Source organism: Arachis hypogaea, chromosome 14 (genome assembly GCF_003086295.3).
Source record: "Arachis hypogaea cultivar Tifrunner chromosome 14, arahy.Tifrunner.gnm2.J5K5, whole genome shotgun sequence".
Lineage (NCBI taxonomy): Eukaryota > Viridiplantae > Streptophyta > Magnoliopsida > Fabales > Fabaceae > Arachis > Arachis hypogaea.
The window spans coordinates 95734354-95806442 of record NC_092049.1 but is presented as its reverse complement, the minus strand read 5'-3'; the positions used below and the strand labels follow the sequence as shown (position 1 = coordinate 95806442).

At 39.8% G+C, this 72089-nt stretch overlaps 1 protein-coding gene, 1 non-coding gene and 1 pseudogene across 2 annotated transcripts; all 3 read right to left on the bottom strand.

Moving 5' to 3' along the window:
• Positions 1–7068: 7068 nt before the first annotated feature.
• Positions 7069–7159, bottom strand: LOC112745819 (small nucleolar RNA R71; annotated as a pseudogene).
• Positions 7160–38878: 31719 nt separating this feature from the next.
• Positions 38879–39994, bottom strand: LOC112742788 (uncharacterized). Its single transcript, XM_025792025.1, has 2 exons — positions 39920–39994; positions 38879–39781 (listed from the first exon to the last, which is right to left on the bottom strand). The coding sequence occupies exons 1-2, from the start codon at positions 39992–39994 to the stop codon at positions 38879–38881; spliced, it is 978 nt and encodes a 325-aa protein (XP_025647810.1).
• A 30575-nt stretch (positions 39995–70569) lies between these two features.
• LOC112746528 (small nucleolar RNA R71) lies at positions 70570–70677 on the bottom strand. Its single transcript, XR_003174408.1, has one exon. It is a non-coding gene; the product is annotated as a small nucleolar RNA R71 (small nucleolar RNA).
• Between the last annotated feature and the right edge of the window lie 1412 nt (positions 70678–72089).

The window sequence follows — 72089 nt, the reverse complement described above, 5'->3', positions numbered from 1 at the left end:
CTCCTCAATTTCAGTCAGAAATTACCTGAAATGACCATAAAACACACAAACTCAAAGTAGAATCAAAAAATGTGAATTTTTCTCTAAAACCTATGAAAACTTAAAAAAACTTAAACAAAACATAATGAAAATTATATGAAATGATGCGAAAAAGCGTATAAAATATCCGTTCATCAAAACACCAAACTTAAAATGTTGCTTGTCCCCAAGCTACCAAAAATAAAGTAGGATAAAAAGAAGAGAATGATACAATAAATTTCAGAGTTTTCAATGAAGCTCAGTTTCAATTAGATGAGCGGGACTAGTAGCTTTTTGCTTCTGAATAGTTTTGGCATCTCACTTTCCATTGAAGCTTAGAATAGTTGCCATCTTTAGGAACTTAAAATCCAGATGATATTATTGATTCTCTTAGTTAAGCTCTTTTTGATTCGTGAACACAGCTTCTATAGAGTCTTGGCCGTGACCCTAAGCACTTTGTTTTCTAGTATTACCACCAAATACATAAATGCCACAGACACTTAACTGGGTGAACCCTTTCGGATTGTGATTTAGCTTTGCTAGAATCCCTAGCCAGTGGTGTCCAGAGTTTTTAAGCACACTCTTTGCTTTGGACCACGACTTTAACTACTCAGTCTCAAGCTTTTCACTTGACACCTTCACACCACAAGCATATTGTTAGGGGAGGAGTTCATTTGAACTTTTTAGGCCAAGATTGTGTTTCTTTTAGGCCCTCCTAATGATTGATGCTAAAAGCCTTGGATCCTTGCTCTTGCCTTTTGGTTTAAAGAGCTATTGGCTTTTTCTTTTTCTTCTTGCTTTCTCTCTTTTTTTTTCGCATATTTTTTTCTTTAATTGCTTTTTACTGCTTTTTCTTGCTTCAAGAATCAATTTTTGGGTTTTTAAGATCACCAATAATACTTCACTTTTATCCTCATTCTTTCAAGAGCCAACATTCTTAAATCCAACATCAACTATGCACTGTTTATTCATACATTCAGAAAACAAAAGCAATGCCACCACATCACGTAATTGAACTATTCCTAATATAAAACTCGAAACTCATGCATGTCACTTCTCTTTTTCAAATAAAATAATTTTTCTTTTAAGCAAGGTGAGAGATGCATGGAATATTTCATAGATTTAAGACATAAATTAAAGATGATCATGCACTAGAAACAGACAATAAAACAAAATACATGGAAAACAGAAAAAAAAAGAACATAGGAAACAGGGGATTAAGGGAACGAATCCACCTTAGTGATGGCAGCTACTACTCCTTCTGGAGGATCCAATGGAGTGCTTGATTTTCTCTATGTCATGCCCCTGCCTATGTTGTTCTTCCCTCATGGTTCTTTGTTCTTTCCTCATGGCTCTTTATCTTTTGTTATGTCATGGAGGATGGTGGAATGCTCTTGATGTCCCATCCTTAGTTGATGCATGCTGGAGCTTAATTCTCCTAGAGAAGTGTGCAATTGGTCCTAATAGCCTTGGAGAGAAAAATGCATCCCTTGAGGCATCTCAGGGATTTCTTGTTGAGGCAGCTCCACATGCTCTTGTTGTGGCCCATGTGCTGGCTCTCTAGTTTGCTCCATCCTTCTTTTAGTGATGGGCTTGTCCTCTTCAATAGGAATGTCTCCTTCTATGACAATTCCAGCTGAATTGCATAGATGACAAATAAGGTGGGGAAAAGCCAACCTTGCTAAGGTGGAAGGCTTTTCAGCTTTCTTGTACAACTCTTGAGGTATTACCCCATGTACCCCGACTTCACTTCCAATCATGATGCAATGAATCATGATGGCTCTATCAATGGTCACTTTTGACTGATTGCTAGTGGGGATGATAGAGCATTGGATGAATTTCAACCATCCTCTAGCTACAGGCTTGAGGTCAAGCCTTCTCAGTTGGATAGGCTTGCTTTGAGTATCCCACTTCCATTGAGCTCCTTTCACACAAATGTCTGAAAGGACTTGGTCTAGTCTCTGGTCAAAATTGACTCTGCTAGTGTAAGGATGTGGGTCTCCTTGCATCATTGGCAAATAGAGCACCAACTTTACACTCTTTGGGCTGAAATCCAAGGGTCGCCCTTGGACCATGGTGCTCCAATTTTTTGGATGTGGGTTCACACTAGTATCATGGTTTTTAGTAACCCATGCATTAGTATAGAGCTCTTGCACCATAAAGATTCCAACTTTTGGAATAGGATTGGTTAGGACTACCCAACCTCTCCTCCGGATTTCTCTTCGGATCTCCGGGTACTCATTCTTTTTTAGCCTAAAAGGGACTTCAGGAATCACCCTTTTCTTTGCCACTACTTCATAGAAGTGGTCTTGATGAACTTTGGTGATGAATCTCTCCATCTCCCAAGGTTCGAAGGTGGAAGAAATTGCTTTTCCTTTCCTCTTTCTAGAGGATTCTCCGACTTTAGGTGCCATAAGTGTGAATGGAAATCAAAAAGTAAGGCTTTTCCAACACCAAACTTAAAAGCTTTGCTCGTCCTCGAGCAAAATAAGAAGAAGAGTAGAAGAATAAGAGAATAGAGGAGATGGAGGTAGAGGGGAGAATTCGGCCAAGTGGGGATTTAGTGTATGAATGGTATGTGTATGGAGGGTAGGAAGAAGGGGTATTTATAAGAGTGGGATAGGTTGTGGTTCTAATGAATGGGTGGGAAATTTTGCATTTGAAGTGGGTGGGGGTTGGTGGGAATTATGATGGTTTTGGAAAGAGATATGGATGTGATTGGGTTAGGGTCTATAGAAAAGAGTATGTGGGGGAAGAGTGAAAGTAAGAGAGAGAAGAAAGTGGGGTAGGTGGAGATTCTGTGGGACCCACTGGTCTTGAGAGGCTAAGGAATTCGTGTTCCCTGCCCCTTGTGGGCGTTGAACGCCCAACTCCTGCTCCTGGCTGGCGTTCAACTCCAGTTTGATGCTTCTCATGGGCGTTGAACGCCCATTGGGGTGCTCTTCTTTGGCGTTAAACGCCAGGTCTCTGTCTCTTTTGGGGCGTTGAACGCCCAGTCTCTGTCTCTTGGCTGGTGTTCAACGCTAGCAAGGTCTCTGCTCCAGGGTGTTCTGTTTCCAGCTCTGACTGTTTTTGTTTCTATTCTAACTACTGCACATGATCATAAACTTAAACAAATATGAAAATTAAACTGATATAAATAAAATAAACTTAATGAAAAACAGAAATAACTAATTATGGTTAGGTTGCCTCCCAACAAGCGCTTCTTTAACGTCTCTAGCTTGACGGTTATCTCCTTACGGAGATGGATAGGGGCTCAGAATTTTGCTCCTTATAGTAAACTTTTTGCCTGTGCTCTCTTGGATAAGTTCCACATGTTCCAGAGACAAGACCCTATTCATAGTGTATGGAATGACTGGATTGTCAGTGAAGATAACTCTCATGCCAGGTGAGAGGCCTTTAGTGGGGATTTTCTTATCCTTCCAGCCCTTGGGCATTTTTTACTGCCATTCCTCTCAGAGCTTAATGATGGTTGCCCCACACCAAACTTAGAATTGGTGTCTGGGTGTTCTATTAAGCTCTATACTGAGAGGAGTGGTTGAAGCACTCCATGTTTATGAATGGTTCTTTCTCCAGTTGAGATAGACTGAGGTTTATGAACCTTGAACACAAGATAGTCCTCATCTAATTGTAGGACTAGTTCTCCTCTGTCTACATCAATCACAGCCTTGGCTATAGCTAGGAAGGGTCTTCCAAGGATGATGGACTCATCCTCTTCCTCCCAAGTATCTAGGATTATGAAGTTATTAGCGATGTAAAGATTTTCAACCTTCACCAAGACATCCTCTACCAGTTCATAAGCCTTTTTCATGGACTTGTCTGCCATCTCTAGTGAGATTCTTGTAGCTTGTACCTCAAAGATTCCTAACTTCTCCATTACAGATAGTGGCATAAGGTTTCTGCTTGACCCTAGGTCACACAGAGCCTTATCAAAGCTAATGGTGCCTGTGGTACAGGGAATCAGGAAGCGTCTGGGATCCGGCAGCTTCTGAGGTAGTTTCTGCTGAACCAAGGCATTGAGTTACTTGGTGAGCACTGGAGGTTCTTCCTCCAATGGCTCTGTCCCAAACAACTTGGCATTCAGCTTCATGAGAAGTCCAAGGTACTGAGCAACTTGTTCTTCCCTAGTTTCCTCTTCCTCATCAGAGGAAGAGTACTCTTCAGATTCTATGATCCTCAACCAAGCATTCAAGGGAACTTCAATGGGCTCCTCATGAACCTTAGGTTTTATTAGTTCTTCAATAGGGAAGTTCTTAGTGGGCTTAGGGTTTCCAACTATCCCTATTGTGGCATTCAATGCCAGGACTTGTGTTTCTTTGGGCGTTGAATGCCCAACTTAAATACTTTCACTGGCGTTAAATGCCAGCTTTTGTGCTGTCTTGGGCGTTGAACGCTCAGTAAAGACATCCTTACTGGTGTTCAATGCCAGTAATGGTGGCTTGTTGGGCGTTGAACACCCAGTAAGGTCTTCCTTACTGGCTCCAATGCCAATAATGGTGCTTCTATGGGCGTTGAACTGATGTGTGAGCATCTTTCCTATCTTTTCATAGTGAATTTGCATTCAAATTGTTGAGTTTAATCAAGAATTAAATATCTTTTAGCCACTATTGATACTACTTTGAGTCCTGTGCAATTCTGTTTATTTCAGGTAGCATTCGGAGGGATTTGATGGAGTTTTTGCACAAAAAAAGAAGAAAGCGAATGATGCTGTCAACCCTGACCTCTCTGCACTCTAACATGAATAACTCGAGCTACAGAGATCCAATTGACGTGATTTTAGTGGCATTAGAAAGCTAACTTATAGAGCTTTCCAATGATGTATAATAGTATACACTTCTTCTCCAGCAATTCGACCTCGGTGGCGCCTAACTTGGGAAATCCCAAGTTAGGCGCCAAAGGAGGATTTACACGTTAAGTGCATGCTGCATAGGTGACACCTAACTTGGCTTTTCCCAAGTTAGGCGCTAGGACAAGGGAAAAGACTCCAAGTTCACTGCATGGGTGGCGCCTAACTTGGGTTTCACCAAGTTAGGCGCCAGCTACAACCATAAGACTCATTCCATTTGGCCAGGGTCAAGTTATACGCCACCTCCACTAAGTTAGGTGCCAGCTATATGAATCAAAGTGGTCCCCATGATCCTCAAGGAAGGCTACGAAGAGTTATTTAATTCTGATTCAAAATTTTATTTTATTTATAAATAGGAAAAGATATTATTTAGTTTTAAAACATATATTTTACATTAATTATGATTAGATATAAAAGGGAAAAGAATCAGCCCTTCGGGCTCTTCTCTTCTCTCTTACCTCATTCCACAATTTACAGTTTTACAAAACCCTAGTTTTCTCTCTGAAACATGAGCAACTAAACCTCTACTGTTAAGGTTAAGAGCTCTATTTATTCTATGGATTAATACTATTATTGTTCTATTTTAATTCATGTATTGATTTTAATTTCAAGAATTATTTTCGTTCTTTATCTTATGAATCTGGGTGGAACGGAAGTATGACCCTTGTTCTAATTGAGTTCTTGTAAAACTTGGAAAAGCTCTTTTCTTGAACAACAGTTTGAAAATAATTTCTCCTAAATTTTAATTATCTAGAATTAACGGGGTACGTGACATATAGTCCTCTTATATTTGGATAATTAGGATTTCTGTGGCATATAAACTAGAATTGAACTTAACCCTCTAATTGGAATCAAGTGACCAAGGAATTGGCGGTTGATGAAGGTTAGAGGAGACTAAAACGGTCTTAGGAATTAGGGTTTAGTTACATATAGTTTGCCATGAATTGAATCTTGCATGATTAAAATAGTTGGTAAGAAAAGTTAATCCGAAAAATAAATATCTCTGAAACCTTAACTGTTTTCTCCATATATTTCACAACCTGTTTACTGCTTGCTTTCTGATTTCCTGAATTTACTGTTTAATGCAATTAAACTCTTAAAACACTCTTTTCGGTTTGTCTAACTAAGTAAATCACGCAACCATTGTTGCTTGGTCCATCAATCCTCGTGGGATCGACCCTCATTCACTTGAGGTACTACTTGGTACGACCCGTTGCACTTGCCGGTTAGTTTGTGGGTTATAAATTCCACACCAAGTTTTTGGTGCCGTTGCCGGGAATTGACTTTGATTGACAACTGTTAGTTGTTTGATTGCTTAGATTAGGCATTTTAGCTTTAATTTTATATAACTTTACTCTATAATTATCGAAAATTTATGCTATTATTTTTCCTTAATTCCTGAATTTAAGTTTGGTGTTACCTGGTTAATTTTATTTTAATTTTCTTATTCATTTTCTTTTATATATTTCGAAATTTCTAGCTTTATTTTTTCTATTTTCGAAAATTCCTTGTGTTAATTGTTTAGTGTTTTATTTTATTTCTTTACACAGGTTACCTCACTGGAAATTCTCTACACTCTGACGTAGAGAATTCTACTTTTCTTGTTTTCTGTCTGTTTATGAGAAGGAACAAAGACAAGGAACCTCTTACAGATTTTGATCCTAAACCTGAAAATACTTTGAGGCAGCGCTTGCAACAAGCTAGACTTTACAAGGCTAGTGAAAATCTGAGTGAGACTTTTGAAAAGGAAGCCGCAGAGTCAACTATGAATCATAATCGTGCTGTTAATGCCAATGTGCAATTTCGAATGAGAATGGCAAAATAGAAGAGTTCTTAGCTCATACACTGCTCCCAATCCACATCTCTATGGGAAAAGTATTGTGTGCCTCCTATAGCTGCAAGGAATTTTGAACTGAAACCTCAGCTAGTCACTCTTGTGCAACAAAATTGTCAGTATTACAGACTTTCGCAGGAAGATCCAAATCAATTTATTTCTAATTTCCTGCAGATTTGTGATTCTTTGAAAATGAATGGAGTGAATCCTGAGGTTTACAAACTCATGCTCTTTTCATTTGCTGTGAGGGATAGAACAAAGCTGTGGCTAGATTCTTAACCCAAAGAGAGCCTGGACACTTGGGATAAGGTGGTCACTGGATTTTTGTCTAAATTCTTCCCACCACAGAAGCTAACTAAGCTAAGGGTGGAGGTTCAGACCTTCAGGCAAAAAGATGGTGAGACCCTCTATGAAGCCTGGGAGAGGTACAAGCTGCTAACCAAGTAATGCCCTCCTGACATGTTTTCGAAAGGGACTCAGCTAGAGATCTTTTATGAAGGCTTACGTGAAATGTCCAAAATGTGTTTTCATAATTCTGCGGAGGTTCATTGCACATGAAGAAGATGTCTGATTGACTAGAATTTACTGCATCACTATAATAAATTCCTCTTGGCAAGTATACCAAATTATCGTAAAGTAATAACTCACAATGAGTGAGGTCGAATCTCACGGAGATTGATTGATTGAACAACTTTAGTCACTGGGTGATTTAGTCAAACTAATCAAGAGTAATTGTTGAGTGCAGAATTCTAAATAACAGAATTGTAAATAACTTAAAAATAAAGGGAAGCAATAAAGTGCAGAATCACAAAGAACATGAAAGTAAATTGCAGAAATATAAATGACTGAATTGTAAACGGGGAATGGGCTGGTAGCAGAAATTAAAGAAAGCTATAAAGAATAGGGAAGATTCATTGGAGTTGGGAGATGTTGCTCTCTTTGGATTAAAATTCAGATCATCTCCTCTTCAATCATGCAACTCATTGACCTCTTGGCAATCATCATTGATTGAAACCCAATTCCTTGGTGATTCAATCTCTCAAATCTTGATAATCAGTCAATTCCTTGGTCTAATTGCTCATGAAGAGAGATAAGCTTGGTCCCTGATTTTACCACACATCCTCATAGATCCAAATAATTAGATAGATTTCATGTCACCATATCCAATCCCAAAACCCAGATCTACTCAATGTGAGAAGAGATTTCAAGCATGGTTTCATGTTTCCTTTTCCAAGGCTCCCATGAAACCCAATTTGCATTCAATCTCTTTTCCAAGATAATTAAACACTAAACATGCAGAACGAAATTCCTTCTAGCAAATCAAAGAGAGATGAAGAGAAGAAGAAATTCACTATCAGTTAATCCATCAAGTACAACAGAGCTCCCTCCCCCAATAAGAGGGAGTTTAGCTACTCATAGCTTAGAGAAAAGTACAAGAGATGGAAGAAGATGAAGTAGGTGAAGTCCAAATTCCAAACTAAGCCACCAACCCTTTTTCAGTACTCTTCAAGAGGTATTTATACTACTCATATTACTGGAAATGAAAATTACACAGGGAAAGGAAAATTACAACTGAAAACTAAAGAGAAAAACCATTAAATTGAGGCATGTGAGTGGCGTTGATGCACGGAAAACTTGTCTCGCAACAAATTTCCTTCGGCAAGTGTACCGAATTGTCGTCAAGTAATAACTCACAAAAGAGTGAGGTCGAATCCCATAGAGATTAACGGATTAAGCAATCAATGGTTAATTGATTATCCTAGTTAGACGAATCATATTGGAGTAATAAGCAACAAGGAATTGTAAATTGACAGAAAAGTAAAGAAAGCAATAAAGTGCAGAAAAGTAAAATGGCAAGAAAAGTAAATGTAAGAACTAAAAATAAAATAAACATTGGGATCAAGAGATATTGCAATCCTCCGGATCAAGTTCATTCTCATCTCTTCCTCAATCAATGCATTCATTGATCTCCTTGGCAATCTTAAGTGATCGAATTACAATTCCTTGTAATTCGATCTCTCAAATCTTGATCAATAGCCAATTCCTTGGTCAATTGCTCATGAGAAGAGATGAAGTATGGTCACTGATTATACCATATGCATTTCCCAAATCAAGTGTTGAAGGATTATAGTCACATATCCATCCACACCCAATTTGGTCCAGCATGAGAAAGCATTTCTAGCATGATCTCTTCATTCCTCTTTCAAGGTTCAGAAGAGATCCAAGTATGAATAGTTTCTTTTCCAAGATAACTACCCAATTGGATGAAGATCGAAAGCCCTCTAGTAAAATCAAGAGGAAAGAAAGAAGAAGAAGAATAAGAACTACACTTAACCCATTGAATCACAATAGAGCTCTCTAAGCCAATGTAAAGAGTTAGTTGATCATTGCTCTACAAAAATAGAAAAGAAAGAAAGTACAGAAAAGTAAATATGAAGATTCAAACTGAAATTGAAAATTCAACATTCATAAATGAAAATTACAACTAAAAGAAAGAGAAGGAAAAATGTGTGAGGGGAGGGAGTCCAAATACCCCTCTTTAATCCCCCATTCCAGAATTTCCAGACCCCCCTTTCCAAGATTGCTTTCAATGTAAAGACTAAGGCCTTTATATAGGCTCTCCTAAATTACAAAATGAAATTAAAAGCAAATTACAATTAAATGAAAATTCCTATTCTAGATGCTTCTTGTGGTCTTGATTGGTTGACAATTGTGGGCTTGCTTGCTTGAGCTTTGAAGTGGACTTGAGAGAGAGTGAGTCAAGTTGAGGTCCAGGTGCTAAAGTTAGTGCTAAAGTTAGCCACACTAACAATACAAGTATGGCGTTAGTGCTAAAGTTATTGTGGCTAACGTTGCACTTTTTGCCCAGTTGGTGTTTTTGGGGCTTAAAAGATGCCTCTTGTTTGTGCTCCAATTTCATGCCCATTATAGAGTATTATATATCGTTGGAAAGCTCTGAATGTCAGATTTCTAACGCAACTGGAATCACCTCAATTGGACCTCCATAGCTCAAGTTATGCCCCTTTGAATTGGACATGGTCGCTGGCATAGTTGCCAGCGTTACTGGAAAACTTGAGTGCCAATAACGCTAGCGATCAGGGCTTCATTATTGCTAGTTTCTAGAGCTCAAACTTAGTGTCCACCCCATACTATTATATATTGTTGGAAAGTCCTGGATGTCTACTTTCCAATGCCTTTAGAGGCACATCATTTAAAGCTCTACAACTCGAGTTACACTTCTTGGAAGGTGAAGAGGTGGCCTTTATACAGGTTGATACCATGTTCATCATTGCACTTTCGGGGCAGGTTTTCTCCCTCAAATTTAGTGTCAACCATGTAGTGCCATATATGCTTGGAAAGCTCTATAATCCTACTTTCTAATGCCACTAGAATCATCTCATTTGGAGTTTTGTGTCTCAAGTTATTCTTGTTTGCAGAAGGCATGGTCAGGCTGCCAAGTGGGACTTTTGCCCACGTTAACTACCACGTTAATCTAGTTAACGTGGAAGTTAACGTGGGTCTTTTTGCTTCGCCAACGTTAGTGGAGATCACATTTTCTACTAACTTTGGCATCTCCCTTTCCTTCCACGTTAGTTCCCACGTTAATGTAGTTAACGTGGAAGCTAACGTGGGTCTTCTTGCTTCGAAAACGTTAGTGGCACTCACTTTTTCCACTAACGTTGGCATATACCCCCTTTCGCAAGCGTTATTGGGGCTCACTTTTCCCATTAACATTGCTTGGTGCCTTTTGTCCCTTCGTTAGAGTTCACGTTAGTGTAGCTAACGTGACTCTTAACGTGGGTCTTCGTTCCATGCCCTCCTTCTTCAAAGTTAATGCCACTAACTTTTCTCACTAACGTTGTGGCTTTCCTTCCTTCCATGTTAGTGCCCACGTTAGTATAACTAACGTAGCCACTAACGTGGCTCTTCTCTTCTTCTTTTGGCCTGAAATCAATCAAACAAAGTGCATCAAAGTCTTGCTCTTAATCATGGGATCATACATCATCCAATTTATCATATAATTCATGCAAAATTCTCATGAAATCATGTAAAGTGCACAATGTATGCTTGAATCAAGATGTAAGTGAATATCTACCTAAAAATAGCTTATTTCCTAAGAAAATGCATGAAACTACCTTAAAAACAGTAAAGAAAAGGTTAGTGAAACTGGCCAAAATGCCCTGGCATCAGGCGTGTGCGCGGCGTGTGACTGGCATGCAACGCCCAGCTCATCAGCTTGGCTTGGCGTGCCATGCTTGGCTACCAAGTGGCACACCCCCTTAGTGAAGCCGGCTTGGTGTGCACACCCATCTCTCAAGTGGCACGCCCATGATGTATGTTGAATTCGCGTGTAACGCCAAAGATCCAAAGTGGCACGCCCAAATTGATATCTTCAAGCTCCTCTTATGGACTTTTGATTGGCGTGCCACACCCTGCAGTGGCGTGCCACGCCCTTGTTAAGCTCATCACTCTTCTTCTCTGGTCACTTGTACGAGCGTGCCATGCCCAGGTCTGGCGTGCCACGCCATCATTAAGGTCTTCAATCTCTTCTCTGGAATTTTGAACTGGCGTGCCACGCCTGGGTTTAGCATGCCACGCCCATTGTGGTGCATGAACATTCCCTTCTGGTCCAGTAAGCTAGTGTCCCACGCCCAAAACTCAAGTGACACGCATGGTGCGAACAAGGTTGGCGTGCCACGCCCAAAATACCAAGTGGCATACCCATTGATACTTTAACTTGGCGTGCCATGCCTAAAGTCTCAAGTGGCACGCCTTCGATGAGTCCTTGTCCCTTCTTCTCTGGGAGTTTGTATTGGCGTGCCACACCTTCGACTTGGTGTGCCACGCCCTTGTTGGAGCTTCGTGCACCTTTTCTGGTTTAGTAAACTGGCGTGCCACGCCCAAGACTCAAGTGAAACGCTCATCATGATGGTTAAACTCACAAGCCTGGCGTGCCACGCCCAAAGTACCAAGTGACATGCCTTCGATGCTGCTTCTTCCCTTTTCCTCTACTCGATTGAATTGGCATGCCACGCCCATTGTGGAGGATAGAGCTGGTGTGCCACGCCCCTTGCAAGTCTTCAAAAATCCCTCTCTGGCCAGAATAACTGGCGTGCCACGCCCATTATAAAGCTTGGAGTTCCCTTTTCTGGAAAAGATAACTGGCGTGCCACGCCCATTGTAAAGCTTGTCTATTCATGTTCTGGGAAAGATAGCTGGTGTGCCACACCTGGCCTTGGCGTGCCACGCCCATTGAAGTTCTTCATGGACTCTTTCTGGGAAGTATAGTTGGCGTGCCACGCCCAGCTCTGGCGTACCACGCCCATAATAATCCCTCAAATCTTGCCCTCTGGGAACAATAGCTGGCGTGCCATGCCCATCCAAAATGGTGGCATTTGCATGAAGTGGCACACCCAGCACACACGCCCAGCTCCTTTTTCTTGCCTTCTCCCTCTTTCGTTGCTCTTTTCACCTGAAATTCAAGCAAGACTTATTTCAAAGCAATGTCCCACAATTTCACCATATAGTTCATGTGATTGCATCAATTGAATAAGAATTCATCAATTCTACGGTCCTTTTAGATGAGAGAAAGAGGTAGATGATGTAAGTAATCACAACACCAAACTTAAATTTTGCTTGTCCCCAAGCAAATCAATGTGAATTGTTCTAATTGATTGAAACTTGACCTTTAAGAGAATGTATTCAAAAATAAAGATAGAGGCTAGGTATCAAATCATGCATGAACTTTGTTATTGCTTTCATATCACATTGAACTCTTAGACTTTTGAGGACCCTTTTAAGTGCTTGCCTTTAGAGCCCCTTCTATTGATTATCACCTTGAAGTAGTAAGGTTTATTATCTTTCTTTTGATTGCTCTTTTTCTTCTTTCATTATCTTTTTGTTTCCTTGATTGACCACGACTTTAAGTATTTTGTCTCAAGACGACCCTTTAAGGTAAGCTTTCAATTAGCACTCCCAAACCAATTGGTTTTAAGGTACTAGGTGTTGAAACACCCCTAAGAATTTACTTGCTCAGGTCTCTCTTCTTGACACATCTTCACCACAAGCATCTACTAGGGTCTTGGCTCTTTGAGCTTTTTTTTTCTTTCTTATCTCCTAGTAGTTGATGCTCAAAGCCTTGGGTCTTGCTTACTACTTCTTGGTTCTATTGATATTCAAGGGTCATCTTTAGCATCTACTTGTTATGTCCCCTAGGTCTAGTTGTTTCATTATGAATTACTTACTTCCAAGTTTCAATTCATGGTTTTACACTTGTTTCTCATCTCTTATTTTTAATCCAGCTCACTTGGGTCTTAGTCTCTTACTCTTATTTTGCAAAAACTCATCATTGACTCTTTTTGGAAGCAAACTTATTTTATTAATGTATTAAAACTTAACAAAAGACATTTTCTTTCTTAAGTAAAAACTGAAACATAAAGGACTCAAAGGAGGACTCTGAAACTCATAAAAAAAACAACTAGCATATCAAAATAAACTTCTAAGCAGCAAATTTAGAAAATAGCTTCCAATTGAGACTCAACCACCTTTTACTCATCAACAGCTCAATGCATAGGCCCCTTTCCCTTATCCTTTTTCTTGGAGGACTCATCACCATTCTTCTTTGTTGAGGCTCCTTTTTGTGCTTGAGTGTTCCTTGGCTTCTAGAAGCCTAACCTCCTCATGTAGGTCTTCTCATCTTCCTTGTGCTTAGCCAAAATCTCCTTTTGCCTAGCACTAAACTCTTCCATTCCTTGCATGAATGTTGGATAATTGGGGTTCACGATGGCTACCACATTACACAAGTGATTCATCTTTGCTTGTGTATTTATGTCATATTGTCTTCTTGATGTGGTCCTAGCCTCATAGAGGGACCTAAACTCAGCAAGATTCCTCTATTGCACCATTTGTTGTTCCAGAATTTTGTTGAGGCTACCTTGCATTTCTCCCCAATGGAATTGACCTTGCTGCTCCTTCATATACTCCACACTTCCTTGAAGTTGTTGGATGCTCTCTTGCATTTGCTCCCATTGCTTCTGTTGCTCTGATAAACCACTATTTTATGGTTTATCTTATGCTCAATTGAGTGGTTTCATCAAGTCTTTGCACACTTATTCATACAAATTACATGGTTTTACAATTCCTTCCTAGTTTTGTTCTATGGTTAAAACCTTGCTTCCTAAGCCTTTAATTTGTGTTTTTCAATTCCCCTTTTATACCATTTGATGCTGTGATCTGTGTGTTCAGTGCTTTCAGGCTTTACAGGGCAGGAATGGCTTAGACGATGGAGAGAAAGCTTGCAAAAATGGAAGGAGTACAAGAAATAAAGGAGACAATCAGCAAGGAGCGATGCACACGCATGGTTCATGCGTGCGCGTGAATTGGAGTTTGCACAACGATGCGTGCGCGTGCCTGACGCGTACGCGTGACAAGGAAAATCGCCAAACGACGCCCACGCGTGACTGACGCGTACGCGTGACATGCGCGATCTGCAAAAATTGCAACGCTGGGGGCGATTTTGGGCCGAGTTTGGACCCAGTTTCCGGCCCAAAAACACAGACTAGAGCCAGAGGACGAGCAGAGACTCAACACACATTCTCATTAGCATAGTTTTAGTTTAGCTTGGAATCTTAGAGAGAGAAATCACTCTTCCTCTAGGTTTTCTTTTACATTCATATTTTTCTAGTTTTATGCTTTTGCTTTTGGATATTGAAAAGAGTCATTACCTCCATTGAAGTTGTTATTCTAGTTTGTTTTCTTATTCCCTTACTCTTCCATATCCTTAATCTTTGTTCAGAGCTACAATTTGATTGTTTTTAGAATTTATTAATGCAAAGGATTACTTTTACTTTTAATTAATTTTCAGTTATTGTTTATCATGTCTTCCTTTCATTCCCTTTTTAATTCTGTGCAAGTAGTTTTCATGTCAATGGAGTAGACTACCAACTTGACTTGAGGGTTGATTAAATAGAGACCCTTAAGTTGGAGTGCTCAAGTGATTAGTTAAAATGGAAGTTGTTGGATAATTCTCTATTTACTAACGCTAGTCCTTCCCAAGGGAGAGGATTAGGATTTGTGAATAAGAGTTAGCTCAATCACTTGACTTTCCTTTATTTAGTAAGGGTTAACTAAGTGAAAAAAACAACCTCTTGATACTACACTTGAGAGAATTCCAACAAGGATAAAACTTCCAATTAATCATTCTCCCGGTTAAGGCTTTTTATTTTGAATATATAAATCTCTTTTAATTTTCATTGCGCTAATTTACAATTATTTATTTTCTATTATTCAACCCTCAAAATTTCTCGGAAACTCCTGATTAATAAGATAGCACCCTTTTTTCAACTCGTTGGGAGACGACCTGGGATTCATACTCCCAGTATTTTTATTCTAATTTCGTGACAACCTTTCTAAATTGATAAGCGGATTTTTGTTGGTTAAGAACTGTACTTACAACGTCGTTCTTATTATAATTTCTTAACTGGCTGATTTTTGCCTCCATCATGCTCCATAAGTTGGGTGATGTCTCCTTACATATGGTGGATTTTCCCTTGCATTTCTTCCCAATTAAAATCTTCTGGAAATTTTGCTTGAAACTGTGGAATTGGTGCTTGAACATATGCTTCTTCTTGTTGTGGTGGCCCTTGTGGTTGTTGCACATGAGCCCTATGTTCTCTGGCTCTTTGTAGTGGGTTGATGGCCACCACCTTCTCTATCTTCTTGGCAGTTATTGGCATGTCTTGCTCCAGCAAGGTTTCATCAATCACAGTCTCTACTCCAACCTCATCACATAGTCACTGGATTATGCTTAGAAAGGCCAACCTTGTGCTGTCCTTGGTGCTTGTTATCACCCTCTGAATGTTATTTACAATCATCTCTCCCACATTCATGTTCTCCCCCTTCATTATGCTATAAATCAACACGACTCTCTATATAGTCACCTCCGAAGTGTTGGAGGTAGGGTTGAGGGATCTTCTTATAAAATCAAGCCACCCTCTAGCTTGGGGACACAAATCTCTTCTCCTAAATTGGTTTGGCCTTCCATCTTTGTCCTTGATCCATTCGGTGTTGAGGATGCATATCTTATTCAGAATGTCTTCAAATTTGGGATCAAGTTGCTGGATTCTTTCTTCAAAGCTCCGAGAGGATCTTGTGCGCCTCACTTCCAGCATTCTTTCTAGGTTTGCTGGACTGTAGTCAATATCTTTCCTTCTTACATAGCTTAAATGAGTGAGTTATTGCCCTGGCTATGGAACAGAATTGGCATAAAACTCCCTCACCAAGCTCACTACCACATTCTTCGGTGGGTTGCACAAGATTACCCAGCCCTTACTATTGATCTCATTAGTGATTTCCATATGCTCATCTCTCCCTAGTTGGTAGCCAACCTCAGAGATTATTTGCCTCTCATTCACCCACCCATAAAACTGGTTTTGGTGGAAGAATGAGAGAAACTTGAACTCATTGTAGCTTGAAGAGCTAGAGGAAGCTTCTTTGGTCTTTCTCTTCTTTGAACCAGTGGCCTTTGGTGGTGCCATTGAAGTGTAACAAGAAGGTTTAGAGGGGTGATGAAAGGGTTTATAAGAAAGAAAGAGAAAGAAAGCAAAGCAAGGGTTTGCTTCAACACCAAACTTAGGACTTGATTGTCCCAATCAAGAAAGCAAGAAAGAAGGAAAGAAGGAAAAAAAGTAGAGAAATGGGTAGAGGGTTTCGGTATGAGAGAAGAAGTGTAAGTGGTGTGAGGAAGAGAGGTGAGTGAAACAATATATAGGGAGGGAAGGAAGGGTCTGGAAGGATGCAATTGATGACCAAAATTAAAGTTTTCAACCTTAATATTGGCGCTTATTGTGGGGAGAGTGCCAACCCAAAAGGCTGTTCAGCTTTCTTCAGGTTTTTGAGTTCCAAAGTGTGAAGTACACTTTGACCTCTTGACTTGATGAGTGTTCAATATCATGTGGGTCCCATCTCTTCCTGAAAATTCAGTTTCAAACTCATATTAGTGATAAAAAAATTTGCTTCCTTTTCCTCCATTTAATTAGCCTTCATTTTGTGTGTCTCTTGGACACCAAACTTAGGTTCATTACATCTAGTAATTGGCTCATAATTAAACTTTATTGTATACATAATGAGTGGAAGAAAATGAATTCTTCATACCCTTTCACTTCCACTCTATGTGTACACAATTAAGCAACCTATTCAATTATCTTGCCAAGTTACTAGGTGCATTAAAATGCCAAATTATTGGGCTTAATGTGGATGCACGACTGAATTCTCATGATGGTGGCCACACCAAACTTAAATTTTTGGCTTACTCTTAAGATTAATCAAATTGTTGTAAGTCCAAAAAATTAAGTGGGCTGGTGGCCACACCAAACTTAGTTCCTCAGCCAGCTTCTCAACCCAATTAAAGACATCACATAATGGAGCATGCAAAGTTGCACTTTCAACAAGACTAAGAAAATTTTTGAAGCTAAAGTCTAAGAAACTATCAACTAAATAACTAACAACTAGAAACTAAAAAACCATCAACCAAAGTGACTAAACATAAACTAATCTACAAAGCTTGAAATTGAAAGGATATGAGTGTTGGGGTGCCTCCCAACTAGCGCTTCTTTAACGTCACTAGCTTGACGGTACTTCCTCTTCAGCTGAGGTTTTAGTTCACTCTTTGCTCATCCAGTGAGTCTCCCAAGTAGTGCTTAAGTCTGTGGCCATTGATAATGAAAGTCCTCTGTGTTTTGTCATCCATGAGCTCCACATGACCATAAGGAGAAGCCTTGATGATTGTGAAGGGTCCAGACCATCTTGATTTTAGTTTTCCTGGGAAAAATTTGAGCCTTGAGTTGTATAAAAGAACCTTTTGGCCTTCTACAAACTCTCTTCTTGCCAGCTTTTGATCAAACCATTTCTTTGTTTTCTCTTTTTAAATCTTGGCATTTTCATAAGCTTGAGTTCTGAATTATTCTAACTCATTGAGTTGCAGCAATCTTCTTTCTCCAACAGCTTGATTATCAAAGTCTAACATCTTTAGAGCCCAAAATGCTCTATGTTCAAGCTCCACTGGTAGATGACAAGCTTTTCCAAACACCAATTGGCATGGAGACATGCCAATAGGTATTTTAAAAGCTGTTCTATAAGCCCATAATGCATCATCTAGCTTCTTGGACCAGTCTTTTCTTGAGTTTCCAACAGTCTTCTCAAGGATCCTTTTTAGCTCTCTATTTGAAATTTCAGCTTGACCATTGGTTTGTGGATGGTATGGGGTGGCTACCTTATGCTTAACACCATATTTGAGGAGGAGTGTCTCTAGTTGCTTGTTGCAAAAGTGAGTTCCTCCATCACTTATAAGAGCTCTTGGAACCCCAAACCGGCTAAATATGTTCTTCTTCAAGAAGTTGATCACCACTTTGTTATCATTTATTGATGTTGCTATAGCCTCTACCCATTTAGACACATAATCCACAGCCACTAGTATGTAATTGTTTGAATATGAGGGTGGAAAAGGTCCCATGAAATCAATTCCCCAAACATCAAACAATTCCAACTCCATGATGAATCTTTGTGGCATCTCATTCTTTTTGGGTAGGTTGCCAACTCTTTGACACTCATTGCACCTTGTTACAAACTCCTTTGCATCTTTGAATATAGTAGGCCAAAAGAATCCACATTGCAACACCATGGCTGCAGTCCTTTCTCCACTAAAATGTCTTCCATAGATAGATCCATGGCAATGCCAAAGAACCTCTTGTCCTTCCTGATAGGAGATGCATCTTCTTAATAGTCCATTAGCATACCTCTTGAAAAGATAGGACTTATCCCAAATGTAATGCTTGGCATCATTGATGAGCTTCCTTTTCAAGTATTTGTTGATGTTGGAAGGTAGCTCTCCAATGGCCTTAAAGTTGGCTATATCTGTGAACCATGGAGCCTCTTGGATCATCATCAATTGCTCATCTGGGAAACTCTCATTTACACCAGGGCTATGTGCTTCATCCTCTTCATGTGGGATCCTTGATAGGTGGTCAGCCACCTTATTTTCTGCTCCACTTCTGTCCTTGATTTCAATGTTGAACTCTTGGAGTAATAGGATCCATCTAATCAATCTAAGCTTGGATTCTTGTTTGGTTAACAAGTATTTGAGTGCTGCATGATCAGTAAACACAATGACTTTAGAACCGATGAGGTAAGATCTGAATTTATCAAATGCAAAGACTATAGCAAGTAGTTCTTTTTCTGTGGTGGTGTAGTTTCTTTGGGCTTCATTAAGAACCTTGCTAGCATATTAAATGACATGCACTAGCTTGTCTCTCCTTTGTCCTTGGACAGCACTAATAGCAAAATCTGATGCATCACACATCAATTCAAAAGGTAAATCCTAGCTAGGTGGTGCTATAATAGGTGCAGAGGAGAGCTTGCTTTTAAGCTCATCAAAAGCTTGCATACATTCTCTATCAAATATAAATGGTACATTAGAGACAAGCAAGTTGCTTAAAGGTTTGGCAATTTTTGAAAAGTCTCTAATAAACCTTCTATAGAACCTAGCATGTCCCAAGAAACTCCTAATTGCTTTGACATTGCAAGGTGGGGATAATTTTTCAATCACTTCCACCTTAGCTTTATCTACCTCTATGCATTTCTTAGAGATTTTGTGGCCAAGGACTACCCCTTCGGTAACCATAAAACGACACTTTTCCTAGTTCAAAACTAGGTTAGCCTCTTGGCATCTCTTGAGCACCAAGGCTAGATGGTGTAAGCAATTAGGAAAGGAGTCACCAAATACTGAAAAATCATTCATAAAGACCTCAATAAACCTCTCAATCATATCAGAAAAATGGATAGCATGCACCTTTGGAATGTGGCAGGTGTATTGCACAAACCAAATGGCATACGTCTATATGCAAAAACACCATAAGGGCAAGTGAAAGATATCTTCTCTTGGTCTTTAGGATCCACTACAATATGGTTGTAGCATGAGTATCCGTCCAAGAAACAATAGTACTCATGCCCAGCAAGCTTCTCCAACATTTGATCCATGAATGGTAGAGGAAAATGGTCCTTCCTTGTGGCTTCATTGAGCTTTCTGTAGTCTATACACATGCACCATCCAGTCACTATTCTTGTTGGTATCAACTCATTTCTTTCATTTGGCACAACTGTGATTCCTCCCTTCTTGGGAACTACTTGAACCGGGCTTACCCAAGGGCTGTCTAAGATAGGGTAAATCACTCCTGCTTGCCATAACTTCAGCACTTCCTTTTGCATTACCTCTTTAATGAATGGATTCAACCTTCTTTGTGGATGTATTGAGGGCTTGGCATTCTCCTCAAGAAGGATTTTGTGCATTCACATAGTAGGGCTGATTCCCTTTAAGTATGAAAGTGTCCACCCTATGGCATCATTGTGTTGTCTCAACACCTTAATGAGCTCCTCCTCTTGTTCCTTGTTCAAGGTTGAATTGATGATTACTGAAAAAGTATCATTGTTCCCCAAGTAAGCATACTTCAAGCTTGGGGGCAGGGTCTTCAACTCCAACTTTGGTGCTTCCACTTTCTCCTTGTTTGCCTTGTCTAGCATGATTGAAACTTCCATGCTTTCTTGTGGTAGTTCACCACATGATGTTTGTTGCTCTTTGAAAGAACTGAAGATTGATGGTTTAGAGGTTATAGTAAACTCTCGTTGCAAGTATAGTTACTAAACCAAGCAATCAACGATTCTTACAAACGTTTTGGTTGTCACAAGTAACAAACCCCTAAATAAATTGATAACCGAAGTATTCGAACCTCGGGTCGTCTTCTCAAGGAACTGCAGAGAAGTATGTTCTTATTATTGGTTATGGAGATTGTAAATTGGGGTTTTGAGAATGAGGAGCAAATAGTCAAATTAACAAATAAAGTAAATGAAGAACAAGTAATTTAAATGGCAAGTAAAATAAATAAATGACTATAAATAAACTTTTGGCAAGGTATGAGAAATTAAAAGTCCTATCCTAGCTATCCTTATCAATGATGATGAGAATTGAATCTTAATTCCACTTTGTTAACTGATGGTAGCAGAAATTGGCGAATTAAAAATTGTTAAAATATATACGTTGCAAGTATAGTTCTTAACTCGCCAGAAACCCACTTATCAATTTAGAAAGGTGTCACAGAAATTTAAAATTAAAATACTGGGAGTATGAATCCCAGGTCGTCTCCCAACGAGTTGCAGAAAAGTGTGCTATTTTATTAATCAGAGGTTTTCAAAAAGGTTTGAATTGAGTAAGCAGGAAATTAAATTGGATAATTTGAATAATGTAAATAAAAGCCTTGATTGGGAGTTGATTAGTTGGAATCCCTATTATTGTTGGAATACTCTCAAGATTAATTGATAATTAAAAGTTGTCCTGTTTAGTTATCCTTTACTAGGTAAGGGAAAGTCAAACAAGTTGGAGTGCTACGTCTGTTCACAAGTTGCAATCCACTTAATTAAAAGAGATTGGTGTTAGTGACTAGAAGGCAATCCAACCATAAACCCAATTACAATCTTTCTTTCAAGCTTTCCAACTCAAGGGTTCCCTTCAATCAACTCCCCATCAAGTTAGGGAACTACTCGCTCATTGTGAATGTAAAATTCATAGCATATGAAAAGGAATTAAAGAAAGACATTGTAAATAAAAATTAAAATAATTAATTAAAAATAAAGATAATCCTTATATTAAATAATCCAAAAAGATATTCCAATGGTAAAATTAAACAAAGCAAAGAACATGGAAGAGTAAGCCAAGTAAAGAAAACGAACTAGAATGACGAAGTCTTGATGAGGTAATAACTCTTCTCAGTGTCCCAATGCAAAGAGCAATCGAAAAGTAAATCCTAAGAACTATGAATGTCTAGAGAGAAAACATAGCGGAGGAGTAAAAACTAGATCTCCAAACTAAAACTCTGTATAATGAATGTTGTCTTTGGTTTCTGCATGTTCTCTGGCTCTAGTCTGCTGTTCTGGGCCGAAAACTGGGTCAAAATAGGGTCCAAAATTGCCCCCAGCGAATTCTGCAGATTATGCAGATCGCGCATGTCACGCGATCGCGTCATCTATGCGGACGCATCATTCGCGTTTTTCTCTGCCATGCGTTTGCGTCGTCCACGCCTCTGCGTCGCTTGTACTTTTCCAATCCGCGCAGTCGTATGAGTCATGCGGCCGCGTCACTGCGATTTCTCCTCTTTCGCGCGGTCACGTGAGCCATGCGGCCGCGTCACTTCTCGCTGGTTATCTCCTCAATTTCTTGTGTTCCTTCCATTTTGCTAGCTTCCTTTCTAATCTCCAACTCATTCGTGCCCTATAAAGCCTGAAACGCTTAACACACAGATCACGGTATCGAATGGAATAAAGGAGAATTAAAATGTATAATTAAAAGTCTTTAGGAAGCAGTTTTCAATCATGTAATAATTTCAGGAAGGAAATATAAATGCATGCTAAATTAATGAATAAGTGGGTAAGGATCATGATAAAACCACACAATTAAACACAATATAAACCATAAAATAGTGGTTTATCAACCTCCCCACACTTAAACACTAGCATGTCCTCATGCTTAATTGAAGGAGATAAAATAAATAAGTATGAACATGTATAAACTCATGCAATGCAATGCAATCCTATATACATGAATGCAACTATATGATTCTAGCCCACTTGATCAAAAGTAAATAAGCTCTTCAAAATAATTGCAAATCAAATTCCACTAATTCTATCATTATACAGTAAGACAGATAAAAGTGCAAGAAGATAGCTCATGAAAGCAGGGAACATGAAAATTCAAGCATTGAACCCTCACTGATGATGTATGTACGCTCTAATCTCTCTAGTGTATAGGGTAATCACTCTATCCTTCTCTAATCATGTTCTCTAACTTTTTTTCTTCTCCTAACCAATCAACAATAGTTAATATACCAATGCAAACATCATGAGGCCTTTCCAAGGTTGTAATGGGGCCAAGGTAGGGGTAGGGATACATATATGGTTAAGTGAGCTTATAAATTGAATCATTAATTAACCCAAGCTTTAACCCAGCCTATATATATTTAGTGTAACCTTAGAATTCATACCTAGCTACCCAGAATTCCGTTGTACATTCCATACTCATGTATCAACTTTTTATTTTAATTTTATCATATGTGCATTGATCTTTGAATTCTTAATTCAGCATTGGGGTAATTTTGTCCCCTTATTTATTTATTGATTTGATTTTTTTATAGACATAAAAATAATAAGAATATGCAAATGCAGATGCACGAAATCTACTGATAAAGAGAAGAGTTATTAAATAGAAAAACTAAAAATAAAGAAAAGAACGATCATACCATGGTGGGTTGTCTCCCACCTAGCACTTTGCTTTAACGTCCGTAAGTTGGACGCTCCACTAGCTCAATCTTCCGCTATGTGGGGATCTTCCAAGAGGAAGATCTCAAGCTCCTTGTTTTTCTGCATCTTCTCGCCATGGTATAGCTTCAGGCGTTGTCCATTAACCTTGATAAGTTCAGAACTTGAAGGATGACTTAGGTGGTAAACTCCGTATGGTTCGGACTTCTCTACTCTGTATGGACCTTCCCATCTTGATCGCAACTTACCTGGCATGAGCCTCAGTCGAGATTTGTAAAGGAGGACTAAATCCCTAGGTTGGAACTCTTTTTTCTTGATGTGCTGATCGTGTACAGCCTTCATCTTTTCCTTGTATAGTCTTGAGTTCTCATAAGCTTCTAGGCGAAGGCTCTCCAGTTCTTGCAGTTGCAACTTCCTTTCAGCTCCGGCTTTTTCAATTCCCATGTTGCACTCCTTGACTGCCCAAAAGGCTCTGTGCTCTACTTCAACTGGGAGATGGCAAGCTTTTCCATAAACTAAGCGGAAAGGACTCATCCCAATGGGTGTTTTGTATGCTATCCTATATGCCCAGAGTGCATCTTGTAGCCTGGTGCTCCAGTCTTTTCTATGAGGTTTGACTATCTTCTGCAAGATACGTTTTATCTCTCTGTTTGACACATCGGCTTGCCCATTGGTCTGAGGATGGTATGCTTTCGCAACCTTATGAATTATCCCATGCTTCTTCATTAATCCTGTTAGTCTCCTGTTACAAAAATGGGTGCCTTGATCGCTCACGATTGCCCCTGGTGATCCAAAGCGACAAATAATATGGTTTCTCACAAAGGAAACAACAGTGTTAGCATCATCAGTGCGGGTAGGAATTGCTTCCACCCATTTGAAAACGTAATCCACTGCTAACAATATATAAAAATAACCATTAGAATTTGGAAATGGACCCATGAAGTCAATACCCCAAACATAAAAAATTTCACAGAAAAGCATAATTTGTTGAGGCATTTCATCCCTCCTGGATATATTACCAAATTTTTGGCATGGGAGACAAGATTTACAAAACTTGACAGCATCTCTAAAAAGAGTAGGCCACCAGAATCCACTGTCTAAGATCTTTCTTGCTGTTCTTTGAGGGCCAAAATGTCCTCCACTCTCAGATGAGTGACATGCCTCTAAAATAGACTGGAATTCTGATTGAGGCACACACCGTCTAATTACCTGATCAGCGCCACATCTCCATAAATATGGGTCATCCCATATATAATATTTAGACTCGCTTTTCAGCTTGTCTCTTTGATGCTTAGAAAAGTTTGGAGGAAATGTGCGGCTAACTAGATAATTAGCTACAGGTGCATACCAAGGGACTACCTCAGATACTGCTTGCAGGTTATCAAATGAAAAATTATCATCTATAGGAGTAGGATCATCCTTAACGTGCTCAAGGCAACTCAAGTGGTCTGCCACTAAATTCTGGTTACCACTTCTATCCTTTATTTCTAAATCAAATTCTTGTAATAGCAGTATCCAACGTATAAGCCTTGGTTTGGACTCCTTTTTAGCTAATAGATACTTTAAAGCTGCATGGTCCGAATACACTACTACTCTAGTACCAAGTAAATAAGCTCGAAATTTATCCAGGGCAAAAACAATAGCAAGAAGCTCTTTCTCAGAGGTAGTATAATTGGACTGGGTAGTGTCTAAAGTCTTAGACGCATAAGCTATAACAAAAGGATCCTTACCTTCACGCTGAGCTAGCGTTGCTCCTACTGCATGGTTGGAAGCATCGCACATGATTTCAAACGGCTAGCTCCAGTCTGGTCCTCTCACAATTGGAGCTTGAGTCAGGGTGGTCTTCAGCTTATCAAACGCTTGTTTGCAATCCTCACTGAACTCGAACTCAATATCTTTCTGCAGTAATCTGGACAAGGGGAGTGCTACCTTATTGAAGTCTTTTATGAATCTCCTGTAAAAACCTGCATGGCCAAGGAATGAACGGACCTCCCTCACAGAGGAGGGGTAAGGTAAACTCGAAATAACATTCACCTTTGCTGGGTCTACAGAAATTCCATTATTAGATACCACATGTCCTAGTACAATCCCTTGTTTTACCATAAAGTGACATTTATCAAAATTTAATACAAGGTTTGTATTAATACATCTATCTAATACTCTAGATAATCCATCTAAGCAAAGGCTAAAAGAATCACCATAAATGCTAAAATCATCCATAAAAACCTCCATACAGTCTTCAATAAGATCAGAGAAAATACTCATCATGCACCTTTGGAAAGTAGCTGGTGCATTGCACAAGCCAAAGGACATTCTCTTGTAAGCATAAGTCCCAAAAGGACATGTAAAAGTAGTCTTTTCCTGATCCTCAGGAGCTATATGAATCTGGAAATAACCTGTGTAACCATCTAAAAAGCAATAATGTGATTTACCTGACAGGCGATCCAGCATTTGATCAATGAATAGAAGTGGGTAGTGATCCTTACGGGTGGCTTGGTTGAGACACCTGTAATCAATGCAGACTAGCGTTCTGAACTCTAGTTGCTATGAGCTTTCCATGCTCATTCTTCACTGTAGTGACTCCAGACTTTTTGGGAACCACTTGTACTGGGCTAACCCATTCACTGTCTTAAATGGGATAGATGATACCTGCTTCCAACAGTCTGGTCACTTCCTTTTTGACGACTTCCAGGATAGTGGGATTCAATCTTCTTTGGGGTTGACGGACAGGTCTCGCTCCCTCTTCTAAAAATATTCTGTGCTCACATACTTGAGGGTTGATGCCTACTATGTCTGCCAAACTCCACCCAATTGCCTTCTTATGCCTCCTCAGTACATCAGGTAACTGCTCTTCTTGTTGAGAAGTGATTTCCCTTGCAATGATAACTGGAAACTTCTGCTCATCTTCAAGATAAGCATATTTGAGATGTGGAGGAAGAGGTTTTAATTCCAACTTCTGATCATGGGCAGGCTCTGGATTGTCTGGAGCTTGTGAAAATGCTGAAGTGCCCTCATTGTCAGTTAAGAGGGTCCTCACACTTGGACCTTGTCCAGTGTGTCTCTCTTCTAACTCTTCCTTGTGAAATTCAGCTACAGTTTCATCTATGACATCACACTGGAAGATAGAATGGTCTTCTGGAGGGTTGTTTATGACTCCATTCAGATTGACGATTACTATTCGGCCATCTTTTTCAAAAGAGTATGTTCCTGAAAAAGCATCCAATTTGAATTTTGATGTCTTCAGGAATGGTCTTTCAAGTAGGATTGATGATGGCTTATCTGAGTCATTATGGGGCATCTCCAAGATATAAAAATCAGTGAGAAATGTAAGCCCTTTAATGTTCACCAAAACATCTTCAGCAACTCCAGCCGCTGTAATAATGCTTTTATCTGCTAACACAAAACGAGCTGCGGACCTTTTTAAGGGAGGGAGCCTCAAAATATCATATATAGACAAAGGCATTATACTAACACATGCTCCTAAATCACACATGCAATCATAAATTACTACACCACCAATAGTACAACTAACTATACAAGGACCTGGGTCACTACACTTTTCAGGTAGTCCTCCCATTAAAGCAGATATGGAACTACCTAAAGGAATAGTTTCTAATTCATTAATTTTGTCTTTATGTATACATAAATCTTTTAGAAACATTGCATATTTAGGTACCTGTTGAATAACATCAAAAAGAGGAACAGTTACCTCAACCATTTTGAATATCTCTACCATTTTAGGATTGGGTTCCAGCTGCTTCCTGGGCTTCCTTGCAAGTTATGGAAATGGAATGGGAAAGGTGTTTTCTGCAGTGTCTGCGCCTTTTGGTGCTTCCTCCTGTGGTTGGGCTTCTTCTTTTTCAGCTATGTCCTGTATGTCCTCTTCCTCTTCAACATCTTCTATTTCTACTACCTCTTCAGCTGAGGCGTGTTCTGGTGGGCTTGGCTCCTCCTAATTCCTCTCCTGCAGTGTGGTTCCAGACCTTAGGGTGATGGCATTAATGCCTCCCTTTGGATTGGGTAATGGTTGAGAGGGAATTCCAGTGGAGCTCAAAGGTTGGTTACTGGGGTTATTCATTGATCCAATCTGTGAGGCGAGAGCATGTACAGCAGAGGTCAGACCATTTAGAGTGGCACTAAGGTTATTTTCCATGGCCTGTTGTCTCCTATCAATAGATTGTAGTAACTCATCATTAGGAAATGAAGAAGGATAAGTAATTTGAGAGGTCTGCTGTTGGGTATTCTGTGGTCCTTGGGATTGCCTCAGGTGAGGTGCTCTATAAGGTTGGTTCTGCTGCCTGTTGTTGTTATTATTCCACCTTTGATTTCCCTGATTGTCTCTGCCTCCTCTGTTATTGTTGTCCTTCCAGTTCTGGTTAGAATTGTCCTGCCATCCATGGTTATGATTTCCACCTTGATTGTACCCTTGGTTGGGGCGGTCATAGAAGTTATGAGTGGATGCGACCATGTTGTCTTCCTGTTGGAGCTGCGGGCATTCATCAGCACAAATTCTTCAAACTCTCTGTGGGACTAACTGTTGGCCTTGCTGTGGTGGAGGAGGTTGAGCTTGCTGAACTTGTTGTTGATTCAATTGCATCTGCTTCAGCAAGTTGGTCATTTCACAGATACTCTGAGCTAGAGCAGCAGTCTCTCTGCTAGAGGATACTTCTGCGATGGCTTTTGAACGGCCTTGTTTCTACCTGTGGTTCCTAGTAGATTCAGCTAAGTCGCTGATCAATTGCCATGCCTCATCAGTGGTCTTGTACTTCTTCATAGACCCATTGCTAGCACTTTCCAATGTGGTCTTATCTTGGGGCCTCATGCCCTGTGTGATATAGCTGAGTAACACTATCTTGTCAATCATGTGGTGGGGGCATGCTTCCAGAAGATTATTGAAGCGTTCCTAGTATTCAAAGAGAGTTTCGTTGTCATCTTGAACAAGCGTGGAAATGTCTTTCCTCAGTTTATTAGTAACTTCAGATGGAAAGATTTTTTCCAAAAATTCTTTTCTGAGTGTATCCCAGTTGGATACATTTGCTAGGGGTTGAGTGTAGTACAACTCTCTTGCTTTTCCCTCAAGAGAAAACGAGAAAGCTTTCAGCAAAATTGAAGTTTCATTTGCACCATCACGCCTGACAGTAGAACAGGCTGCTTGGAAATCTCTCAGGTGCTTGATAGGCTCTTGAGCAGGTAAGCCATGAAACTTGGGCATCAAATTGAGCAGTGCGGTCTTTATTTCAAAATCTGTAGCCACCACTGGGTGATGCGCTTGAAACGGTTGCATTGTAAAATCAGGGGCTCCTTCCTCCCAGATAGTAATTCTCCTAGGTTCTGCCATGTCGTCTGCACGTGAATCAACCGAATCAGTAGAACGGGTGCTGGTTTCTTCTTCAACTGACGTTTTAGATCCGCCCTTAGAGAGGACTAACCGACGCCGAGCTCGCCTTATTCGTGAAATAGTCCTTTCAATTTCAGGATCGAATATTGGCAAGTTTGGATCAGGAAGTGAACGCGTTATTTGACGAAAGAAACATGCAGCTCATAGTAGCAAAATAAAATAAAATACAAATAAATAAATTCTAATTAATAACTTTAGCACTCTATTGCAACTCCCCAGCAACGGCGCTAAAAATTGATGGTAGCAGAAATTGGCTAATTTAAAATTGTTAAATATATACGTTGCAAGTATAGTTCTTAACTCGCCAAAAACCCACTTATCAATTTAGAAAGGTGTCATAGAAATTTAAAATAAAATACTGGGAGTATGAATCCCAGGTCGTCTCCCAACGAGTTGCAGAAAAGTGTGCTATTTTATTAATCAGAGGTTTTCAAAAAGGTTTGAATTGAGTAAGCAGGAAATTAAATTGGAGAATTTGAATAATGTAAATAAAATCCTTGATTGGGAGTTGATTAGTTGGAATCCCTATTATTGTTGGAATACTCTCAAGATTAATTGACAATTAAAAGTTGTCCTGTTTAGTTATCCTTTACTAGGTAAGGGAAAGTCAAACAAGTTGGAATGCTACGTCTGTTCACAAGTTGCAATCCACTTAATTAAAAGAGATTGGTGTTAGTGACTAGAAGGCAATCCAATCATAAACCCAATTACAATCTTTCTTTCAAGCTTTCCAACTCAAGGGTTCCCTTCAATCAACTCCCCATCAAGTTAGGGAACTACTCGCTCATTGTGAATGTAAAATTCATAGCATATGAAAAGGAATTAAAGAAAGACATTGTAAATAAAAATTGAAATAATTAATTAAAAATAAAGATAATCCTTATATTAAATAATCCAAAAAGATATTCCAATGGTAAAATTAAACAAAGCAAAGAACATGGAAGAGTAAGCCAAGTAAAGAAAACGAACTAGAATGACGAAGTCTTGATGAGGTAATAACTCTTCTCAGTGTCCCAATGCAAAGAGCAATCGAAAAGTAAATCCTAAGAACTATGAATGTTCAGAGAGAAAACCTAGGGGAGGAGTAAAAACTAGATCTCCAAACTAAAACTCTGTAGAATGAATGTTGTCTTTGGTTTCTGCATGTTCTCTGGCTCTAGTCTGCTGTTCTGGGCCGAAAACTGGGTCAAAATAGGGTCTAAAATCGCCCCCAGCGAATTCTGCAGATTATGCAGATCGCGCATGTCACGCGATTGCGTCATCCATGCGGATGCATAATTCGCGTTTTTCCCTGCCACGCGTTCGCGTCCTCCACGCCTTCGCGTCGCTTGTGCTTTTCCAATCCGCGCGGTTGCATGAGTCATGCAGCCGCGTCACTGCGATTTCTCCTCTTTTGCGCGGTCGCGTGAGCCATGCGGCCGCGTCACTTCTCGCTGGTTATCTCCTCAATTTCTTGTGTTCCTTCCATTTTGCTAGCTTCCTTTCTAATCTCTAACTCATTCGTGTCCTATAAAGCCTGAAACGCTTAACACACAGATCACGGCATCGAATGCAATAAAGGAGAATTAAAATGCATAATTAAAAGTCTCTAGGAAGCAGTTTTCAATCATGTAATAATTTCAGGAAGGAAATATAAGTGGGTAAGGATCATGATAAAACCACACAATTAAACACAATATAAACCATAAAATAGTGGTTTATCATTAACCTTTACTAAGATAAAAGAAGGTCAAGGGATTAATTGGTTTGATCTTCGGATCCTATTTATTTCCTAAGAAAAGATTGGGATTATTGAAGTTCAATTTAATTAACAAAGATAACAATTATCAATCATGTTTGAGTTTGATAACTCCTGAGTTACTGATTTCTTAACCAAGACCAAAAGGTGAAAAGTAAATCTACTGGAATAAAAATGTCTTCAGATGGGAATAACAATAATGTAAATAAAAGAAAGCAATAATAAACTGAAATACCTCAAATAACATTAATTCAAAAGAGTAATATGTAACATGGAAGAATTCATAAATTAAATTGCAAAAGTAAATAACAGGGAATATTGAACCTGATAAAGAGATAATCCTGAAAGCGCATAAAATCCTAATTCTAAATCCTAATCCTAAAGAGAGGAGAGAGAAGAGAGAACCTCTCTCAAAACTAAATCTAAATCATGAAAACTAACTAAAGTGGAGACTCTCTTTCTGAATGTATGCATTCCCCCATTTCATAACCTCTGGTCTATGCCTTTTGGACTTGGATCTCGGCCAAAAAGGGCTTCAGAATTTGCTATGAGCGTTTTCTGCAATTTCTGGTGCGTGGCTTCTGTCACGCGTCCACGTGGGTCACGTGGTCGCGTCATTCGGAGTTTTCTTTGTCACGTGGTCGCGTCAATCATGCGACCGCGTCATATGTGTTTCGCTCGAGGCGCGCGGTCGCGTCAGTCATGCGGCCGCGTCAATGCCTTTTCGCGCTGGCATGCGGCCGCGTCGCCCATGCAATCGCGTGGCTGCCAGTTTCTTTAAAAACTCTGTTTTGTGCTTTCCTTCCATTTTTGTATGTTTCCTTTCCATCCTTTAAGTCATTCCTACCTTAGAAGATCTGAAACTACTCAACACACGAATCACGACATCGAATGGAAATAAAGGTAATTAAAATAATTAATTTTAAAGCATAGGAAACATGTTTTTCACATACATCATATAATAAGGAAGGGAAAGTAAAACCATGCAAATAATATGAATAAGTGGGTGAAGGATTGAATAAATCACTCAGATTAAGCACAAAATATATCATAAAATATGGGTTTATCAACCTCCCCACACTTAAACAATAGCATGTCCTCATGCTAGGTCCAAGAGTAATGTTAGGTTAAAGTGGTGGAGTGCCATGCAATGCAATCTAATCTAAATGCAACTACCTAGATGCATCATGCAATTCTAATAAATTTTTTTATCCACTTGTATATAAAGCTTACATGTAGTTGAATTAATTCACATTCTCAAGGGGGCTAACAAAGGTGATGTAAAGGGTAGGCTGTTTTGGGATAAGTGAGCTAAAATTAAACAATGGCCTCAATCACTCTCTTGGAATGTATTTCTATTCTACAATCGGACATATAGATTAAAACAAAGTAAAGAACATTAGAATAAATAAGAAGGACGGAACATACAGGAATAAAAATTATGGTTTGAATGTAACCATACAATTAAGCTCAAAACTCACAGGTTGTGTGTTCTCTAACTCAGAAATCATATATCAATTATGTATGTCATGCAAGTAAAATTAAAAGTTCCCATTATTCTCAATGTAAAATTTATTTTGAATGGCTTTAAAGTTTTAGTTTCTCCTTGATGAAATGTTGTTAACGAACTAACATATAATGCTATATAAACAAGGTGTGGGTTGTTTCTATTATGTTCAAGTTCCTAGTTTACTCCCTTTTTATATTTTCAAATTAAACTAATCTATCTTATGCTAAAAAGGGTAAACTATACTAATCAATCCACAATTTCTATAATTAATAAGTTAGAATTGCAACTAAACTAAATGGCTAAAATATGAACTGAAAATACAAAATGTAGAAAATAGAGTATAAATACATGAAAATAGCAATTTATAAGTACTAAGAGAATAAAAATAAAAAAAAAGAGAAAAATACAGAAAAATAGCAAAATAAAATGAAAGAATCTGTAGTGGTTCACCAAAAAATACGCCAGAGATGGCGACCTCCCCACACTTAAAATGAAGCATCATCCGTGATGCTCACTCAACCAGGGCGTGAAGGGGTGTCATCACTGGAAGGGTGGGTAGCTGGAGTCTCTGTGGTGGTGGTCTGAGGATCTGCCTGCTGCAGAGGAGGTGCTAACTGGATAAGGATCTCGGGGTCTACAGCCTGGATCTGAGGCGGAGCCTCCTGATGTGACGTGGCCTGCTCTGTGCCTGCCTTTGCTGCCTCGCTCTGTGGATGGGTCTCTGCCTCGTGATCATCCGCCTCCTCCTCAGATGCCTCAAATGGTGTGTCAGGCTCGGAGGGGATGTCACCAGATCATATCATCAGCTTCAGGTGCTCATAGCGTCGCTTGTTGCGACGCTCCATCTGGTCAAGCCGTCGAAACAGGCGGTGCACTAGATGATAGACGGGCTCTGGGGCAAGTGGAGGTGCAGTGATGGTAGCAGGGGTAGCTGGGGTAGCTGTGGAAGAAGAGGGCCCGGCAGATGGTGTGGCTGTCTCAGCAGTAGCAGTGAAGAAAGAAGCTAGAAAGTTCCTGCTATGAGGGATAATCTTCTTGCATTCTGCAGCAGGTGGCTTTTCATCAGCATCCTCCTAAGGCACGTCAGCTCGACGGCCTAGCTGTGTAATCAGGCAAGGAAAGGGAAGAGTGCCTCGGACGTGGACCCTGGCCATATAGTACCGGATAAAGCGTGGCAGGTACAGGTCCTTACCCTCCATCACACACCATAGGAGGATGATCATAGCGGCTGGTATCTCAGTCTCGTGAGTACTCGGCATAATGAAGTTGCTAAGTATCTGATGCCATAGCCAAGCCTCATCATTCAAGTAAATCCGCTTGATTCCCTTTGGCATGGTAGTGTTTTGACCCATAATCCAAGGAACGGTCGGGTCAAGGGCTATCCTGGCCTTGACTGCATCCCAATCAAATTTCATGAAGCGCATGTCCTCCTCAGCTTTTTGATAACCATCCAGCTGATCAGATTTAGGCAGAAGTTTCAGAACATCCTCTATGGCCTCTTCAGTGACCAGAATCTACTTCCCTCTTAGGTTCACTGCATCTAGGGAAGTCTTGAAGTAATTGCAGTAGAATTCTCTTACCCAAGATGCATTGACCTCAGTCAAGTTTCTTTCCAGGAAGAACCAGCCTCTTCGTTTGATTTGCTCAGAGGTGTATTGCTGGAGTTCTTCTGGGATCTTCAGAGTCCTCTCCAGGTACAGGTTCCTGGAAGTTACAAACACCGGATACCTCAGCTTACAGTATCGGTTTGCAAACTTTACTGGATCAGTAGCAAGAAGTAACTGGTCGACTTTCTCCTGCGGGGTAAAGTTTTTCTCCCGCCAGGAGTCATCGTGCATGATATCCATGATGGACATAGCGGATTCTCCTCGTTTATGTTTGCTAGTAGTTGCCTTTGCTTTTCCCTTTCTCTGGGTGGCAGACATCCTGAAAAAATAGAAAACCAGGATATAATAAAAATAGGAAAACAAATAGGCAAATAGTCAAAAGAAACACAAAGTGGCAAAGGAGCAATAAAATAAGAAAAATGAGTTAAGTAAATGTGCATTAAGGATTGTATAGGAGTTAAAAGTCTGAAAAGAGGAATTCACAATCCAAAATGTAATAGAAGGCATGTTAAGTAGGAAAAATTATCAGTATGCCATGGTTAGAAGGTTAAAGAGAAAGTGAAAAACCAAGAAGATAGAGTATAAAAGGTTAGGTTGGTTAGAATTGAAAAAGAGTTTAAGAAGTTAAAATTAGTGAGTTAGTAAAAAGTGGGTTAATGTAAGTGGCATAATGATAAGTTTCTAAGTAACAACCATTCACAATTAAAGGCTACGGGTAACTCATAACCAAACAAGGAAATTAGGTTGATGATGATTCAGATAGATATAGAAATAGCAAAAATTGGAATCTAAACATCAAAAATGCAATTTATGAACCAGGAAATCAAAGAGAATGAGAAAGCTTGCCCTGGCATTCATGAATTGGTTTGGTTAAATCTAAGGGAAGCACAGTTGAAAATGCCAAAACCAAGACATGAATGGAAACATTTTACAGAAATTTGGGCAGCATTCCGGCTAAAATTGGATTGTCCCAGAAAATAAACAGCAACAGAATAGTTCATATGAATCAAAATTAAAGCTGCAATTAAATAGTATGAATAAGAAAGAGCATAGCAGCATGAACTTGAAGAGTAGCATATGAACATTACTAACATATAGCAACAGCAGAATTGCGAATTGATAAAACAAGAAACAAGAACAGGGCAATTAAACAGGCCTAAATCCACTAACCACATCCTAGGCTACCTAACAACCTAAAATCCACTACAACATGCATAACTAACTAGCCTAAATATGAACATAAACAGAAAAAATATGAATTAGCTACGAAGGGATAAAAGGGTGGCGTTCGTCGGAACCTGGTAGGCGAATTTAAGGAGAGTGGGGCAGAGAGGTGGCTGGGGATGGTGGCGGTGTTGTCTGGCGCGGCAGAGGAGGGTGGTGTGGCGGCAGTGGCTGCTGTTCGGGGGCAGGGAGGGAAAGGTAGGGGTAATGGGGGTAGGGGGTTAGGGGAAGGAAGGGGGGCGTGGGTGGCACTGGGCGGTGACGGCGGCGCGGTGGTGGTGATCGCGGAGGAGGGCAGGGGTGGTAAGGAAGGAAGAAGAAGGAAGAAGAAGAAAAAGGGGGAGGGGGGAAGGAAGGGGGGTGGGTGGCGGCGGGGTCTGGGTGGTCGGCGGGGTGGCGGTCGTTCGGTGATGGTGGCTGGGTGGTGGTGGTGTGATCGGAGAAGAAGAGAGGAAGGAGAAGGGTTTGGGGGGGCACAAATGGTAGGGTTCGCGTGACTGGGGGTTATAAATTTGAATCCACGCGATCGCGTAGGACACGCGGTCGCGTGGCTGGAGTAATATAGGGGTCGACGCGATCGCGTGAGTGGCGCGATTGCATGGAATAGCTAAAGAGTGAATGACGCGATCGCCTGGGGCATGCGATCGCGTCGCTGGAAATTGTGCTAAACGCACGAATCCAGCGTCGTTTCAGCGTAACTCTCTGTCTCCTTTTTGGGATGTTGTGTAATCCATGCGACGTGATCGTGTCGCTCACGCTGTCGCGTGGGATTGATGTTGTGCAAGTGATGCGATCGCGTGGGCCGTTTGTGCGAAACGCACAATGGCCGCACGATTCCAGCCTAACTTTCTAGACGTTGGATCTTTACGCCGATCTCCAGGTCACGCGGCCGCGTGAATGACGCGGTCGCATGGGAAGTGTTTTTTGCAACTTGACGCGATCGCATGGATAATGCGGTCGCGTCGCACACCCTTTTTTTTGTGTAAAATGCAGAATGCAATGCTAATATGAATTTTATGCATGATTCCAGGTTCAATGAAGTAAAATAAAACTAAAAAATAAACAAAACAAAATAAAATTAAAATTAAAAAAAAGGAACGATCATACCATGGTGGGTTGTCTCCCACCTAGCACTTTTATTTAAAGTCCTTAAGTTGGACATTGGATGAGCTTCCTGTTATGGTGGCTTATGCTTGAATTCATCCATAAATCTCCACCAATGCTTGGAATGCCAATAGCCTCCGGGGTCCCAAACTAGGCATGTGAAGCTTCTGAGCAGCTTCAAACAGATTGTCAGGCTCCTGGGGTGACGAATGTCAGCATAGATTCCAGGATCCCAAACTTGTCTTTTAAATCCGCCTTCGTCTTGATCTATATTTTTCCTTTCGAGCGGTTTAGAAATTAGATTCTCACCAGGATAACCAAACGTTTTCCGAGATCCATCTGATTGATCATGATGCCAATCCGTGCACTTCGAGTTGAAGCGTGGAACCTTATTAAACCTTGTGCACCAGCTCTGAGTACGAGCCATTTCCCGCTTACTCTTAAAGCCGCAGAGAGCTCTAAGCTGGCCATCTGTTTCAAGCAAACCATATTCAAGTGGAAAAACACAGTTAAAGATTAAGGATTGTACCCACATGAAACTTGTATTGGATGGTAATGGCCTTGGGATAGGTGGTTCCAGTGGTTCTGTGAGTTCTACTCTCTTGTGCTCTTCTGTGAATTTCTCCACTTCTTTGCAAGATTCTTCAAATGTATCTATGTCCTGATCAAAGCCATCTATGTCTTCCTCATCACTTAAGTCATAGACTGGAGGTTGAGAGAAATCTACCTCCGTATCATCTTCATATTCACTCGGGGAAGATTCTTCGATCTCAGAGAATTCACTTGCGGATGCAAGCTCATTACTAGAAGAACTTGACTTGAGATTATCATTATCAAGGAGACTTGCTTCTTGGGTTGTTCTGTCTAGTTCTTCATGAAAGAATTGCTCTGGGGATTGCGCACAATCCTCTTTAGCATCAATTGTAACATCCTTGACAGAATGCTCCACAACTTTGGATTCCCATGGAGGTTCAGCGTCTCCTAAGTTTTCAACCAACTCTTCTTCTTTTATAATGACAGCTTCCTCTACTTGTTCCAGGACGAAGCCATGCTCTGTCTTGTCCACTGGAGTTTCTAGTATCTCCTTCATGCTACGCTCTTCGTTAGATTGTCCACATGGAGCTGTGGGAGGTCCTTGAATGTTCGAACATCTAGAAGATAATAGACTTACTGCTTGTTTTAGTTGATGAAGGGTTGTTTGAAGTTGATCTACTGTTTCCTTGAGGCGAACCTCTGATTCTCGGGGTGATAGATTTGGATATGGTACATGGGGAAGTGGTGATGTTTGGGAGTAATTGGACTGGAATCGGGGTAGATGAGGATCATACGGTGGTGAACGGTGAAAAGGAGCTTGTGAGTGTGGTGGTTCGAAGTTATGTTGAGAGGATGGTCTATAAACACATGGTGGGGCTTGTGGGTAATTGCAGGGTTGTCCACCATGTCTATTGGCTTGGTATGCATTGTAGAATGGTCTTTGTCCATGATATCTTGGAGGGTGTTGTTGCCTAAAGGGTTGATCAGATCCTCTTGGCTCCATCCATCTTTGATTGTTTTGACCTTGATGCATGTTCCTGCTATAACTTCCATTCCTTTCAATAACATTAGAACCAAACTCAAAGCGAAAGGAGTGAGAATTCATAGTAGCTAATAGAAATAAAAAGGGGAGAATAAAGACAAATAAACAAGTAAAAGAAAAATATTTACAATAACCAATAATAAGGCACACGATTGCACTTCCCCGGCAACGGCGCTATTTTGAAAGAACTGAAGATTGATGGTTTAGAGGTTATAGTAAACTCTCGTTGCAAGTATAGTTACTAAACCAAGAAATCAACGATTCTTACAAACGTTTTGGTTGTCACAAGTAACAAACCCCTAAATAAATTGATAACCGAAGTATTCGAACCTCGGGTCGTCTTCTCAAGGAACTGCAGGGAAGTATGTTCTTATTATTGGTTATGGAGATTGTAAATTGGGGTTTTGAGAATGAGGAGTGAATAGTCTAATTAGCAAATAAAGTAAATGAAGAACAAGTAATTTAAATGGCAAGTAAAATAAATAAATGACTATAAATAAACTTTTGGCAAGGTATGAGAAATTAGAGGTCATATCCTAGTTATCCTTATCAATGATGATGAGAATTGAATCTTAATTCCACTTTGTTAACCTTTACTAAGATAAAGGAAGGTCAAGGGATTAATTGGTTTGATCTTCAGATCCTATTTATTTCCTAAGAAAAGATTGGGATTATTGAAGTTCAATTTAATTAACAAAGATAACAATTATCAATCATGTTTGAGTTTGATAACTCCTGAGTTACTGATTTCTTAACCAAGACCAAAAGGAGAAAAGTAAATCTACTGGAATAAAAATGTCTTCAGATGGGAATAACAATAATGTAAATAAAAGAAAGCAATAATAAACTGAAATACCTCAAATAACATTAATTCAAAAGAGTAATCTGTAACATGGAAGAATTCATAAATTAAATTGCAAAAGTAAATAAAAGGGAATATTAAACCTGATAAAGAGATAATCCTGAAAGCGCATAAAATCCTAATTCTAAATCCTAATCCTAAAGAGAGGAGAGAGGGGAGAGAACCTCTCTCAAAACTAAATCTAAATCATGAAAACTAACTAAAGTGGAGACTCTCTTTCTGAATGGATGCATTCTCCCACTTCATAACCTCTGGTCTATGCCTTCTGGACTTGGATCTGGGCCAAAAAGGGCTTCAAAATTCGCTATGAGTGTTTTTTGCAATTTCTGGTGCGTGGCCTCTGTCACACGTCTGCGTGGGTCACACAGTCACGTCATTCGGAGTTTTCTTTGTCACGCGGTCGCATCAGTCATGCGACCGCGTCATATGTGTTTTGCTCGAGGCGCGCCACGTCAATGCCTTTTCGCGCTGGCATGCGACCGCATCGCCCATGCGATCGCGTGGCTGCCAGTTTCTTCAAAAACTCTGTTTTGTGCTTTCCTTCCATTTTTGTATATTTTCTTTCCATCCTTTAAGTCATTCCTACCTTTGAAGATCTGAAACTACTCAACACACGAATCACGGCATCGAATGGAAATAAAGGTAATTAAAATAATTAATTTTAAAGCATAGGAAACATGTTTTTCACATACATCATATAATAAGGAAGGAAAAGTAAAACCATGCAAATAATATGAATAAGTGGGTGAAGGATTGAATAAATCACTCAGATTAAGCACAAAATATATCATAAAATATGGGTTTATCACTCTTGCTCCATTACATCTTCAAATTGATCTTCTTCTAGGACTCCTTGAACCAGTTTCTCCATTGTGTCTACCATCATACATTCTCCAATGGATTCCTTTGGGTAACTCATGGCAGTAAAAACATTGAATACCATCTTTTCATCGTGTAGCCTTAGGACTAATTCTCCCTTTTGTACATCAATTATAGCCCCAGCTATTACCAAGAATGGCCTCCCTAGTATGATTGATGCATTAGCCTCTTTTTCCATATCAAGTACTACAAAATCAGCTGGAAAGATGAACTCTCCCACCTTAACCAATAAGTCCTCTACTACTCCATGGGGAAACTTGAATGTCTTGTCAGCTAGTTGAAGTGCCATCCTTGTTGGTTTGGCCTCTTCAATTCTCATTCTCTTCAACATGGCCATGGACATAAGATTGATGCAAGCTCCTAGGTCACACAATGCTTTCTCAATGCTAATATCCCCTATAATGCATGGGATTTGGAAGCTCTCAGGATCCTTCATCTTTTGGAAAAGCTTCTTTTGTATGATGGCACTACATTCCTCTATGAGCACTACAATTTCTTTTTCTCCCCAATTTTTTTTCTTAGTCATGAGCTCTTTTAGGAACTTGGCATAGAGTGGCATTTGCTCTAGTGCTTCAGCAAAATGTATGTTAATTTGAAGCTTCTTAAAGACTTCTAAGAACCTAGAAAACTGGCTGTCCTGCCCATCTTTTCTCAGCCTTTGTGGGTAGGGTGCCTTTGATATATAGGGCTTCAAGACTTGCTTTGGTGGGGCTGCGGTATGTATCTCTTCTTTCTCCTTGATTTCTGAGTCATTGACAGCCTCTTCTTCTTGCAAGTTATGGCTTGAGGATGCCTCCTTCACCACTTTCTCACTTCTTAATGTGATAGCCTTTCATTCCCCCCTTGGGTTAGTCATGGTATCATTTGGGAATGCATTTGTAGACATGGGCATCTGCTTGGATAGGTATCCAAATTGTGCTTCCAGTTTTGTGATTGTTGTCCTTTGGTTCTTTATATTGGATCTGACCTCTTCTTGGTATGCATCTATCTTTTTGTCAGTGTGTGCTTGTCTCTCTGCAGCAGCAGCAATATCTCCTGCCATTCGTGTCATCATGGCTTTCAATCTTGCAAATTTGTCACTGTCATCACATGGTTGTGGGGTTGAGGATGATGTATTTTGAGAATGGTTGCTGTGTGACTGTTGATTGGGTTAGAAGGGGGCATTATGTGAGTTGTGGTAGGATCTATGATTGTGTGATTGATGGCTGGGGTTGTTGTACAGGTTGGAGTGGTATGGCTTATAGTCATGGGATTGGTTTTGCTGGTTCCCCCACCCAAAATTTGAGTGATTCTTCTATCCTGAGTTGTAGGTTTTGGCATTGGGATCATATGGTTGTCTGGGTGGATTGTTCACATAGTTGGCCTGCTCCCATTCATATTCAGCTTCCGGACTAGCTCCTTCTTGCACTGATGCTTGAGTATTAATTGCTGAGACTTGATTCTTCTCCATTTGCTTGGTTAGAGCTGCCAATTGAGTTGTGATCACCTTGTTTTGAGCCAGCAGAGCATCCATCGGGTTTAGCTCCATTACTCCCCTCCTTGGGTTTCTATCGGAGGCATAGAAATACTCATTGTTAGCCACAGTTTCTGTGATATCTATGGCCTCTTCAATTGTTTTCTTGGTATTAAGGTAGCCTCCTGAAGAGTGATCTAAAGCATTCTTTGCCTCTTAAGACAATCCTTCATAGAAAATGTGCAGCTGCACCCACTCGTTGAACATGTCCGGAGGGCATTTTCTTGTTAGCTCTTTATATCTCTCCCAAGCTTCGTAGAGAGTCTTTCCATCTTGTTGTCTGAATATTTGTACCTCAGTTCTCAACTTGATAACTCTTTGGGGAGGGTAGAATTTTCGCAAGAACTTATTCACCACCTCTTCCCAAGTTATCAAACTCTCTTTTGGGAATTATTCCAGCCACTTGGAAGCTTTGTCCCTAAGAGAAAAGGGGAACAAAAGCAGTCTATAGGTGTCAGGGTGAACACCATTAGCCTTCACTGTGTCACAGATTCTCAAGAAGGTGGTTAGATGTTGATTTGGATCTTCTTGAGCATTTCCTCCAAATGAGCAGCTATTCTAAACAAAAGTAATTAACTGTGGTTTGAGCTCAAAGTTGTTGGCATGTATGGTGGGTTTCAAAATGCTGCTCCCACAATTCCTAGGGATGGGATTGATGAAGGAGCCTAATACTCTTTTCTCCTGTGGGGGAGCATGGTTGCCCACTACTTCATCTTGATGATTGTATGCTTCACCCTCCATATTTTGGGTTGGATTCTCTTCTTCTTCTTCACCAACTACCCTTTTGCCTCTTGCTACTGCCTCACTTTTTAGTCTTAGAAATGCCATCTCTTCCTTGTCATACACAACACAAAACACAATCTAAAACAAGGATGAACACCCTTTTAGAAGAAGGGTGGGTAAGTCATGTTTGGTTGATGCAAAGTATCAAACAGTTAGTATGCTACTTATTGGAATGGATATATATATACAATGGATAATTGAGGATTCAAGTGCTAAAAGAAATAAAGAAGATAAGGAATTGAAATTAAAGGAATTAACAAAGTAAAGAAAATGCTTAATCTAAGTACCCATTAACTTAATGATTGTCAATTCAAATTTAATCCCCGGCAACGGCACCATAAACTTGATTGACTAGAATTTACTGCATCACAACAATAAATTCCTTTTGGCAAGTATACCAAATTATCGTCAAGTAATAACTCACAATGAGTGAGGTCAAATCCCATAGAGATTGATTGATTGAACAACTTTAGTCACTGGGTGATTTAGTCAAGCTAATCAAGACTAATTGTTGAGTGTAGAATTCTAAATAACAAAATTGTAAATGACATAAAAATAAAGGGAAGCAATAAAGTGCAGAATCATAAAGAACATGAAAGTAAATTGCAAAAATATAAATGACTGAATTGTAATGGGGAATGGGTTGGTAGCAGAAATTAAAGAAAGCTATAAATAATACTGTTCATACACTGGTCCGAGCTATAAGGGCCGGGTTGGCTGAAATCAAGAAGACCGACCTCATGAGAGGTTGGTCCACTACCGACCTCTTTACAGGGAGCTCAGAAGATCGTCATGAAAGCCCAAAGAAGTCCAAAAACGAAGCCCCGCCGCCTACTAAGGTGCGGTTGGCCAAAGATATGATCTCACCCACAAAAGATAAGATAAGATAACAAACTTATCTCAAAGAGAGATCGTCAAACACCACTATAAATACACTGGAGCACCCAAGTATAACTCATACTCTAATTCTACAAAAAACCTGCCTAAAGCCCGTACTGACTTAAGCATCGAAGTCTCTTGCAGGTACCCCCTCCCCCAGTGATCAAGGACTAGCAGCACCTCAAGCTTCAACAAGTCAGACAGGACAGGCTTGGCCAAACCAGAAGATCTCGTCTGAGATCGACCTCAACGTTTCAAGTAACCCTCGGAACAAATAGGGAAGATAAGAATAGGGAAGATTCATTAGAGTTGGGAGATGTTGCTCTCTTTGGATTAAAATTTAGATCATTTCGTCTTCAATCATGTAACTCATTAACCTCTTGGCAATTATCATTAATTGAACCCCAATTTCTTGGTGATTCAATCTCTCAAATCTTGATAATCAGCTAATTCCTTGGTCTAATTGCTCACAAAGAGAGATAAGCTTGACCCTGATTTTACCACACATCCTCATAGATCCAAATAATTGGGTATATTTCATATCACCATATCCAATCCCAAAACCCAGTTCTACTCAATGAGAGAAGGGATTTCAAGCATGGTTTCACGTTTTCTTTTCCAAGGCTCCCATGAAACCCAATTTGCATTCAATTGCTTTTCCAAGATAATTGAACACTAAACATGAAGAACGAAATTCCTTCTAACAAATAGAAGAGAGATGAAGAGTAGAAGAAATTCACTACCAGTTAATCTATCAAGTACAACAGAGCTCCCTCCCCCAATGAGAAGGAGTTTAGCTACTCATGGCTTAGAGAAAAGTACAAGAGATGGAAGAAGATAAAGTAGGTGAAGTCCAAATTCCAAACTAAGCCACCAACCCCTTTTCAGTACTCTTCAAGGGGTATTTATACTACTCCTATTATTGGAAATGAAAATTACACAAGGAAAAGAAAATTACAATTGAAAACTAAAGAGAAAAACCATTAAATTTAGGCATGTGAGTGATGTGTGTGCGGCATGTGACTGGCGTGCCACGCCCAGCTCATCAGCTTGGCTTGGCGTGCCACGCCTGGCTACCAGGTGGCAGGCCCCCTTAGTGAAGCCGGCTTGGCGTGCCATGCCCATCTCTCAAGTAGCATGTCCATGATGTATATTGAACTGGCGTGCCACGCCAAAGATCCAAAGTGGCATGCCCATATTGATATCTTCAAGCTCCTCTTTTGGACTTTTGAACTAGCGTGCCATGCTCTTGTTAAGCTCATCACTCTTCTTTTCTGGTCACTTGTACTGGCGTGCCACGCCAAGGTCTGGCATGCCACGCCTTCATTAAGGTCTCCAATCTCTTTTCTGGAAGTTTGAACTGTCGTGCCACGTCTGGGTCTGGCATGCCACGCCCATTGTGGTGGATGAACATTCCCTTCTAGTCCAGTAAGCTAGCGTGCCATGCCCAGGACTCAAGTGACGCGCATGGTGTGAACAAGGTTGGCGTGCCACGCCTGAAGTCTCAAGTGGCACGCCTTCGATGAGTCCTTGTCCCTTCTTCTCTGGGAGTTTGTATTGGCGTGCCACGCCTTCGACATGGCGTGCCACACCCTTGTTGGAGTTTTATGCACCTTTTCTAGTTTGGTGAACTGGCATGCCACGCCCAGGACTCAAGTGGCACGCTCATGATGATGGTTAAACTCACAAGCTTGGCGTTCCACGCCCAAAGTACCAAGTGGCACGCCTTCGATGCTGCTTCTTCCTTTCTCCTCTGCTCAATTGAACTGGCGTGCCATGCCTTCGACCTGGCGTGCCACGCCCATTGTGGAGGATAGAGCTGGTGTGCCATGCCCCTTGCAAGTCTTCAAAGATCCCTCTCTGGCCAGAATACCTGGCGTGCCACCGTCCATTATAAAGCTTGGAGTTCCCTTTTCTTGAAAACATAACTGGCATGCCATGCGCATTGTAAAGCTTGTCCATCCATGTTCTAGGAAAGATAGCTGGCATGCCACGCCTGGTCTTGGCATGCCACACCCATTGAAGTTCTTCATGGACTCTTTCTGGGAGGTATAGTTGGTGTGCCACGCCCATAATAATCCCTCAAATCCTGCTCCCTGGGAATAATAGTTGGCGTGCCATGCCTCATCGCTGGCATGCCACGCCTCATAGTTGGCGTGCCATGCCCATCCAAAATGGTGGCATTTGCATGAAGTGGCATGCCCAGCACACATGCCCAGCTCCTTTTTCTTGCTTTTTCCCTCTGTTGTTGCTCTTTTCACCTGAAATTCAAGCAAGACTTATATCAAAGAAATGTCCCACAATTTCATTATATAGTTCATGTAATTTCATCAGTTGAATGAGAATTCATCAATTCTATGGTCTTTTTAGATGAGAGAAAGAGGTAGATGATGTAATTCATCAATGCCTGAAGAAACTACTGAGCTTATTAAGTTGGTTGCTAACAACCAATATCTCTACTCATCTAACAAGAATCCTGTGAACTCTGGGACCCCTCAGAAGAAAGGGGTTTTGAAAGTAGAGGCTTTGGATTCTCTTCTTGCTCAGAATAAATTTATGTCTCAGCAGATTAATATGATTACTCAACACTTGAGTGGGATGCAGGTTTCAGTTGTTAATGCTTATAATTCCCCTCAAGAGGCTCCTTATGACATGACTGGTAGCTTTATGCAAGGTGAGAATTATGATTATGCTCAATTTCTTTCTGAACAGGTCAACTACATGGGGAATGCTCCTAGAAACCCCAATAATGATCCATATGCCAATACCTATAATCAGGAGTGGAGAAATCACCCAAATTTGGGGTGGAGAAAGCAACCTCAAAGGCCACAGAATTTTAACAATAATTTTCAGGGTGGTTTTTAGCAGAATAATTATAATAACTGCCAGTTTTAGTCTCATCAACAACAACCACGTCAGCAGGCGAATTCTCAATCCCAGAAGAACACTAATTTGGAAGCACTACTGGCTAGTTTTATGCAGGAGACTAGAGCTTCACTCAGAAATTTGGAGGTGCAAGTAGGCCAGTTGAGCAAGCAAGTACCTAAGAGGCCTCCAAATACACTTCCTGGTGATACAGTGGTAAACCCAAGAGAAGATTGCAAGACTATTCAGTTAAGAAGTGGTAAAGTAGCTGGTTCTGAGACTAAGGTCAATGAGGAGTTAGTTGAAAAAGAAGCTCCAGAGGAGAAGAAAGAGAAGGTGGAGCACGTTCCTCCTAGGCGTGCAGACAACCCCTTCCTAGTCTCTCTTGACACTCATCCTACATTGCCTAAGGCTCCTGAGTACAAGCCTAAAATGCCATATCCTCAGAAATTTCAGAAGGCTTCCAAAGACAAGCAATTTTCTAGATTTTTAGAAGTCTTTAAGAAGCTTCAAATTAATATTTCTTTTGCTGAGGCTCTTGAGAAAATGCCTCTCTATGCTAGATTCATGAAAGAACTATTGACTAACAAGAGGAATTACAAGGAAAATGAGATAGTGGGGTTGACTAAGGAATGCAGTGCTATTATTCAACATAACCTTCCTGAGAAGTTGCAGGATCCAGGAAGGTTTGTAATTCCTTGCACCATTAGAGATGTCACTATTCAAAGACCTTTGTGTGATCTTGGATCTAGCATCAACCTCATGCAACTTTCAGTGATGAAAAAGCTCCAAATTGAGGAGGTAAAACCCATTCGTATTTCTCTTCAATTTGCTGATCTTTCTATTAAAATTTCTGTGGGGGTTGTTGAGGGTTTACTTGAAAAAGTTGGGCCATTTATTTTTCGTGCTGATTTTGTCATATTGGATATCGAAGAGGATAAAAAGTCCTCTATTATTCTTGGAAGACCCTTTTTAGCTACAAGTAGGGCTCTAATTGATGCGCAAAAGGGTGACTTAACCCTGAGGGCCAATGAAGAACAGGTGGTCCTTAATGTGTTTGAGGCTATTAAACACCCTAATGATTCTGAGGGGTGTATGAGAGTTGATGTTGTTGAACCACTTGTTCAAGAGGTACTAGAAGCTAAGATACTTGATGATATTCTGGATCCTCTCTCTGAGGATGATTTACTTGAGATTGATGATTCACTACCTAAAAAGGACCTATCTAGCACGCCTATGGTGGAGGGGAAAATCCCTAAGCTTGAGCTCAAACCTTTGCCTCTTTCTTTGAAATATGTGTTCCTAGGTAAAAATGATTCTTATCTAGTGATTATTAGCTCTTCCTTGAAACCTGATGAGGAAGAAGTGTTTATTACAGTGCTCAAAAGTCATCAAACAGCTCTTGGGTGGACCATTGGTGATTTAAAGGGGATTAGTCTAACCAAGTGTATGCACAAGATCCTTCTGGAAGATGATGCTAAACTGGTTGTGCAACCACAAAGGAGACTCAATCCAAGTATGAAAGAGGTGGTCCAAAAAGAGGTAATGAAACTATGGGAAGCCGGCATTATATACCCTATTTCTAATAGACCTTGGGTGGTCCTGTGCAGGTAGTTCCCAAGAAAGGAGGGATGACGGTGATCAAGAATGAAAAGAATGAGCTAATTCCTACAAGAACCGTCATAGATAGCGAATGTGCATAGATTACAGGAGGCTCAACACTGCTACAAGGAAGGATCACTTTCCCCTGCCTTTCATTGATTAGATGCTTGAAAGGTAAGCTGGTCATGCTTTTTAGTTTTTTTCTAGATGGATATTCTGGATATAACCAAATTGTAGTGGACCCTCAAGATCAAGAAAAGACGGTATTCACATGTCCTTTTGGAGTATTTGCTTATCGGAGAATGCCGTTTGGACTCTGTAATACCCCAGCAACTTTTCAGAGGTGTATGCTTTCAATTTTTTCTAATATCGTTGAAAAGTTTATTGAGGTATTATCGATGATTTTTCTGTTTTTGGTAATTATTTGGAATCCTGCCTTAAGCATTTATCTCTGATCTTGAGACGATGCCAAGAATCAAACCTTGTTTTAAATTGGGAGAAATGTCATTTTATGGTTATAGAAGGTATTGTTTTTGGACACCGAATTTCAAGCAAGGGAATTGAGGTTAATAGAGCCAAGGTGGAGGTAATTGAAAAATTACCACCACCAACTAATGTTAAGGCAGTCAGGAGTTTCTTGGGTCATGTAGGATTTTACAGAAGATTTATAAAGGATTTTTCTAAAATTGCTAAACCATTGAGCAACCTATTAGTTGCTAATGTTCCTTTTATATTTGATGCGGACTGTCTGTATGCCTTTGAAACTCTAAAAGCAAACCTTACCTCTGCTCCCATTATAGCTCCTCCTGACTGGGATTTGCCATTTGAATTAATGTGTGATGCTAGTGATTATGATATAGGAGCTATTTTAGGACAGAGGCAAGGCAAGCTTATGCATGTCATTTACTATGCTAGTCGTGTATTAAATGATGCTAAAAAGAATTACACAACTACAGAAAAAGAATTATTACCTGTTGTGTATGCTATTGATAAGTTTAGGTCCTATTTGATTGGTTGTAAGGTTATTGTTTATACTGATCATGCTGCTTTGAAGTACCTTCTAACCAAACAGGATTCTAAACCAAGATTGATTAGATGGGTGCTGCTCCTTCAAGAGTTCGATATTGAGATCAAGGACAGAAAGGGGTCATAAAATCAAGTGGCCGACCACCTTTCCAGAATTGAACCTGAAGAAGGAGTGCAACCACCCTCAACTGTGACTGAGCCATTCCCGGATGAGTAGCTTTTTATCATTCAGCAGGCTCCATAGTTTGCAGATATTGCAACTTATAAAGCCATGAAGTTCATTCCAAAAGAGTACAGTAAACAACAAGTAAAGAAACTACTGACTAATGCAAAGTACTACTTTTGGGAGGAACCTTAGCTTTTTAGAAGATGCTCAGATGGTATAATCTGAAGGTGTGTCTCAGATAAGGAAACACTGCAGATTCTTTGGCGGGTCATGCCTCTGATTATGGAGGCCACTTTAGTGGTGAACGGACAGCAACAAAGGTCCTTCAGAGCTATTTTTACTGGCCGACTCTCTTCCGAGACTCAAGAGCATTTGTGAAGAACTGTGACATATGTGAGAGAGCTAAGAATCTCCCTGCCAACCATGAAATGCCACAGCAGGGGATTCTTGAGATTGAGCTATTTGATGTGTGGGGTATTAACTTCATAGGACCTTTTCCACCCTCATACTCCAACACTTATATCTTAGTGGCAGTTGATTATTTGTCCAAGTGGGTAGAAGCTGTAGCTTTGCCTACCAATGATGCCAAAGTGGTGATGAGCTTTCTTCAGAGATATATTTTCAGCCGGTTTGGTGTCCCAAGGACACTCATTAGTGATGGTTGATCTGAAAATTATTGTTGATTCGGAATTTCTCAAAATAAGAATCTATTCGTTGCAAGTATAGCCAAATCAACAACTAACTCTCAACATCAAAGTTTAGTTTTTTCCAAATTTATATCATAACCGAGAGTAATGGAACCTCGGGTCGTCTTCCTCATGGGTGCAATTGAAGTGCTACACTTTCAGTTGTAAGGACAAAGGGTTTTGCAATCAAAGAACTAAAGATTAAAGGAACTAAGAAATAAAAGAACTAAGAAATGATCAAAATTGAAATCAATGCAATTAAAAGGGAAAAACAAGGTCAAAACTAGTGAAAATGCTATAAATGCAATAAAGAGCCTTGACTTGGGAATGAGAGTCCAAGGAATCCTATCATCTCCATAACCACAACTATGATAATTATGATGAGTCAATCTCGCCTAGTTAACCCCTAACATGGAGGAGTAAGTCAAGCAAGCATAATTGACCCTAATCCATAAACCCTAGCTAACTTACCAAACTAGTTGATAAAAAGATAGCGTGAATGGAAACAAGAGTCAACTAACTACCCAAGAATTACCACTAAATGTCGGACATTATGATTTTAGTATTTTAGGAACTCAAATCCCAAGCCAAGGTGTGAAAATCTACTCAAAATTCATAATTGGCATTTTCACAAACACCTTGTGTGCATAAAAGTAAAGCATGGAAAATTGCAATGAAAAATAGAAAACTATAACCAACTATCAACAATATCAATAAGAGACAAGCAATCAAGCATAAAGAAAGCATAAGATATGAAATTCATTAATCAAAACTTCAAGAAACTCAAAATTGCAAATATGAACAAAGTAACTTGAACCATAGGAAAATAAAGGTAAAGACAATGTAATTAAAGAAGAAATTGAGAGTACTTACAATTAAAGAAGCAAAATCCAAAATCAAAGCTTGCTATAAAATGCTATATGAACCCTAATTAAAACCCTAAGAGAGCTCTCCCTAATCTACACTACTCCTACTCCTACTATGTAAAACTATGGAAAATAAAGTCTAAGTCCTAATTGCCTTCATATGTGTTGATATCCCCTTCATATAGCACTTCAATTCAGCATCTAGCCTTCTAAAATTGGGCCAAAAGCCATCAGAAATTGCGCAGCATGTGTTTCATTAATGAAATCACATGCAGGGCCCTGTGCGTACGCACAGAGGGTTGTGCGCACGCACACATACAAATTCCTTCTTCTGCGTATGCATGGGTACTTGTGCACATGCACACTTGTCTGTGTGTGTTTTTCCTTGTTTTCTTCATGTGTTCTCCCTTGTACATGCTTTCTTCCACTTTTGTCTAACCAATCTTGCCAAAATGACCTGAAATCACTCACAAAATATATCACGGCATCGAATGGTACAAAAGTGGAATTAAAATCACTAATTTAGGCATAAAAATGCATGTTTTCACATTTAGGTCCAAATTAGGGAGATAACACAAAAGTATGCTATTTTGCTGCTTAAGTGTGAGTTTATGTGATGAAATCCATTCAAATCAAGCTAAAATACATCGGAAAATATGGACTCATCAATGGTGGAAGTCACTTCTGCAGAGGTATGAAGTCCGTCATAAAGTCGCAACCCCCTATCACCCTCAGACAAGTGGACAGGTTGAGGTTTCTAACAGAGAACTCAAGAGGATTCTAGAGAAGACCATCAAAATTTCAAGGAAGGATTGGTCTAGAAAACTTGATGATGTTTTCTAGGCATACTGGACAGCATACAAGACTCCTATTGGCATGTCCCCTTATCAGTTGGTCTATGGTAAAGCCTGTCACTTGCCAATTGAGCTAGAGCATAGAGCATACTGGGCAATCATGTTTCTGAACTTTGATGCTCACGCTGCAGGAATAATGAGGATGCTTCAGTTGAATGAGCTTGATGAATTCAGATATTCGGCCTATGAGAATGCCAAGCTCTATAAGAAGAGAACCAAGATATGGCATGACAAGAAGATTGCCATCAGAGTCTTTGAGCCAGGTCAGAGAGTGCTTTTGTTCAATTCAAGGCTCAAACTCTTTCTCGGGAAGCTGAAATCCCGGTGGTCAGGACCATTTGTGGTAACTAGAGCATCACCGTATGGTCATGTAGAAATTTAGGAGGAGAATTCTAACAGAAGGTTTACAGTTAATGGCCAGAGGTTGAAGCACTATCTTAGAGGCGAGATTGATCGCCAAAGGTCCACTCATCTACTGAACTAGCATAACTGACCGTCAACCTAGTGACATTAAAGAAGCGCTTGTCGGGAGGCAACCCGATGTTTTTGTATCCTTTAGTTTGATTTCTTTTGCTTTGATTTTTTTATTTGTTTAGTTTTGTTTGAGTTTCTACTGTTTTTCTTTTGTTTTACGTGTATTTGGATCATGCAGAGTAATTAGAATAGAAACAGGTGCATGAAGACAGAGTTTTGGACACCATGGACACGCTAAGCTTAGATTGAGTGGCACCTAACTTCAAAACCTCAAGTTAGGTGCCACATTCAAGCCAATTTTGGACGATGCTTACTCGAAGGGTGGCGCCTAACTTCACCCCTTGAAGTTAGGCGCCAATGATACGTACAATTGGACATTACTCACTGGAGGGGTAGCGCCTAACTTGGCTCCATCAAGTTAGGCACCACATGAAGTGTACTGGGAATGGTTTGGTTCTGCCTGGTCCATGCCTAACTTGGAATTCCTCAAGTTAGGCGCCAGGTATGAGCAACAAGGGAAGTTAGGCGTCAGGTTTCCTAAGTTATGCACTAGGCTAGAGTTCTACAAGGAGTTAGGTGCCACAAAACCTCAAGTTAGGCGTTGAGTTATTCAAGTTAGGTTCCATCTTATATTTGTTACTATAATTCCAAATCATATCCAATAGATTCCTAAACCAAATCAATTTCATATCAAATTTATTTCATCTCCCTTCAAGAACCACAGCCCGTGACTCTTGACCATATTCCTTGCACCCTTCACGCCTGCTTCCCTATTTCCTTCCCTTCCTTCATTCCCAATTCATCCCTTGACCCAAGCCTTTTCCCCAACTCCAACCCGTGACACCCTCCCCTTCCCAATACATACTCGTGACCAACCCTCTTCGAACAAGAAACCCAACCCCTCCCTCTATATAAGCCTCCCTCAATCCCACTTCATGACACACACAATAAACCATTCAAAGCCCTCCCCACCCTCTCTATACACACAACTAACCACAATTCATCTCCCCTTAATCCTCTTGATAAACCACTATTTTATGGTTTATCTTGTGCTCATTTGAGTGGTTTTTATCAAGTCTTTATGAGGGAGATAACTACATTGGACCTCCGACTTCTCTTACCTTGCCAAAAGTTTGCTTTACAGTATTTATTTATTTTAATTGCCATTTACTTTACTTGTCATTTAAATTACTTGCTTCTCATCTTCTAAACCCCGATTACAACCTTTATAGCCAACAATAAGAACACACTTCCTCGCAGTTCCTTGAGAAGACGACCCGAGGTTTGAATACTCGGTTAACAATTTTAAAGGGGTTTGTTATTTGTGACAACCAAAACGTTTGTACGAAGGGATTTTTGTCGGTTTAGAGACTATATCTACAACACGAATATTTTTATGACATTCTTTACTGGCAAAAGTCCTAACGTCAAAATGGCGCCGTTGCCGGGGAATTGCAAACGTGTGCCTTATTATTGGTTATTGTAAATATTTTTCTTTTGCTTGTTTATTTATTTTTGTTTCTCCTTTTTATCTTTATTTGCTACAATGAACTCTCACCCTTCTCGCTTTGAGTTTGGTCCTAATATTGTTAAAGGAAATAGAAGTTACAGCAGGAATGTGCATCAAGATGAGACCAATCAAGGATGGATGGAACCAAGAGGATCTAATCAACCCTTTTGGCAGCAACACCCTCCGAGATATCCTGGACAAAGACCATTCTACCGTGCATACCCAGCTGAAAGACATGGTGGACAACCTTGTAACTACCAACAAGCCCCACCCCATGCATATGAACCATCCTTTCAACATAACCTCGAACCACCACACTCACAAGCTTCTCTTCACCATTCGCCATCATATGATCCTTCCTTACCCCAATACCAATCTAATCGTTCCCAATCATCACCACTTTCCTTTGTATCATGTCCAAGTCTGGTAAACCGCGAAGCAGAAGATCGCCTAAAAGAAACAGTAATTAAATTTCAAACAACCATTCAACAACTAGAGCAAGCACTAATTCAATGGGCCACTAGGCGCTCAAATATACAAGGACCAACCACAGCTCCATGTGGACAGCCCGATGAAGAGCGTAGCATGAAAGAAATACTATAGACTCCAGTGGACAAGACAGAGAATGAATTCGTACTAGAACAAGTGGAAGAAGCTGTCATTGTTCAAGAAGAAGAGTTGGTTGAAGATCTAGGAGATGCTGAACTTCCTTGGGAATCCAGAATTGAGGAAAACTCCGTCCAAGATGCTGCAGTTGATGCTAAGGAGGATACCGTACAATCTCCAAGGCAAGTCGTTTACGAAGAATCAGACGGAATAATCCAAGAAGCAAATTTCCTTGATGATGATAGTCACAAGTCTAGTTCTCCTAGTGATGAACTTGCGTCCGCAAGTGAATTCTCTGAGATCGAAAAATTTTCCCCAAGTGAATATAAAGATGATGCGGAGGTAGATTTCTCTCAACCTCCAATCTATGACTCGAGTGATGAGGAAGACATAGAAGACTTTGACCAGGATACAGATACAATTGAAGACCTTTGCAAGGAAGTGGGAGAATTCACAGAAGAGCACAAGGAAACAGAACTTGTAGAACCACCAAAAACACCTGTCTCAAGGCCATTACCACCTAATACAAGCTTCAAGTGGGTACAATCCTTAACTTATAATTTTACTAACTCGCTTGAATATGGTTTGCTTGAAACAGATGGCCAACTTAGAGCTCTCTGCGGCTTTAAGAGTAAGAGGGAAATGGCTCGTACTCAGAGCTGGTGCACAAGGTTCAATAAGGTTCCAAGCTTCACTTCAAAGTACACGAATTGGTATCATGCTCAATCATATGGATCACGGAAAACGTTTGGTCACCAAGGTGAGATTATACTTTTTAACCCACCCGAATGGAGACATGTAGATCAAGACGGAGGCGGATTTAAAAGCAAGGCTTGGAATCCTGAAGTTTATTCTGACTTTTGTATTCCCGGGAGCCTAACAATATATTTAAAGTTGTTCGGAAGCTTCGCGTGCTTAGTTTGGGACCCCGGAGGCTATTGGCATTCCAAGCACTGGTGGAAATTTTTTGACGAATTTAAACATAAGCCACCATAACAGGATACTCTTCCAATGTCCAACTTAAGGACTTTAACTAAAAGTGCTAGGTGGGAGACAAGCCACCATGGTATGGTCGCTTCTTTCTCAATCTATTTCTTGTTTATTGTTTTCAATTTACCCTTTTTCTTATTTTAACATTAACCTGGAATCATGCATAGCATTCATGTTAATCATTGCATCCTGCATTTTTCAGTTAAAAAAAAAAAGAGGGATGCACGACGCGACCGTTTGCCCCATGCGATCGCGTCATATCGCAGAAAACACCACCCGCGCGACCGCGTGACCCATGTGGCCGCGTGATATATATATCGGCGTAAGGATCCAACGAACAGAAAGTTGGGCTGGAATCGTGCGGCCCCTGTGCGTTTCGCACAAATTGGCCCACGCGATCGCATACCCCATGCGATCGCGTCACTCCCACAATACCAACCCCATGCGACCGCGTGAGCGACGCGATCGCGTCACATGGATTGCACATCACCCCAAAAGGAGACAGAGAGTTGCGCTAAAACGGCGCTGGAGTCGTGCGTTTAGCACAAATTCCAGCGACGCGATCGCGCGACCCATGCGATCGCGTCACCCTTCTTCCCCCCCTCTCATGCGATCGCGCACCCCACGCGATCGCGTCACTCCCATTTTCGTCCCAACCATGCGACCGCGTGCCCCACGCGGCTGCGTGGATTCGAAAATATAACCCCCCCACCCCGCGAACCCTATCAGTCGCGAGCCCCCCACCCCCAACCCTCTTCTCCCACTCTGCTCCCTCTCCCTCCAACCACCACCCCGCACCACCCAGCCGCCACCGCCGGCCACCCAGACGCCGCCGCCACCTCGTACGCCGCCGCCACAACCCCCTCCCCTCCCTTCTTCTCCCTTCCTCCTCTCTCCTCCTCTCTCCACCACTGCCTCCGCGAGCACCGCCCAGCCACCGCCAGCCATCCAGCCGCTCCCCCCTCTCCGCCACCCACCCCCTTCAGCCAGCAACAACCACCGCCCTCCCTTCCCCTATCCTCTTCCTCTCTCACTAACCCTAACACCTCCCTCCGCCAGTGCCCCCCTCAGCCGCCACCGCGACGCCGTGCACCACCACCGCGCCGGATGCCGCCGCAGCCACCTTCTTCCCTGTTCCACCCCTTCCGCTTACCAGGTTCCGCAAAATGCAACCCCCTTTTATCCGTTCGTCGTTTTTTCTGTATTTTTTTTCCGTTCATCATTAGGATAGATAGCTATGCATGCTGTAGTGGATTTTTTGGTTGTTAGGTAGCTTAGGCTGTGGTTAGTGGATCTAGGACTGTTTACTTGCACTATTCTTACTTCTGTTTTATCCTATGTGCAAATCTGTTGCTGCTATAATCATGATTCATATGCTGCTTTCTTGTATGTTGCTGTTGTTTAGATTGCATTTATATGTTTATTTTATATCTATGTACATGCAGCTTGATTTTTTAATTCATATGAACTGATATGATTGCTGTTTATTTTCCGGGACAATCCAATTTTAGCCGAAATACTGCCCAAATTTTTTGAAAATTGTTTTCATTCTTGTTTTGAATGCTAGGGCCACTTTCTTATCCTCTTTGATTTCCTGGTTCATAACCTGCATTTGTGATTCACTGATTCCAATTTCTGATTTCTTTATTTCTATTCGAATCAGCATCACCCTGTTTTCTTTATTCGATTATGAGTACTTCTATTCTTACCTGTGAATCCTTGTTATATGGAATTTTTTCTTTGCCACTTACTTTCCTAACTCACTAATTTTAATTTGCTCATTTCGTTTTACCATACTAACCCTCTTGATCTCTTTTCTGATTACTTTCACTTCCTCTAACTTTCTCACTATGGCATATTGATTTTTTTTCTTTCCATTTAACATTAATTCAACCACATTTCAATTACTCATTTTCCTTATTCTATTTCTCCCTTACCGCTTTGAGTTTCCTTTGTTTAAATTGCCTATTTGCTTTCCTATTTTATCCATTTCCTGGTTTTCTGTTTTTCAGGATGTCTGCCTCACAAAGGAAAGGCAAAGGCAAGACTACTGGCAAGCGCAAGAGAAGAGATTCCTCCCAGTTCATCATTGCTCTAATGCACGATTCCTCATGGCGGGAGAAGAACTTCACACAGTAGGAAAAGGCTGATCAGCTGCTCCCTTCGACTGATCCTATAAAATTTGCAAACCGGTATTGTGAGCTGAGGTACCCGACTTTTGCAAACTCCAGAAATCTATACCTGGAACGTACCTTGAAGATTCCAGAAGCCCTCCAGCAATACACCACTGAGCAAATCAAGCAACGGGGCTGGTTCTTTCTGGAGAGACCACTGACAGAGGTCAATGCATCTTGGGTACGGGAATTCTATTGCAACTACTACCTTACTACCCTAGATGCAGTGAACTTGAGGGGAAAGCAAATTCTGGTCACTGAGGAGGCCATAGAGACCATTCTCCAGCTCCCAGCCAAGTCCGATCAGCCAGATGGTTATGCACAGGCTGAGGAGGACATGGGCCAGATGCGGTTTGATTGGGATGCTGTGAAGGCACGGATAGCTCTCGACCCTGCTGTTCCTTGGGAGATGGGTCAGGACACCACTATGCCAAGAGGGATCAAGAGAGTACACTTGAATGATGAGGCTCGGCTATGGCATCAGATCTTGAGCAACTATGTGATGCCGAGTACTCATGAGACTGAGATCCCGGTTGCCATGATCACCCTCCTCTGGTGTGTGCTGGAGGGTAAGGACCTGTACTTGCCTCGTTTTATCCGGCATTATATGGCCAGGGTCCACGTCCGAGGCACCCTCCCCTTTCCTTATCTGGTTACACGGCTAGGCCGTCAGGCTGATGTGCCTTGGGAGGATGCCGATGAGCGACCACCAGCAGCGGACTGCAGGAAGATCATTCCTCATAGCAGGAACTTCCTTGCTTTGGGCTACAGACCACCACCTGTCACTGCTACTGATGAGACATCCCCTCCGTCTGATGGACCTTCTTCATCCACAGCTGCTCCAGCTGCCCCTGCTGCCACCACTGCACCTCCACCCGCCTCTAAGCCGGTTTATCGCCTCGTGCACTGTCTATTCCGCCAGCTTGATCAGATGGAGCGCCGTAACAGGCGTCGGTATGAGAGATTGGAGTGCCACAGCAGGCGACGCTATTCCCATCTGAAGCTTATGATCAGACAGGGCGCCGACATCCCCTCCGAGCCCGACACACCATCAGAGCCATCAGAGGAGGAGGAGGATGAGCACGAGAAGGAGCCTCATCAGCAGGCAGGCACAGAGCACGCTACACCACAGCAGGAGGCCCCACATCAGCTTGAGGCTGCAGATCCGGAGATCCCGATCCAGTCAGTCCCCCCTCTACAGCAGCCAGACTCTCAGCCCACCACCGCCACAGAGACCCCAGCTACCATCCCTACCAGTGATGACACTCCTTCACACCCGGCTTGATTGAGCATCGGGGATGATGCTTCATTTTAAGTGTGGGGAGGTCGCCATCTTTGGCGTTTATTTTGGTGAACTACTACATACTTTTTCTTTTATTTTGGATATTTTTCTGTATTTTTCTCTTTTTTTTTACTGTTATTTTCTGAGTACTTATACATTGCTTTTATGTATTTTTGCTCTATTTTCTGCATTTTCCATCTTTAGTTCATACTTTAGCCATTTAGTTTATTTTAGCTATTTAGTTTAGTTTGCAATTCTGATTTATTAGTGGATTAATTAGTATAGTTTACCCTTTTTAGCATAAGATAGTATAGTTTAAATTGAAAAATATAAAAAGGAAGTAAGCTAGAAAATTGAACATATCAGATTTAAATCCACAAAACTTGTATATAGCATTACATGATGTAGTTAAGCTGACAACATTTCATCAAGGAGGAACATTAAAACTTTAAAAGCTACCCTAAATAATTTTTTTATGAGAATAATGGGAATTTTTAACTAAACCTGCATACAATATATAAATGATATATGATGTTTGAGTTAGAGAACACACAGCCTGTGAGTTTTGAGCTTAAATTGTATGGTTGCATTCAAACCATAATTTCATTTCTGTGTGTTACATTTCTTTTTATTCTGATGTTCTTTCCTTTGCTTTAATCTATATGTCCAATTATAGAATATAGAATAGATACATACCAAGAGAATGATTGGGGCCATCATTTGATTTTAGCTCACTCACCCCAAATTAGCCTACCTTTTACATCACCCTTGCTAGCCCCCTTGAGCCTTTTAAAACTCCTTTATTCTATTTAGCCAAATTACTAGCCTTAAGCAGAAAAACAAAAGAAAATCCCAAGTGAATCCTTGGTTAGCTTAAGATAGAAAATCATGAATAGAGTTAAATGTGGAAAACCTTTTGGGAACATGGATGATAGAAACAAAAAGGTAAGAGAAGTTAAAAGAAATAAAATAAATTTGGGAAGCATGTTCATGAAAAAAATCTAAGTGATTCAATTACCATGTGCATTAAAAAAAAAAGAGTTATTTTTCAGCATTTAATAAAAGGGGATCCAAAAGAAATTCCCCAATGCAAAATAAAAGCAATGCACATGGAATGGAAAAAGCAAAAAGTGAAACATGAGCATGTAACAATAAGTGGGAAATATGGGAAAATAGGTAAAGAGATTTTGTTTTACTAAATATGTATGTTAGGTGAGATCTTAGTCTAATTAAGGATTCACTTATTAGCTCACTTGACCCTATACATAAAATCCTTACCTTGACCCCATTACAACCTCAATAAAGACCTCATGACTTTTTGGTATGACTATATTCTATAATTGTTGATTGGTTAGATGAAAAAAAAAGCTATAGAAATTAAGAATAAAAAGAAAAATAGAGTGAATAAACCCAAGAAACACTGAGTGACTAGAGAGTAAACACAAAATCTAGTGAGGGTTCTATAACTCATCAACATATATCTGTGCTTATATTTACTAATTGTTTTGCAAGTTTGTACAATATTTTCTTTCCCATCTCATTTGCTAAAATGCTTTATTATTTAAGGGTTAGCTATATATATATATATATATATATATATACTTGACTCCTTGAGAATGTGAATTAACTTGACTACATGTAAGCTTTATATATGAGTGAATAAATTAGAGTTGCATGATGCATCATTCATTTAGGTAGTTGCATTAAATTAGGTTGCATTGCATGACATTCCATCACTTTAACCTTAATTAGTTACCTTGGATTTAGCATGAGGACATGCTAGTGTTTAAGTGTGGGGAGGTTGATAAACCCATATTTCATGAGTTCTTTTGTGCTTAATTAGAGTGATTTATTCAACTCTTCACCTACTTATTCACATTAATCGCATGGTTTTACTTTCCCTTCCTTATTATGTCATATTGTGAAAAACATGTTTCCTAAGCTTTAAAAATTAATTATTTTAATTACCTTTATTTCCATTCGATGCCGTGATTAGTGTGTTGAGTAGTTTCAGATTTTCTAAGGCAGAATGACTTAAAGGATGGAAAAGGAAACATACAAAAATGGAAGGAGAAAGCAAAACGGAGCTTTGAAGGAAGCTGGTATTCACGCGATCGCATGGATGACGCGATCGCGTGCCAAGAACGAATCAGGAGCGACGCGGCCGCACGACTGACGCGACCGCGCGCCTTAAGCAGAACGCACATAACGCGGTCGCATGACTGACACGACCGCGTGGCAAGGAAAAGCTCCAGATGACGCGACCGCGTGACCCACGCGGACGCGTGACAGAGGCCACGTATCAGAATTTACAGAATACGCCCCCAGCGAATTCTGAAGCCCTTTTTGGCCCAGATCCAAGTACAGACAGCATAGACCAGAGGTTATAAAGTGTGGGAATGCACCCATTCAAGAGGAGCTCGCATATTTTTACCTTTCAATGATTTAGATTTAGTTGAGAGGGAGATCTTCTCTCTCTCTTTTAGGATTTAGGATTTCTTCTTGTTTTAAGAATAACTCTGGATCCCAGGTTTAATGTTCTTTTATTTTAGTTTTACTTTTATTTATTTATTCCAACATTTGAATTAATTATTATAATTTGATTTAAGAATTCTTCCATGTTATAGACTGCTATTTGAATTTATAATAATTGAGGTATTTTCAGTTTATGATTGTTCTCTTTGATTTAAGTTACCATTGCTTCCCATCTAAGGATATTTTTATTATTCTATCAATTTTACTTTTTCCCCTTTTGGTTCTGGTTAAGAATTCAGTAACTCAACAGTTATTAATCTCAATATAATTGATAATCGTTATCTTGCTAATTGAGTTGAACTTAAGTAATCCCAACCTTTTCTTAGGAAATAAAGAGGATTCAAAGGTCAATTTAATTAGTCCCCTGACTTTCCTTTGCCCTAGTAAAGGTTGACCAAGTGGAGTTTAGATTCAACTTTCATTATAGTTGAGGGAGATAACTACATTGGACCTCCGACTTCTCTTACCTTGCCAAAAGTTTGCTTTACAGTATTTATTTATTTTAATTGCCATTTACTTTACTTGTCATTTAAATTACTTGCTTCTCATCTTCTAAATCCCGATTACAACCTTTATAGCCAACAATAAGAACACACTTCCTCGCAGTTCCTTGAGAAGACGACCCGAGGTTTGAATACTCTGTCAACAATTTTAAAGGGATTTGTTACTTGTGACAACCAAAACGTTTGTACGAAGGGATTTCTGTCGGTTTAGAGACTATATCTACAACGCGACTGTTTTTATGACATTCTTTACTGGCAAAAGTCCTAACATCACATGCGCGATCTGCAGAATTAACAGAAAATACTGGGGGCAATTTTGGGCCGAGTTTTGACCTAGTTTTCGGCCCAAAAACACAGACTAGAGCCAGGAAACATGCAGAGACTCAAGACACATTCTCATTAGCATAGTTTTAGTTTTTAGATCTGAATCTAGAGTAAAATTACTCTTCCTCTAGGTTTTCTTTACATTCATAATTTCATAGTTTATTGCTTTCGCTTTGGATATTGAAGAGTCATCACCTCCGTTGAAGATACTATTCTAGTTTGTTTTCTTACTCTTTTATTATTCCATATTCTTAATTCTTGTTTAGAGTTACAATTGGATTATTTTTAGAATTTATTAATGCAAAGGATTACTTTTACTTTTAATTAAATTGTAGTTATTGTTTATCATGTCTTCCTTTTATTCCCTTTTTAATTCTATTCAAGTAATTCTCATGTCAATGGAGTAGATTCCCAACTTGACATGGGGGTTGATTAAAAGGAGACACTTGAGTTGGAATGCTCAAGTAATTAGTTAAATTGGAAGTTATTGGTAAATTCTGTATTTACTAACGCTAGACCTTTCCAAGGGAAATGACTAGGATTTGCAAATAAGAGTTAGCTCAATCACTTGACTTTTCTTTATTTAGTAAGGGTTAACTAAGTGAAACCAACAACCTCTTTATACTGCACTTGAGAGAATTCCAACAAGGATAGAACTTCCGATTAATCATTCTCCCAGTCAAGGCCTTTTATTTAGAATAATATAAATCTCTTTTAATTTTCATTGCTTTAATTTACAATCATATACTTGTGCCCATGGCCCAAACTCAAAATGACCCAAAAAACTCCTGATTAATAAGATAGCACCCTTTTTGTCAACTCGTTGGGAGACGACCTGGGACTCATACTCCCAGTATTTTTATTCTAATTTTGTGACAATATTTCTAAATTGATGAGGCAGATTTTTGCTGGTTAAGAGCTATACTTGCAACGTATTTCCTATATTGATTTCTTAATTGGTAAAATTTCCGCACCCACCAATTTTTGGCGCCGTTGCCGGGGAGTTGCAATTGTGTGCTAAATTATTAATTAGTGTACATATTTTTAATTTTTGCGTATTTTATTTTATTTTATTACCATGAGCTGTATGTTTCTTTCATTGAATGATGCGTTCACTGCCTGATCCGAGCTTAGCCGCATTTGATCCTGAAATTGAAAGAACTCTTTCACGTATTAGGCGGGCTCGGCGTAGGCTAGCCTCTGAGGGCGAATCTGAAGCACCATCTGAGGAAGAAACAAGCTCCGTCTCTACTAATCTGGTTGATTTAGGCACAGGTAACATGGTGGCACCTAGGAGGATCACTCTCTAGGAGGTAGCAGCCCCAGACTTTACACTACAACCGTATCAAGTGCATCATCCAAATCTGGCTGCATATTTTGAACTGAAAACTGCATTAATCAACTTGATGCCCAAGTTTCATGGCTTACCTGCTCAGGAGCCTATCAAGAACCTAAGGGATTTTTAGACAGCCTGTTCTACTGTTAGGCGTCATGGTGCAAATGAAACTTCTATTCTGTTAACTGCCCTTCCGTTTTCTCTTGAGGGAAATGCGAGAGAGTGGTACTACTGATAAATCACTATTTCATGGTTTATCTTGTGCTCAATTGAGTGGTTTTTATCAACTCTTTACCCACTTATTCATACTATTTGCATGGTTTTACTTTTTCCTTCTTGATTTTGTGCTATGATTGAAATCATGCTTCTTTGGCCTTATATTTGCTAATATTAATCCTCTCTTATTACCATTCGATGCCGTGATATGTGTGTTAAGTGATTTCGGGGATTACATGGTAGGAATGGCTTAGAGGATGCAAAGGAAGCATGCAAAAGTGGAAGGAATACAAGAAGTTGAAGAAATTGCTAAGCTGTCCAGCCTGACCCTCTCGTACTAAAACGGTCATAACTTGAGCTACAGAGGTCCAAAAGACGCGGTTCCAGTTGCGTTTGAAAGCTATCGTCCGGGACTTTGATTTGATATATAATTTTCCATAGTGGCCGTATATCTATGGGACGCGACCGCGTGCTCTATGCGGACGCGCCGCAGTGACGAAAAACCAGCGTGGCAGATTTCGCCCCCAGCGATCTCTGGACTGTTTTTGACCCAGTTTTCGGCCCAGAAAACACATATTAGAGGCTATAAAGTGGGGGAATGCATCCATTCAACATACATGGCTCATAATACATAAATTTTAGGTTTTAGATGTAGCTTTTAGAGAGAGAGGTTCTCTCCTCTCTCTTAGATTTTTAGAATTGGGATTCCTTTCAGTTTATGATTATTTCTTCAATCACAGGTTCAATGTTCCTTTAAATTACTTTCTAGTTTTATTTATTCTATTTCTTTAATTGTTTTTTATCTTTTCAATTTGGCTTTTGAACCTTTCCATGTTAGGACTTGAATTTATGTTTAAATGCAATTTGAGGTATTTCAGATTTAAGATTTCTTTCTTTTATTTATGTTACTGCTGCTTCCCATCTAAAGGCATTTTTATTCAAGTAGATTTATTTCTCCTTTTGGCTTTGGCTATGTAATTGATAACACTTGAGTTATCAAACTCAGCTGTTGTTTGAACATTGGAATTTGCTGATTGACTTGTATTCCAATAACTCTAGTCTTTTCTTTGGAATTGACTAGGATCTGAGAAATCAAATTGATTCATCCACTTAACTTACCTTCATAGTTAGAGGTTAATTAAAGTGGGAGCAAAATCTAATTCTCATCACACCTGATAAGGATAACTAGGATAGGACTTCAATTTCTTATACCTTGCCAAGAGAATTTTATTATTATTAATTTATTTTTTCTGTCATTTAAATTACTTGTTCCTTATTTTAAAAAAATCCAAAAACATATCTTTTTACATAACCAATAATAAATCATACCTCCCTGCAATTCTTTGAGAAGACGACCCGAGGTTTAAATACTTCGGTTATAAATTTTATTGGATTTTGTTACTTGTGACAACCAAACTTTTGTAAGAAAGGAATTCTTGTCGATCTAGAAGCTATACTTACAACGCGAATTTATTTGTGAAAATTCTAGATCGCGCGAGAGTTTCGTTCTTCAAAATGGTGTCGTTGCCGGGGAATTACAAACGTGTGCCTTATTATTGGTTATGGTAAATATTTACTTTTAAATTGATTTTTTTCGGAAAAAAAATTCAGATTTTTATTTTAAAATTTTTATCTTATCTTATCTTAGTTTTAAATTTTAAAATCTTATCTTATCTTATTTTAAAAATCAAATTTCAAATTTCAATATTTAAATTCCAAAATTTAAATTTTAAAATTCAAAATTTAAATTTAAAATTTTAAAAATCAAACCTTTTCAAAATTTAAATCTTTTTCAAATCTTTATCTTATATTGTTGAATTTTTCAAAATTCGAATTTCAAAATTTACAATTCAAATTTCAAATTTCAAAATTCAAATTTCAAAATTTAAATTTCAAAACCTTTTAATTTAAAAACTTATCTTTTCTTACCTAACTTATGCTATCTTTTTTAATCTTAAAAAAAAAAACATTTTTCAAACCTTTTCTCTTATTTATTTTATTTTACTTTATTTTTCTTTGCTTGTTTATTTGCTTTTATTTTTAATTTTTATTAGCCACTATGAATTCTCACCCTTTGGCTATGAGTTTGGTTACAATCATGTTACAGGAAGAGGAGATTACAATGAAAGCTTGGGTCATGGATGGGACAATCAAAGATGGGAAGAGGCACAAGGATTTGATCAACCATCTTGGCGACAACCACCTCCAAGGCACTATCGACAATGGTTATGGTGGACCTCTTCGTGACAATCAACACCCACCATAAAATACCTATGAACCCCTTCCTCCACATAGCTTTGAACCACCATACTCACAAGCCCCCTACTACTGAACAACACTATATGACCCTAACCAATATCCATCTAACCAACCACCATATGAACCATATGAACCATATGAACCATACCCAGAACCACCACCTCAGTATTCACCATCTCCATTGGATAACAACACACTCATCTCTAATATCATTGGTCTCACCTCTACACTCCAAAATCTTATATCCCGCATGGACCAACCCTCTACCTTCAATATTCAACCCTCAAGCTTCAGTGCGCTTCCTTTTTAACCACATAATAATCTTTCCATCCCATCACCACCCTCCATGGAAGAGCACCCACATCCATCAATCCAAGAGCAAGATGATCCCAGTTATGCTATTGATATGGAACAAGAAAGAAGGAATTATCTTCGCGAATCTAGACTTCATAAGAAGCTAGAGGAGGCCCTACAGATGAAGGTAGTGGAGACCCTTGAAGTCGAAGGAGTGGTTGAAGAATTAGTGAAGAAAGACAACAAGGAGGAGCTGGATTTTGTACTTGAAGATGAAGGAATACTTGAAAAGGAAATCATCAAGGATGAGTACAATTTTATACTAAAACAACTTGACAAAGCAGTAATTACTAAAGAGAAAGAAGTGGTTGCAGACTTAGGAGATGCGGAACCTCCATGGGAAAGTCCAGTCATAGAACCTCCTTCCAAGACATTTGAATTTGATGCCAAAAAGGGTGTACAACCTCCAAGGCATACCATGGCTAAAGACTTTGAAGAGGTTGATTAAGAGATGGAGATTAAAGAAGAAGAAGCACAACCTCCCATGCCCTTGGAAAGCCATGAAGAAGTGATTGAATTGGAAGAAAGCTACCAAGAGGAAGAGGTTGAAATTGAAGAAGCTTACAATGAGGTGGAAGTTGTCCAAGAAGAGCACAAGGGAGTGGAGCTTAAAATCACCTTGCCAAAGTTGCTGGAGACCTCTCCCCAAAGGCCATTATCACCCAATATAACATTCAAGTGGGTAAAATTCATATCCCTTAGCTTTCTCATTCCACTTGAATATGGTTTACTTGAGACAGATGGCTAGCTTAGAGCTCTCTGTGGCGTTAAGAGTAAGAGGAAGATGGTTAGTGGTAGGAGTTGTCATGCAAGGTTCAAAATGGTGGAAAGCTCAAAGTCTAAATGCAAGGGTTGGTGTAGAGCTCGAATGAATGGGTCTAGGAAGTTGTTTGGATGCCTTAGTGAGAATTTCGATTGCTTACCACCCGGATGGAATCATGATGATCAACTTGAAGACGGGTGCAGAAACAAGATTTGGGATCCAGGCATACATGAGGATCAAATTTGGGAGCTCAAAGCTTGTGAAGAACTCCATCAAAGCTTGAGAAATTTACTTGGTATTGATAGAGCTTATTGGAAGTCCAAGCATTGGTGGAAGTTTCAAGACGAGTTCAAGCACAAGCCACCATGACAAGGAGCTCACTAAATGTCCAACTTAAGGACTTTAACTAAAAGTGCTAGGTGGGAGACAACCCACCATGGTATGATCGTTCCTTTTCTTTAATTTTGATTTTATTTCGTTTTGTTTGTTTTTGAGTTTTATTTTATTCTATTTTCATTGAACCTGGAATTATTCATAGAATCCACACTATCATTGCATCTGCATATTGCATAAAAAAATATAAAAAAAATACGCACGCGACGCGTAAGCGTTGTTGACGCGTCCGTGTCACCAGTGCGTTTTGAAGAAAAGAGAATTAGACAGAGAGTCACGCGAAAGCGTGGCTGGAGGTGTGCCTTAGGCACAAACATGCCCACGCGTCCGCGTCATTCACGTGTCTGCGTCGTTTGAAAAATAGCCTCCCCACGCGTCCGCGTCATCCACGCGAACGCGTGGCCCTGCAAAATCGACGTAAAGAGGTGTATGGCAGTAAGTTATGATGGAGTGGGACTGGAACCATGCTAGAAGCACAAGCCCTACCACGCGAACGCGTGCCCCCACGCAACCGCGTCATTCTCCAGAAATAGCCATCCACGCGATCGCGTGAACCACGCGATCGCGTCACCCAAATATTTTGGCAAAATAAGTTTGAGAAAGAGAGTTGCGCGAACACGTTGCTGCCCTCGCGCCAATCGCACATTTCAGGTCACGCAACCGCGTGACCCATGCGTCCGCGTCACCTGTATTTATCGTACATCACGTGACCGCGTCATCCACGCATCCGCGTCACATTCGGCGCACAGAATATCCAGATTAGCCAAAATATCTTATCTTTTCTTCCCCAAATCCTAATTTTTCTTTTCCTTTATTATTTCTTTCTTCCCCCTTCTTCTTTCTTGACTCTTTTTCACTTTTTACTTCCCCCATCTCTTATTTTTTCACATCCATTATCAAGGTTCTTTTCTTTTCTCCTTCCCTTTTACTTTTCTATTATTATTCTTATTTTTATTTATGCTTTCTTCTTCTTTTCCTTTTACTTTCTTTGTATATATTTTTTCTTTTTCTTTCTTTTTTTCTTTATTCCTTTAATTGGTGTTGGACATTTATTTGGGTCATTACTTTCTATATTTTGCTTGTGGATTATTAAGGAATTATTTGACAATTAATATTACTTCTTAAAGGGTTGCTTGCATATTCAATTTAATACTTTCAACAACATATTTACCATGCATGCTATGTGTTTGTGAAAAAGCCCGTATGGCATCATGCACTACCTTTATGTTATCCTACTACTTTAATGCCTGTTTTTCAAAAAACCCTTTTTACATTTTATTAATTTAATTTAATTGTCAATACAAACAGGTTGCTAGTTTGAATGACTTGGTAATCTAACTTGGATATTGAATGCTTGATCTATGCTACTCATGCCTTTGCCGGAATGCCAATAAACATCTTGCATTTAATTTCCATCACATGCACCTACTATATTACCTAAGATGAACTTTTCACATGTAGTCTAGACCATGTGTTAACGACATCCTTCCTTACCGTGCATTGATTACCACTCATAATATTCGCTCCCTTGCTCGAACCCTTCGCTTTACATGTACTTACCTCTTTCCTTTTTCAGGATGGCCACCAAGAAAGGCAAGGAGAAAGCTACTCCCAAACCACCAGCAAGGAGAGGAACAAAAAGAGCACTAGCTGCGGAGCCACCCGTCCACTTGTACATCTTAGCATGCACTGAGGACGGTACAATCTTTAAGTGTGGGGAGGTCGATACCGATCTCCATGTGTTAGTTATTTTCTTCTCAACACCAATATATTGCTATTTGTTAGTTCATTGTTGCATTTTCATGTTTGATTGCACGTTTGTTTGATTTTATGCATTTAGTTACTACTTAGTTAAAGTATTTAATTTTTTCTAAGACCCTATTTTTTGAAAAATTTCACTAATTTAAATAAAAAATTTCGTGTTAAAATTGTTTGAAGTTATATTTGGAACATAGTTTGAAAAGCTAAGAACATACAACCTGTGAGATTTGAGCTTAATTACATGGTTACATTATTTAACCATAAATATTTTATTCTTGTGTGTTTACTTCTCTATGATTGTAATCTTATTTTGTTTCATCCTATATGTCCAATATTTAATATGTTATATGCATGCGTATGATTGAGGCCATTATTTGTTTAGCTCACTTACCCCAAACAAGCCTACCCTTTAAATTACCTTTGTCAGCAACTTTGAACCTTTTTATCCCATGTGTTCTATATTTTACCGCATTACTAGCCTTAAGCGGAAAAACAATTAAATATCCCAATTGAATATTTGGTTAGCTTAAGATAGGAATGGTGTGTTCATTGAGTATGGGAAAATTGTGGGAAAAAAGGGTTAATAAGGGGATGTGTCACGATAAAATAATGGGAATTTGGATACCTACTCATGTGAGACTATAAAAATTAAAAGTCCATGTGCATTGATAAGTTATGTTTATTTTTCCAATTAAAAACAAATTTCTCAATAAATAAGTAAATAAATAAGGGGACAAAATTATCCCAATGTTAAGTTAATGAAAAATCAATGCATATGTGATACAAGTTAAGAGAAAAAGTTAATACATGAGTATGGAATGTGAAAGTGGGAATTATGGGTAGCTAGGCATGATTATAGAGTTATATAGAGTGTATGATATTAGGCGAGAGCTTAGGTTAGTCAAAGATTCAATTTATAGCTCAGTTAGCCATATATATATCCTTACCCTTTCCTTAGCCCCATTACAACCTTGAAAAGACCTCATGATGTTTGCATTGGTATATTAAATATTTTTGATTGGTTAGATGAAGAACAAAATTTAGAAAGCATGATTAGAGAAGAATAGAGAGATTAACCCTAGACACTTGAGAGATTAGAGTGATATACACTACCAGTAAGGGTTCAATGCTTGATTCTATGTTCCCTGCTTTCATGAGCTATCTTCTTATAAGTTTACTTGCCTTTTATTGTATAATTTGAATTAGTGAAATCTGATTTATGTTTGTCTTGAAGATCTTATTTACTTTTAACCAAGTAGATAGAAACATCTTAGCATGTAGTTGCATTCATATAGATAGGTTGCATTTCATACATTCTACCATTCTTCTTCACTCCCTTATAGCTTCTCTTGAGCTTAGCACGAGGACATGCTAATGTTTAAGTGTGGAGATGTTGATAAACCACTATTTCATGGTTTATCTTGTACTCAATTGAGTGGTTTTTATCAACTCTTTACCCACTTATTCATACTATTTGTATGGTTTTACTTTTTTCTTCCTAATTTTGTGCTATGATTGAAACCATGCTTCTTTGGCCTTATATTTGCTAATATTAATCCTCTCTTATTACCATTCGATGCCGTGATATGTGTGTTAAGTGATTTCGGAGATTACAGGGCAGGAATGGCTTAGAGGATGGAAAGGAAGCATGCAAAAGTGGAAGGAATACAAGAAGTTGAAGAAATTGCTAAGCTATCCAACCTAACCCTCTCGCACTAAAACGGTCATAACTTGAGCTACAGAGATCCAAATGATGCGGTTCTAGTTGCGTTGGAAAGCTAATGTCCCGGGCTTCGATTTGATATATAATTTGTCATAGTGGCCGTAGAGCTAGGCAACGCGAACGCGTACTCCACAACGATAATAAAAAAACCAGCGTGGTAGATTTCGCCCCCAGCGATTTCTGGACTGTTTTTGACCCAGTTTTCGGCCCAGAAAACACAGATTAGAGGCTATAAAGTGGGAAAATGCATCCATTCAATATACACGGCTCATAATACATAAATTTTTTGTTTTAGATGTAGCTTTTAGAGAGAGAGGTTCTCTCCTCTCTCTTAGATTTTTAGAATTAGGATTCCTTTCAGTTTATGATTATTTCTTCAATCACAGGTTCAATGTTCCTTTAAATTACTTTCTAGTTTTATTTATTCTATTACTTTAATTATTATTTATCTTTTCAATTTGGCTTATGAACCTTTCCATGTTAGGACTTGAATTTATGTTTGAATGCAATTTGAGGTATTTTAGATTTAAGATTTCTTTCTTTTATTTATGCATGCTGCTTCCCATCTGAAGGCATTTTTATTCAAGTAGATTTATTTCTCCTTTTGGCTTTGGTTAAGTAATTGATAACACTTGAGTTATCAAACTCAGCTGTTGTTTGAACATTGGAATTTGCTGATTGACTTGTATTCCAATAACTCTAGTCTTTTCTTTGGAATTGACTAGGATCTGAGAAATCAAATTGATTCATCCACTTAACTTACCTTCATAGTTAGAGGTTAATTAAAGTGGGAGAAAAATCCAATTCTCATCACATCTGATAAGGATAACTAGGATAGGACTTTAATTTCTTATACCTTTCCAAGAGAATTTTATTATTATTAATTTATTTTTCCTGTCATTTAAATTACTTGTTCCTTATTTTAAGAAAACCCAAAAACATATCTTTTTACATAACCAATAATAAATCATACCTCCCTGCAATTCCTTGAGAAGACGACCCGAGGTTTAAATACTTCGATTATAAATTTTATTGGGTTTTGATACTTGTGAAAATTCTAGATCGCGCGAGAGTTTCGATCTTCAACTACTCCCAACCTGAAACAACTGTTACCAACTGGGATACGCTCAGAAGAGAATTCCTGAAAAAATATTTTCCAGCCGAAGTTACAGATAGACTGAGAAAAGAGATCTCTTGTATTGTTCAAGGTGAATCAGAGACTCTTTATGAGTACTGGGAGCGCTTCAAGAATCTTCTGGACGCATGCCCCCATCATATGATTGACAAGTTGGTATTGATCAACTACTTCACTCTAGGCATGAAGCCTTGGGATAAAACTACATTGGATGGTGCTAGTAATGGTTCTCTGAAGAAGTACAAGACCACAGATGAAGCATGGCAACTGATCAGCGACTTAGCTGAGTCCACTCGGAATCACAGGTACAGGAACAACCACTCAAAAGCTGTTGCAGAGGTTTCCTCTAGCATTGAGACTTCTGCTCTTACACAGAGTATATGTGAGATGACTAACCTACTGAAGCAGATGCAGTTGAATCAACAACAATCTCAGCCTCCCCCACCACAACAAAGCCAACAGTTGGTCCCGCAAAGAGTATGCAGAATTTGTGCTGATTATAGTCTCTACACTGATGAGTGCCCGCAGCTCCAACAAGAAGACAACACTGTGGCAGCTACTCATAACTTCTATGACCACTCGAATCAAGGATAGAATCAACAAGGCGGCAACTACAACCACGGTGGGAACTATAACCAAAGGTGGCAAGACAACTCCAACCATGGCTTGGAGAGATAATTCCAACCATGGCTGGAGGGACAACTATAATAGAGGAGCAGAGACAACAATGGAAATTAGAGGTGGAACAACAACAATAGACAGCAGAATCAGAACCAGCCTTACAGAGCACCCCACCTAAGGCAGTCCCAAGGACCCCAGCACAACCAACAACAAGTCCCTCAGATCACTTATCCTCCTTCCTCATCAAATGACGAGATGCTTCGTTCTCTTGCACAAGGACAACAAGACATGCAGACTACACTGAACTCTACTCTAAATGGTCTGAATGCCACTTTAGAAGCTCTCGTCTCCCGGATAAATTCATTACCTACTTTCACCAATCAGCCTTCAAGCTCTAGTGGAATTCCTTCTCAACCCTTACCTAATCCCAAAGGTGGCATCAATGCCATCACTTTGAGGTCTAGAACCACACTGCAAGAGAGGAATCAGGAGGATCCAAGCCATAAGAACACACCCAAGTTGAAGACTTAGTTGGAGTGGAAGATGCTGAAGAGGAAGAGGAAGTACAAGACATGGTTGAAGAAGAAGTAGTTCAGCCAAGGAATGGAGCACCAAAGGACACAGAAGCTGTAAGTGGCGCCATTCCTATCCTATTTCCACACCTTACACGGAAGCCCAGTGATACGTGGTCAGGAGGGCATTTTCGTCATCTTAGAGTTACGGGACAGAATGGTAATCTCGTCAGATTCAAAGATCTGAATACTAGAAGAATCATACCATGCCGATCTTGGACATCTAGAAGACCAAGAGTTCGTCTCAAAAATAATGGTACTGAAAGGGTGACAACTCATAAGGCCCAATAGGCTAAGTCAGGACAGCAAGAAGCCCAATAATGCTTTTCAAATTCAGTGGGAGGCATAATTTATTATTTATTTCGA

Excerpts from the sequence above, each read along its gene's own strand:
- LOC112742788 (XM_025792025.1), bottom strand. The coding sequence starts at position 39,994 with ATGGCAGGAGATATTGCTGCTGCTGCAGAGAGACAAGCACACACTGAC. Across the intron at positions 39,782-39,919 it reads TAGATGCATACCAAGAAGAG|GCTATCACATTAAGAAGTGA; the intron begins GTCAGATCCAAT and ends GGGGAATGAAAG.